The sequence below is a fragment of the Natrix helvetica genome, assembly GCF_964273705.1.
Source record: "Natrix helvetica genome assembly, chromosome: Z".
NCBI classification, from domain to species: Eukaryota; Metazoa; Chordata; class Lepidosauria; order Squamata; family Natricidae; genus Natrix; species Natrix helvetica.
Window position 1 is genome coordinate 121,842,463 of NC_138554.1, and position 72,089 is coordinate 121,914,551.

Below are 72,089 nucleotides of genomic sequence, written 5' to 3' on the forward strand. Positions count from 1 at the left end.
GGAGGGGAGGGAATCTGAGATCAATATCTATTTGGGCTTATACAGAGTGATTCTAGTTACTTGTGCCTGACAAGTATCTATTGTACATGAATTTATGTAACAGTGTTGAATAATGAATTCTGCTTATTTTATTTTGTATGCTTCCTACTGATGACTCTTTCCGGAATTAATATTAGCAGACTATTGGTTGTATTAAATAGGAAACTTTAGTGCACTATATAATGATATAATGCCATGAGAAATTCTACCTGGGAATTAAATTACATCTCAATGAATTTCACTAGAATTCAAATATTTTCTTTATTTGAAATTCAAAACATTTACAGCATGCAAGTAGTTAACTATCCTCTCTAAATAATTTATTATCCTCATATAGTGAGAATAAACCAATGTACCAATTGGCTAACTTTTTAATATCATATCTAAGTTAGAGATAATTGTATCAGTAATGTTAGGTAGATTATTAGTTCATCTCTATAAATAATGTCTTCCATGTTATTCAACTCTTATCCTAAGCCATTTTTAGCAAATGAACTTAGAGGAACAGACGACTGAAGGACCATAAGTTGAAACTTCAATGCATTTAACAATTTGAATGTAGACTGAAGATTTTAAATTTGCAAAACCATCAATTGTCCTGTCATGCAACATACCATAGGTGATCCAAAGAATTAAAAGGAAGTTGTTTTGAAAGTCTAAGTTGCAATTCTTAGTAAACTTCATATTGGATCAAAATTAAAGAAAAAACCCTATGGGTATTAAAAAATTGTACATTTTGAGGTACATGCTAGGTACAGTTTATTTAATTTACACAGCCATATCAGCACCAAAACCTGTGATACAATACTTACAGGAATGAAACTACCATAAACAACTATGAGAAAATATCCTGCTTCATTTGAATATCCTGCCAAGAAACCAAATTTGAACTGTGCAAACTGAATCGGGATTAGAACAATATGTTACTGTTGAGAAAGTGGCATAGGCTATTGCAACTGAAAACACTAAGAACCATTACTTAAATACCCATTTCCTTTTGTACATATCTCCTCTTATGTTGCAGAGGTCTTTTCATTTTATGTCTGGAGGGTTTATTTTAAATACAGAACTGTGTTAGGAGGTCAATTCCAAAATTTTAATACGTAGCTTGGCTGATTTTAAAAAAAGCCCAGACTTTAAAAATTATTTTAAAAACCACAAATGAAAAGTTATTGGGAAAAAGCCTAATTTTTCTATCATTAAGCTTCATCATAATACAAATACTTAATTTGTAAAAAAGTTAGTCATAAAAATCTACAGAAAACCTTTATCTCCAAGTGCTTGTGAACTTACTGTAACCAGATACAAAACTAGCATAAATGCATTCCAGGAAAGCAGTTATTTAGCATCTCCATTGCTGCAGTTTATTCTTCAACTCCTACAAACCTTACGATTGTTATGAGAAATCCTTCTAAAGCCTTTAGAATTTATTGTGCAGGAAGTCTCTATCAAAGGCATCATTTGAACTTCCTGAAGTGCCATTCTAAAGGGCAAAACTCTCATTAAAAAAAAAATAGAGGTGGGACTTTTTGCAAAAAGAAATAGAAGACTAATTAATTTGTCCGAGATGATGTCTGGAAAGCATACATGTACAGAAATCTAGATTTACAAATTAATTACAGTGAAAGTTCAGTATAGCTCAATTTCCAGTCATCCAACATTTCTAGTCTTTTTAAACAATTAACTTTGCTCCTGTTTTTCAGTTGCTGAAAATTAATGAATCCATTCTTATTCTCAAGCTTTAAACCAAATTTGTAGTTTGCAAATTACTCTAGACTGTCATTTATAGAACATTGTAGAGTTTACTTGTAGAATAAAGTTCATTACAGTAAAAAATACAAATGCAAAATAATTTCCCAATTTTTCTTCCAAATTTATACAGCTCTGATGATTGATAGGCTCATCAAGAGGAAGCAGAATGTTTTCATCTCATCATGCTATTCTGTGTATAGTCAGGAATAGGACAAATTAAAGTCATTGCCAAATCTTTTCATGTCAATCTATATTTATTACTTGCTATACACAGTATTAACTCAATAACCCAGTAAAAGATATTTAACTAAACAGTTACATAGCCTTACAAGAACACTTTCTTAGTTCTATGTTTTTGAGATTTCAGTGCCTAAAGGCAACAGTCGTCATAAACACATCTCAGTAATTTCATACTGTACAAATAATTTTAGTCTTAGTCTCTATACAGCCGTATAGGCAAAATTAATGTACAGTGTTCTAATTCATGAGTGGGTCAAATAGTGTAATTAAAGTTATAAGGTTTGAAACTTATTTCAACATAGCTCCACACTTCCTAAGACCATTAAATATACATAAATTAAACTAGGAAATTTTAAGATGTTGCTTAACATACATTCAACTTGGCACAGTGCAGACTAAATTTAAGACGTGAACGACAGATCATGTAATGAGACCTACATTTTAAGTTATACGTCAATTTTCCAAGAAAGAATTCTAATTTCCTGGGAATCAATTAGCCAAATCGAAAAATGAGGAGAGCTGTACAGATGGTACAAATTTATACAATTTTCTAATTTTCAAGGAATGACTCTCATTGCGCAATATCCAATTCTGATCATGTTGTGTGTACTTCTCACCATCTAGAAATAACCAAAAGGACATGCATAAATGAAACGTGCTTACAATTCTTAGTCTCCAAAGTGTAACTTTACACAAATATTCATAACTACATACTTTTATTCAAAAAATATGCAATCTCCATGATGTCAGTAATGATTATAGGACTTTAATCCTAGTGTACAATTCTGGTATGTTTTTAATTCATTCCTACTTGTATTTGAAGAAGTTTTCAAATTTCTTACATATAAAGTAAACTACCAGTTTAAAGTAATCAACCAACCTTGATCATCAAAATTCATGCTTTCTCTTGCCGAGCTCCACCTCCACGTACTGCAACTGGCTGACTATTTTGGGTAAAAGCAGTTCCACCACGAATTGCATTTGGATGGGTTGGAGAAGCAGCTGGATATTGACCAGGACGAATAGGCTTAGCTATATTGGGGGGAGGGGGGGGGGTATAAAAGATAAAGCAAGGCCATGTGACAAATTAAAATGTGATCAATATGCTAGATTAAATGGAAGCAAGAAATATTTAAGTTCCAGAAAAGTAGTTCAACATATTTCAGTTGAAGATGGCTATTTATAATTAGTTGAACATTTGTAATTAGCTAATTTTTGCTTTGCTTTTCCTTACAGGTTTCTTCGTCCAATGAACTAAGAGATTTTCAGTGCCTTCAGGACTGGGCATTAAGGTTACACTGCTGTGGGTTAATTATTACATATATCTGGGTAGGAATTGCTAGACCAGAAAAACATATCTTGATGTTTCACAAAACAATGAGGCTTTTTAAAATTAAATTATACTTATGTTTATATTTAATGTGTAATGACAATAATCTAAGATGCATTGTAATATGTATTTTTTAAATGCAGGATATTAAACACAGATTTTTTACATGAGTGCTTCATAGGCAATCATAGATTTTCCATACTGTTGGATCCAATTTTCCCTGAAAGTACCATTTCCTCTACTGTGCCGAAGGCCACCAGCTTCTCTAATGTGGTTTTCATTCCAGCAACATTACTTACTGGATTCTAGTAACAGAATGTGCTTTTCTCTCCTCTTCCATTTCTCTTTCCTTTTGTGCCATTTTAATTGCAAGTATAGATCATTTAATTCCTTTGTACTGTAAAAATACTTGCTGTATTTTAATTATTGCTATACACAGATTTTGAGGCAGAGGAATATCAAAATTTCCCCAACAACCCAAATAAAATTAAGAGAATAACAGTCTAACAGTATGCAATTTGTTATATTCTATTATTTTAAAATCTGTGTTTGTAAACACATCATGTTTATGCTTTATTTGTTCTACTTACCAATCTGTGCTGAATGCGCCTTTCTGATCATGTTCTTTGATCTCACTGCTTCTTTAATTCGGTCTACTTCTTGCTGGTATCGCTTACGATCTCGGGAAGCATTTTCTTTTGCTTCTTTTAATGCTGATTCCAAAGCTTTAACTCTTTCAGCTGTAGCTCTAAGCCGTTTCTCCAGTTTTGGAAGTTCACAACGAAGATCTGCATTATCACGTACCAACTGGACATAAAATAATGTGTGTGAATTTGTTCAACAAATTTTACAGATTATTGTCAATTTCTAATAAATATGAAATAAAGCACTTCTATCACACAAAATAAGTGTTCAATCATAAACAATATTATTGATTTTTCCATTCAATTCCTATAAAATATTTTGAAGAACTCATTTTAATCTAAAAGCCCCCCCCCAACTCTTTTATAAACTAAAAATAAATGATATTTCTGAATGATATCATCTAAGTGAATGAAATGTTTTAGGTACAATTTAGAAGAGGCTCATCTGAGCATATGAATTTGTGACAATAGACAATAGTGTCTTTTTTCCAGCTGCATCATCCTGAAAAAAGATGTAGCTGCTTAAGTCCTAAGTTGGAGTCCCACAAATCCCAAACCACCTCATCCAAATTGATTCTGAAGATTATACATCTATACTATCTATGAACACAAACTAACAGCTTAGAAAATGAATACATTGTCAAAGTCTTAGACTAAGTAAACATTATAACAGAAAGAAAAAAGCTTTCTGATGCCTGAATGTTATGCTTTACCAACTATACTTAGTAATCAGTAATGGCTCTAACTCTTAACACAGGTACAATATTGGCTGTGATGGCAGCAAATCCATGTAGGTCGGGGTTGGCATATCACATTATTTATTTTCTACAAACTTGGCTTTTGTTTATTTATATTCCCCCTTATTTTTATAAATAACTCGAAGCAAATATTCCTCTGTCCCCCTATTTTCCCCATAACAACAACCATCCTGTGTGGCAAGTTGGGCTGAGAGTGTATGGCTGGCCCAAAGTAATCCAGTTGGCTTTCATGCCTAAAATGGGACTAGATCTCACACTCTCCTGTCCTAAAGGTGCTTTTTCGAGAGACAACAGGACTTTCTTTTCTTTTCTTGAAGACATATCACTTCTCATTCAAGAAGCGAAAAGTCTTCAAAAACAAAAAACAAGCAAGTCCAGCTGCCTCTTGAAAAAAACACCTTTGGAACAACCGTGACCTGGATGACTGAGAATTTCCATAGTCACTCTCCTGCTTTCTAGCTTCATATCACAATCACTAGATCAGGGGTGGCGAACACGCGGCTCGCAAGCCGCATGCGGCTCCCGGCCAAAATAAATGAGGCTCTTTGCCTCTTGTCATTATTTACTATACTGTGGCTCGGATCACGCGCTCCCTTTCGGAAGCTGGGGAGGTCCTTTGCAGGCAGCTAGAACGGGCCACCTGCAAAGGACTTCCCCAGACTTGCTTTGAGGAGCACGGGGTGACTGAGGCTAGTTGTGAAGCCCCAAAGCCCCCACCGCCACCGGAAGAACTGCTGCCACCTCCTCCTCATCCTCCTCTAACAGGCAGCACTGCCGGATTTGCCGCCCGGCGCTGCGGCTGAGATGAAGCCGCCAAAGCTCCAGCTGGCATCTCCGCGCGTGGCAGCGGCGCCTCCCCTCCGCTCGGAGCAGCTGAGCTCAGTCAGCGCTGGGTTACCCCTGCCCCCTCCTCCTCCTCCTCCGTGCTTTTGAGGAGCCAGTAGGAAGGCGGGGGGGGAGCAGGGGAAAAAAAGCCTCATGGCTCATCAAAAGCACGGAGGAGGGGGAGGGGGCAGAGGTAACCCAGCGCTGAGCTCAGGAGCAAATCTGGTGATTCTGTTGGAGGAGGAGGAGGAGGTAGCAGCAGTTATTCTGGTGGCAACTCGTACTCATCGGCATCTTCAGCAGAAGCCCTGCCCACAATGAAGAAAGCAAAGATGGAGCAGATCCACGCAGATGACGTCGCTGCAACATGACTGGAGGAGGAATTCTGGGAGTTGAAGTCCACAAGTGTTAAAGCTGTCAGGTTTGAAGACCCCTGGGGGTTTTTTTCCCTAAAGGGTTAGGGGTGCAAGGGTCTTGTAACTTGACAGCTTTAAGAGTTGCGTGCTTCAAATGCCAGAGTTTCTGAGCCAACATTTTGGTTGCTAAGCAGGAGCGTTGTTAAGTGATACTGATATTATATAACACTTTGAATTAAGCGGGTACCTTGAAGAAACATAACTTTGAGTTTCAAATAATACTGATTTCGTTGTTGTCTTAGGTGACATCTGTGAAAAAAATTCGGGTGCTCAGGCATGAAAATGTGCCGCTCAAACACTATACTTTTCTGCTCACATCGAAAAAAAATTAGAGGGAACATTGCTTCCGGGTCTGTTTTGGCAGGTCACTGCGTGGTGTGGCTCTCTGACTCTCACAGTTTAAAATTTTGGCTCTTTTTGTCGAACTTGTTCGCCACCCCTGCACTAGATCAAACTGACTCATTGGTGCAGGAGTTTTCAAGAAATATATTTTCTTGGTTAGTAGACATTATATATCCAATTTCCCTGCCTAACTTTGCAGGTTCTTGAATGGGATTAACCTCTTAAATAGATATTAATATGCAACTGACTCATGCCCTGTTGTTGGTAGATCATTTGAATGATAAAGTGGTGGTTCTATTTGTTTACGGACAGCTGGATGGCTCTTGGGAGAGTGTGTTTCTCTTTCTCCAATAATTATACTCCAGTTGCTTTTTGCTTGTTGGTTGTTTTTCATAAGGAGGTAACTCCAGTTTATCTATATGTTGATTGACTGCCATGTGATTGGGGGGGGGGACTTTATGTGGAGCTCATCCTCTAATGCTGAGTATTTGCTTATGACAATTTGATAGATCCATAGATCTCTTTTTCTTTGTTACTGAGCTTTGGGGTTACTTAGAGAACTATGTGAGGATTTTGTTATTACAGAGCAAAGCTATATAAAACTATTGTTAATGTAGCTTTTTTAAATAATGCAAACAAAAATATAAGATTATTACAGTTTTACCTGTTTGTGGACTTTTGTGAGCTGTTCAAGATTGTTCTCTAGAAAAGAAATCTTCTGTTTCTGAGCAGCACTCCCACCGGTATCATCTGAATCAATCTCTGCGCTCTTTGATAAGAAGAAATACAATTGGAGTTCAGATTCTTGCAGAATGAAAATCCAAAATATTAAATACATGTTAAAATAAAAAACTGAGTGTAACATTACTTTCTTAACTCTGGTGGCCAAATCTTGAACAAAGAGTTTTCTGAGGTTATGCAGAGTCTGAAGTTCTTTGGCCTAACAAGCATAAGAGTATTAGAGTTAAGACTTCTCTTGGTAAAGTAGTTGAAGAATTTCAAAGATTTTTTTCAGAATACACAGCTTACCACAGTCTCCTCTAAACCTTTTAGGTCTTGTCTTGCTTGCTCTCTTCTATCTTGTATAACACTGAAATCATAAATTAAAATTCATTAAACTTTTAGTACTTGTTTTCAAGTCTCTGGATATTTTTAAATAATATGAAAAATAAAACCTGGACTAATAAATGAAACATATAAAGAGATTCCACAATTTAAACACTGAATTACATAAGAAAAATATTGATTAAAAAACAATGTCAATCTTATGTACATCACTTCGGAAGCTATGACCCAAATAAATAAAATTATTTGACCTTTTATTGATATTATTAATTATATGCACTTGCAATAAATATTGCAGAAGCATGTATGTATATTGCATGAAATGTAATGGAACAAATGCAAAGTAATCCATCTTTAAAACAATTATGTTATTCAAAGAATGGCACAACAAGCCACTTGCCAAAGCTCTAATTGCACCCATCTTCCATCTCAGAACAACTAAAAAAACCTAAACCTGGCATACTAGCAATTATTAAGGACAAGCTATATCTCTCCTGTTTCTCTTTGTAAGAGAAAGATAATGAACATATATTTAATTAATATTTACTAAAATCTTATATTTTACTAAAATATAAGATGGTAAAAGAACACAATATCTCAAAATCAGACTTCACAGGCCTGGAAAACAATTTTTTGAAAAGTATACCAAAATGAATAGCATTAACTGATTTTTTATTATATATCTAAATATAAATTGTAAATTGTAACTTACGTAAGTTCATGCAATTTCTTGCTTTTTTCCTGATCCACAGTTTTCAGCTTATCATGTTCAATTCTGAGCCGTTCCTGCTCTAGTATTATCTTCTGATTTTGACTGAACACAGAAATAATAATTAACTGAAGTGAGCAATAGTGATTATTTACTTTGTAACATACTAAATTTATTATGAATTTTGATATCTCAAAACCAAGATGACGATCCACCATACAGGCCCTAACACTTATTTTGGAACCAACTGATAACTGGTTTAATTCTCAACATGTCTGAGCTACAAGATGAACTTAGTTGATTTTAAATAAAAATTGTTTATATTTAGTAGGAATGTGTAAATTAATGCCCATTCTAACTTATCAAACCGCTGTACCCCAAGCCTCCTCCTTGTTATCTGCAGCAAGAGCTGTACCTCAAATCCAGTATTTCCAAACAAGGCTGTTGGTCTTGTACACATCTTAGCCAAAAGACATAAAGTGGCACAAATCAAGTACAACCACTCTTGAAATCAATCAACCGAAAGACCTTACAAGGTTAACTGGGGAAAATGCAGGTTGGCAAGGCAGAAAACAGCGTTGAAGTGAGATAATTAAGTTTGAGAAAGCCACTCCTGCAGACTTTCCTTCAAAATGTCTTATGCCCTTTCCAATGGGACAGATAACACAGACCATACTGATGTTCTCACTTCACAATATGACTTCAGCCAATTAATGTGCTGCATGCCTTCTCTCATCGCAAAGAAGAAGAAAAAAAGCAAAGGAAGGAAGAAAGAAATCTTTAGTTGCTGTTTCACACTTTCTCTCACTGGGAAATTGGACAACTCCTGCCACTTCATCAGTCATGCTTCCCTTCAATAGGGAAATTGAATTCACTTTTCACGGTGAGAACAAAAGCGATGGTTTCTATTTCATCTTGCATTTAGCATTTGTTCTCCAGGCTGATGAATACAGAGTATTTATTATTACCTCCTGCAGATGAACTATGTTTCATAACTGGTTCCATTCTTTCAATCAAATCAAGTGAAAAATGGAGTAGATCCAGTTTAGAACCAGAACCCATTCTGTTACCTAGATCTGAAGTAGTGTTTTTTTAAAGTAGATATTTTTATTTTTATTCTACTGTGCTTTTTAATTATTATTTTTGGGGGAGGACTGCAAAAATGAAGAAAATTAATATAAAAATGGTATTTCTGGCCACTGTGGTCACCAAAGTTTTATCCACTTCCTAAAAAAGGCTGACATATTAGTATGTAAAATCAAAGAAAATGATGCACCTAAAAATCTATTTCATAAGCAAAAATAAATTATTCCCACCAATCCCACTCTTTATGACAAAGCGGTATGCAAAACTTACTCTTGCAAATCAGTTATTAATTTTTCTTTTGCCTCAATTTCATCTCTCAAGCTGCTAATCTGCTTCTGATGAGTTTCACGGTGACTTTGGATTTGCTGCTCAACTGCTTGCTAAAGAACCAAACGTTCTGGTTATTTTACAGTATAAGGACAAACAAGGTACTTAGTTAATTCATTTTAAAGAATTATTAAAATGTAGGTTGACTTGCCTTAGCCTCATTTGCAGTCTGAACTTTGTTCAGATGTTCCTTCTCCATTTCATGAACTTTTCCTAGTAAAGAGGGGGAGGTAGAGAATTCATCTTTAAAACACATAATTAGATAGTATAAAAAGTCCTCTAATACTTGTAGCTTACATAAATACAGGTATCCTGAATTATTAAACTAGCAGGCAACCCAGTAAGTATTCTATTTCTGCAGTCATCTCTGAGAAATTCACTAGTCAACCTGTCTTTCACACACATAATTTATTCATTGGATTTACAGGTAGTCCCTGAATTATGATAGTAATTAAACCAGAATTTCAATCACTAAGTAAAGCAATCATAAAGCATGACACCATGTGACTTAGTGACAGGAATCCCAGCAGTCCCCATTACCATTGTTGTAAGATTCCCAGTTGTTGTTAGGCATGGGCCAACCCCAATCCAAGCCATTCCTGGTTTCCTTTTTTCCTTGAGCCTTGGCAGAGTTATGTACTGCCTGCTCTGCCTTTTCAATTTTCTGCAAGTCTTCCAAGGCATCATGGTGCTGTTTGAGGAACAACATGAATAGACTTGGGAAGAAGCCCTAGCTAGCCTGTCAGCAGTTGCCTTGCCCAAGACCAGGCACACATGAGCAGTAGAGGAAGACAGTGAAGGTCAAATGCATGCAGCAGGCCTGTGAAGCATAGGTGATAGAGGCAGCTACAGCTCTGCTCACCATGTTGTGATGCTAGAGATAGGACTCCTTGGCAGCAGCACCACTGAGACTAAAGTAAAGGCTGAAGGATGGTGGCAGCCAGCTGAGACTGCTGAAAGTCTCAGGCCTCTACATCTGTCCTGGTACTGCCACCACTGAGTGTACTGCAGACAAAAGGGCAGAGGAACCCTCCTCGGTTTGGGTGCACTGCCAAGCACCCAAATCTTAATCATGTGAATGTGGGGATGCTGCAATGGCTGCAACTTCAGGGATTGGGTGGAAGTACCATTTGTTCAGCCCCCTTATAACTTTGTCACTGAACAAATGGTTGCAAGCAAGGACTATATTATAATGAGGACCCAGATTGTTGGGAGCAATATACTGACTCTGTAAACCGCTTAGAGAGGGCTGTAAAGCATTATGAAGTGCTGTTATTATTTCCTTTACAAGTTGAAAGCATAACTCCACCCAACTGTTCTAATGAAATCATCCTGAGGGATGACGTATGCTAACAGAGTGATTAATTCATAGTCATCTATAGAGCTTATATAGCCAACTGAGGCCTTGAACTTGTCTTTCTAGTCTTAATCCATCACTTTAATATCAATGTACCCTCTTATAAATGTGATTAAAATATGCTTACTAGCAAATACACTACCATTCCCTTATTGCAGAAATGTATCAGTTAACTTCAACTTCTCAGCTTATGAATCATGTTCTTAACCATTCACATAAAAACAGCAATATAAAGCAATACATACTTTGGGCGTGGAGCTCAACTAGCTCCTCATTAAGAGAATCCACAGACTCTTCAAGCTGTCTTTTTTTCTGTTCCACATTCTGAAGATATTCTGTAAGTGATTTGATCTTGGCTTCATGCTTCAAGATGAAAGTAGGATTGATATTTCAATGAATTAGAGACATGTATCAGTGATTTAAAAAACTGATGGTTTAAATAATATATCAAAACACACATATATTATACAATTTCCAGAAAACATAAAGACTAAATTGAAGAATACTTTCTGAATCATCTGTATTATGCAAAGTCAAATGTGTCCTTTTTCAAATAATTTAATTTTATCAATCTTTAATATCTTTACTTTTCTTGCTCTATTACTGAATTATATAGCAAGAAATTTTATTCAATAAACACTAATGATACATCAAGATGTAAAATAGGAATATGAGAATTACACGTGAGAAAGTCCAAGAATGTGGAAGTCTACTAAATCCCTTACATTTTTTAAACTGCTCCATTATAAAAACAATTTGCATTATTCAAATGGGGGATAAGTGAATTTCCTTTCTACATTAAAGGTGCTTACTAAGCATTTCATTAGGATTTTAAGGTCAACCTGGGAAAGAAAAAAACATTGCGGCCCTAATTTTAAAAATCCATTCTTGCATATTTTCTGACAGTATTGGGAGTTGCCAGTATCAGACATAGGTATTTCCTTTGAATATGGTAATTACAATTTCTGTTTAGTTTAGGTGGGAAAACCTGAACCTATAGAAGCCAGTAAGAAGACACACTTCATTACAACTGTAGCTTAGACACACTGAGAGCTGTAACCTAAATTATAAAATATAAGAATTACTGATACTTTGTATACTAATTGTGTAAAAAAAAAAACCTCCAAAATTCAAACTCACCAAAAACTGCTCTCAAGCTAAATTTCAGTTATAATGTTCAAGAAAATAAAATATAATATTCATAGCTTAGAAAAAGCTGTTCCATTTCCAATGCATACCCAAATATCCAATTACTTTTGTACCAGAAATGGCGTAATGAGCACACAAGGTATCAGTGATGTAGAGAGATTTTCAAGCATTCAGAAAAAGTATTTTAAAATATTTTCAAGCCCAATAAGGATTCAGCACATTCACTGGCAACAGAATACTTTCTCTTCTCTACAGGAAGAGGATGGAAAATGAATGATACGCTCACTAACAGCCATTTTAAAATTTACCCTAATCTCCTTTGTCCTTGTATTATTATACTAAACAAGATCCTCAAATTCCCAGGTAGGGTGGCTATTGAAGAACATCATACTGAACAAGGTTGTTACAAAATATTTAACAAACAGAACAAAATCAAATTTACCTGTGAAATACGAAGCTGACAGGCTGCTAGTTCCTTTTCATTTTCTTCCATTTTCTTATTGCTTTCTGTTTGTGTACTTTCTAACTGCTTACATCGTTTTACCATAGTCTTTACTTCAGATTTCATTTTACTAATGTAGAGTCTTGCAACCGTGAATTCCTCATCTATCATACCAGTTCCTTCTGGCTGCTAAGAAAGAATCAATGTTTAGCTCCAAAAGATTGAAAGTTCATAAAATAATCCAGTAACTTATTCTGAGTTCATATATTATTTAGCATTAGACAATTTCTTTCCTATTAAAGTGTCAACTACATTGTTAATTATGAAATTCTATTTAAAATGAGATTGTAGCCAAAGCGACGTACAAACTATATCTAACTCAATGTATCAGATTTGGGGCATCAAAAGTATTTGTTTTAAAACTGTTTTTATTGCCACTTCTGACAATATCTACAGTTGATTTCTTATAAACTATGGTTATTGATAGTTGCTGTATTGCCATCAAAATAACAGACTCTCATGGGAAATGGCAAGTATACTTTTAAAGCTGTCTTAAAAGAAAAGCACGTTTATGCAATATTTCTCATGCATAAATACTATAATGAGTATTTTTAATGATAAATTAATAATGAAAAGAGAAAACATACAATGATAGGGATGTGCCAGTCAGGGACAGGATGGATTTCGAATCTTAATGGTCATTAGATGACTTACCTTTACATCGTTGTTTCCAACTGCAATTCCTATTTCTGCAAGGTCTTTTAACAGAGATGCCATCATTTCAGTTGCACGTTTTTTCTGATGATTGGTCATTTCTTTAAGTTTTTGAAGTTCTCCATCTATACTAGCTAATGTTATCTGGAATAGGAAAAAATAATAATGTTACCTAGATAACATTATCAGCAGGCAAAAATCAATTCAAGAGTTCTGTCTTCATTCCAAGAACTTCAATTTTCATTCAAGTAGTCATAGTTTGTTTCCTAAGGGAACATTTTTTCTAAGCTCTGTGAACACAGAAATGATAAACTCTAGAATTATTATCACTGTAGTCCAAAAGATTGGCATGATCATGAAAGCTTCTGCCTCGCTGTCAGTCATCATTAAAGTCATGGGGCACAATTACACAGTCAAGATATTGAAAGTACAAACAACTGCCAACTCCCATAAACCGCAAAGTATTGGTTGATTTTCTTTTTATTTCTTTCCTTTCTCTGATTGCTGAAGTCTTTGACAATGCTGCAAGAAAAATATAATCTCATAACAACTACTAGAAGCAGAAAATAGAATTCCCCCATTAACTCTTGCCTCTGCAACTATTTATGTTTGGCATTTAAACCTAATTATTAACCAGCTGAAAAAGTTCTATAGCCTAGAAGTTGCAATTGACTTATTATGATCCTCAAATATTTTACATTTCAATGTGTATGAAGACAACCATTTTAAAATAAAAAATTGAGAATAAGTTACATTTTAAAAATGGGTGTGCAGAATCTTAAACTCCCAAATGCAAGTTTCTGTTTGAAGTTTCTAACATGTCAGTGAAAATCAGACAAGATGCAACAAGCCCATGACATAAGGCATATAATTAAATGAAGCCCTCTGGGAAGTTGTGTATCATAGATACAATTCATATGGGGATCTTTAAATAAGATGTTCCAAACTATGAGTATTACACAAAGTTGGTCAAGTATACAAATTACCTTTATGAATGCACATTATCAGAACCAACATTTTGGTATACAAAGTTGTATGTAATATAATAAGGCCCAAAGCAATGTGGAGAGGCATTACTGTAAGTGATTGTACAGATCCATACATATTTTTAATAAATAAAACGCATCAGTTTGATTTTTGTGAATAGAGTACTGTATTATATTTTGAAGTGAGCAATGTGCACTGTAATGTTTGGGACCTAATTTTTGCCTTTTATTCAATTTCTCATTAATATTAACATGTGTCACTAACATCAACTGGGATGTACCTTCTATGAAACATATATTAAATACAAATGAGAAAGAATGGAGGTATTATAACATTATGCTGTCTCAAACTTTCAATTGTTCTCAAAAGAAACATAATCACTGTAACAGTAAACTGGACAGCTTATTTATTTCATTCCTATGTAGCCATCTCATTCTCATTATCAAGCAACTCTGAATAATAAATAACAATATAAAATAATAATAATAATAATAATAATAATAATAATAATAATAATAATAATAATAATAATAATAATAATAATAATAATAATAATAATAATAATAATAAAAATAAAAATAAACTTGACAAAATCACTATCAGTCAAATGCAAAAGGCCGCACTGCTTGGATCTGCACGTATATTACGAAAATACATTACGACGTCCTAGGCCCCTGGGTGGGGCCCGACTAGTAATCAATGCCAAATCTGGCGAAACAACTGGCCGCTGTGATACAATTCTCTTGATGCAAAATACCAGGACTTAAAAATCGAAATTCAACGATTATGGCACAAACCAGCAGTGGTAATTCCAGTGGTAATCGGCACACTGGGTGCTATTCCAAAAGCACTGGAATTACATTTAAAACAGTTAAAAATTGACAAAATCACCATCAGTCAAATGCAAAAGGCCGCACTGCTTGGATCTGCACACATATTATGAAAATACGTTACGACGTCCTAGGCCCCTGGGTGGGGCTCAACTAGTAATTAATGCCAAATCTGGTGAAACAACTGGCCGCTGTGATACAATTCTCTTGATGCAATAATAATAATAATACAATACATTTAATAAAGAAAATAAATGTTAAAAAGTATTTGGAAAAAGACCCACATAAGAAATGTTTATAGTTAATAGTTATACAGTTTGCACCTGACAACCAAAGTTGGGTTTATTGAAGAAACCCCTTCTATTATCTTACCGATTTCTGATTCAATTCATCACTTAGTATTTCATACTCCTTTGCCTTGTCTTCAACTTCTTGTGACTTTTGATCATAGTTGACAGCAAGTTCCTCAAGGGCCTGGAGAACCTCTTTTACCTCTTCTTTAGAAGCATCATTTTCAGCCTGAAGGCGATTCAGTTCGGCTTGCATATTGTCTTGGTCCCGTCTGGTGGATGCTAGAAGCTATATATATGTATATATATATATATATATAAAGACCACTAGTAAATATTCTTTAATAGCCGTCTCTTAAGCAACAATGAACATATTACAGAAGCTTAGGGTAATTGATTGTTACGGTAAAATATACCTACACAATTTATTATAAGGCTCTATAATGACACTGCTCACTGTTTTAAATCTTGCTGGGCTCTAGATATATTTACAGACTTCCATTCAGTGATTTGTAACATAGATCCATAGAAACGAGTATTCTAATCAAAAATACAAAATCTTCTTTTGTGGAACATTGACACTATGAGCTATATTTCTCATACTTTAGTAACAAAAACCACTTTTTTACAATAAACAATATATTTATTTTGCCCTATTTTGCTTTTTTTGTCTGTTCACAGTATGTAAACAGTAGTAATAATCACCTCTTCCTGATCCAACATCTGTGTTTTTAGTTTTTCCACTAATTGGCTTTGTTGATTAATTTCTTCATCCTGAATAAAAAAGGAGAAAGATAATTATTCAACTATAACACTCATTAAATAAGCATTGTTTATTAATCCTATTTAATATCAAGAAAACAATCAGTATCCAAAAAGCACAGTCAGATATTCTACATGTCAGGTAGCTTTTATTAACATTGAAGAGAACTTCAAGTGTTCCTAGTGCCAGGAAGGTCCCTCTTTCAAATCTAAAGGACTTTTCAATGCAATTTATGAGATAGGATAGAAGCAGTTCTATCACATTTATTTGTTTTAACATAAATAGTAATTATAAACTATATCTGACCCAAACCTTTTGGTTCTCAGACAAAAATATGGAATAATTTACATACAAACCACAGCCCTCTACCAATATATTTTTATGGTGGGCACAATCATAATTTTCCCTCTAAATATTACCATCTAATGGGAGATAAGAAGCATGTCTTTACATGGTAATCTCTGCCTTCTGGAACAATCTGCCCTTTGAAGTTTGGTAGATCTTTACCCTCTTAAGTCTTCTGTAAAGCCTTGAAGACCAGGCTTATCTTCCAGGAGGTAGGATAAGATTGGATAATTGCACATTAGAAGATAGACTTGTACCTGGCCTTTCTTCTTTTTAATGTTTTAATCTGTTTAGTTGTAAAGTTTTAGTATCATTTTATACACACACACACTCACAAATACACACACACACACACACAAGCTCCTTGACTAACTCCCTGTTCAATGTTGAAGTTTACTAGGTGTGTCATACACCACTTAATTTCATCCAGCAGGAAACCTTTAACTCCAACATTCACGCAAAAGGTCATAATTCAAGTCTATTCACTTTCCTGTATATTTTCTCTAAACCCATAAATACACAATATATAGCTTGTAATACATACCTTGTCATCTAACTGTTTATACACTTTAGCCATTTCTTCTTCACACTTTCTCCTTTCAGCATCAGTGAAATTGCCAATCACTCCAATGGTAGGAGTTGGGGTATCATTAATAATAGTAATATCTTTATCCACAGCAAATACTTCCAAATTAGCCTTTTCCTTGTCAAACTGTTCCTCAAGAGGTACAGTCTCTCCTTTAAAATAGAAATTCCCAGTATATAATTACTTTCAGGAAGAAAATGTTAAAAAGTGACTTCACTGTAGACAAACATTTATTTAATGAACGTTTTGTTAAATTCCATTATTCATATTTATACAAAATATATTGCTTCTGGAATGAAGAGAGAATGTTCATATATTCACAGATGAAACTTAAAACAATTTAGTATTTTGCCTGATCAACAAATATATATAATATTTAGCTGCAACACTGTAGGGAATTTTACTTACCGGATTTTTCGGAGTATAAGACGCACCTTTTTCTCTCAAAAAAGAGATTGAAAATCTGGCTGCGTTTTATACACTGAATACAGCATTTTTTGCCTCCGGAAGCCCAAACCCCTTCCCCAAAATGGCCGTACATACCCTTATGGAGGCTTTCAGAGAGCTCCTGGGGGCTGGGGAGGAGAGAAATGAGCAATTTTTTGCCTCCCCACCACTCTATAAGCCTCCATAAGGCTATGTATGCAATTTTTTTGACAAAAAACGAGCTGTTTTTTGCTTCCCTCCCCCCCCCCCGAGCACTCTGCAAGCCCCCCCCCCCCCCCAAGCCTTTTTTTGGGGAAAAAACCCGGCTATTTTTGGGAGGTGTGCAGAGTGCAAAAACTCACCCCCCCCCGAAAGCTCTTTAACTGATTGATGAGAATTACATTGATCAAGTACTGTGCCAGCAGAAACTAAGTGTTAAGTGCTGCAGATTGTCAGCAATTTCCTTCTCCAGCCCATGGATAAATACACCTGGAAACATCTACCTACCTATCTACTCTCTCCCTCTTCCTACCTAGCGCTACTGTATTTCTCTCCCCCCCTCTATCTACCTATGTACCTACCTATTCTCTCTCTTCCTACCTACCTACTATATTTCTCTCTCTCTTTCTATTTCTCTCTCTCTAACCCTCTACCTACCTACTTACCTACACACACTCTCTCTCTCTATCTCTCTCTATTTCATTCTCTCTCTATCCCTTTATCTACCTACCTACCTATCTATCTACCTACCTACCTAACTACCTAACTACTCTGTCTCCCTACCTACCTACTGTATTTCTCTCTCTTTCTCTCCCTCTCTATCCCTCTATCTACCTACTTTTTTTTAGTCTGCCTCTTCAAAACCTTAGTGCATCTTATATTCCGAAAAATACGGTAATTTCAATGCTATGCTGAAAAAGGCCTTATGATAAGACCAAGACAACTGAAAATGCCTTGTAAATCCTATTACATTGTATGAGTTGTATTTAAGCAAAAGCCATAATAATGCCCTTTCAATTTAATAAAAAGTGATCTCAGAATAGAAGGCTGTAACTCACCATTGCGCCATCTACTGAGCTCATTTTCAAGCCATTGGATAGTGTTACGTAGTGTTTTGTTTTTCTCCTTTTCTTTTTCATATTTTTTCTTCCACTGTTCTGCAGTTAATTCTACATTAACACAAACTGTATTCTTGATAGTCTTGGCTCTATAAAGGCAGATTCAAGGTTAACTAAATATAGGATTGTTTAAACTGTTAGAAGATTTAAATGTTAATCTTCAACCCTAATCCCTTTTCTGAATAATTAAAACAATATGTACATAATTTTGTCACCTTTATGCAGCTTGGCACATTGTATCTAGTTCATCTTTTTTATGATTGTGAAAAGCTCAAGACAGCCATATAGCAGAAAATAACACTAGTTGCAAATAGAAGTGTGGCAAAATAAGCCAGGTGGGAAAAAATCAGTTTACATATAACTTTGTATCCCAAATATACATCAATTTGTATTTTTGTATCTCCAAAATACATCCATCAGAAATATATACATAAAGGTCTAGCTTTTGATTTCTGATTATAATAATTGACAACGAACTTATAGAATCAACTAACAAGCTTTAAGAAAAACATTTTAGCAAAACAAATATTAGGCAAAAACACCTGTACATGTATACTTTATGTACACGACAACTCAAAACTTGCATCATTCAGTTTTTGTGGCAGTCTAAAGTCTGTTTCAATGTAATCATTCTGCTTTTACAATCTCACACTTATGATTGTTCACTCACCTCTGACCAAATAACAGTGTAGATTTTGTTTCAGATTCATTGTAAGATGAAGGGGAACAGCAAATAACAATTGTTGTTCTACAATTGCCTCCTAAGGAATCTTGTAAAATTCTGGTCATTTTACTATCTCGATATGGAACATATGTCTGTAAATAAGAAAAATGGTTTTTTTTTTTACTCTTATCTATTATAGATAGGTGAGACTATTTTGCATTTTCCCAAATCAAGAATTATTTAACTTTAATTTGGTAGGGTATTTTCAACAGGAAGTTCTTATATGTAATTTTGCATAGTGCTATAATTATGCATAATATAATTGAGCTTATTAAAGTTATTAAAATATTCAATACATACTAAAGCAATGAAGGGAATTAACATGAAGATAACACATTTCCTAGCTGAAATTAAGCAATTTGCATGAAGCATTTGCAAATCACTGATATACTTACACTATTTTCAGCTAAAGCAGAAATGACATTTCCAAGCGCTGATAGAGATTTGTTGATATTTTTAGCCTCATCCAATACTGCACCTTCTGCTCCAGTTTTACTAACCTAAAATAATGTAAAACATTGTAAGGCTAATCAATCTGCATTTTATAAATTTTGCATTGTAGTTAGACAAATGTAATATAGTATTTGCCACTATAACGTTTCTTTCCATATAACCTCATCCCAAATCTGTTCCTGATAATTTTTTTCACAATTATAGAGAATCTGCCAAGTCTATAGGAAAGTCATTTGCCCTTTTAAAAGGAAAGTCCTAGCAAGTGTTTAGAAGAGGAATACTGCAAGTGCATGTAGCCCATATTAAAATGCAGTATTAAAATTATAAAATGAATCAACAAAGAATCTAGAAATGCATTATAAAAAGTATAAAACAATGCAAAATGGAACAGCTATTTATAGGTAGTCTTGGACTTATGACTTCTCTTTTAACGACAGCGAGAAATTATGACAGTCTCAGAAAGAGTACTTTACAGCCCATAAAGCACTTCCAGTCATCTGAAAATGTTGCAGTTCCCTTGTCACATAACTGAGATCTATGCCAATCTGTTCACATTTTATCAATTACCCTGCAATGATGTGATTGCCATTTGCAATCTTCTCCGCCAGCTTCCCCAGAAAGTTGCAAGCTGCTGGCATTGCCAAGAAGACTCCTTCTCATCTCTGGAGGTTGGTTGCCTCCTGAGGGGAATTGAGCTTCTTTGAGGGGTTGAGAAATGTGTATCTGAAACCCTGAAGATTTTGCCTTTTCTCCTGCACACCATGAAAATTCTCTTCTCCAGACAGAGAGAAGCTGAACTCCTTTGACAGGCAGTCCTTTTAGGCGATCCCCAGAAATGGGAGAGTCAGCATGGTTAAAGTAAGAAGAGTGGGGTGATTGAGGAAGGCGGAGATGGTTCAGCACAAAAGAGTGCCCCTTCAGTCAGGCTGAAAGTTCTGCTTGAATTTTGGCAGGGAGGATATTCAGCTTCTGAGTGGTACCTCCCAGGGTCTCCCTGGCCCTCCTGAAGCACCCCTTGTTCCTTACCTGGGACTTCATCCATTTAACAGCCAACACAATTGCTTACCAATTGGGAGTAGCAGGATTGCGGTTGTTGAGCAAAGTATGACATCACACTTAACAACTACTTTATTTAGCAACTGAGATTCTGATCTCAATTTGGTCATAAGTTGAGAACTTCCTGTATTTCTCCCAGGTTTCCCAGTAAATATTATAAATAATCCCATCATATAGCAGTTGTGTATCTAGATCAAGCAGCAATACAGAATCTGATAATATTATAACATTTAAGATCAGCTTATGTAGTACCCAATCAACATGAATTAGGCTTAATATAATCCATATAATCAGAAATAAAAACAATCATTATAAACATAGCCATACTCTTGACAACATTTCTCAGTTGTGGTGGTAGTCCTTCAAAGAGCCAAATAACATAATATATAATGGTTCTGCTGATGTGTTGCATATTCTTATCACTACATAACTCTAAGCAATCGTGTCTTGTAAGAAAAATAGATGGCCTTTTGTGAATTGCCTCTTATCCTCAAATTACAAAAACTCCCGTGCTCCAGAGAATGGGAGTTGAAATACTGAATACCTTAGATGCACTTTTCTCTAATATATTCAAGGCAGAAGGAGAGCGCCAATGTTGAAAGAATGATATGATAAATTATTTTCATGTTTTTTTAAAACAGTAAACTATTACCTTTTCACTACCTGCCAAGTCTACAAGATAAAGTTTTCCACTCAATTTCTGCTCTGTTTGAGTGTTTTCTTGCTTTACATTAATGAGAAAGATGCTATGACTTCGAGAGCTATGTTCATTCATATCTGTAAAAGAACAGTTTTAAGCTTTATAAATGTCCATTCTGTAAATAGCCTATACCTAATAACTGAATTATAAGTGTCTCATAAATCAAAACAGAATAAATCAATAAATCTAACAAAAACAGTATATCCCTTCATCAAAAAGAACTGTACCAGATTTACAAAACTGAATGTTTTATTTTTAAAGCCATATTTATTTATCATTGCAATAAGGAAGTATATAAAAAAAATCCAGATGCTCTTAAGTCAAGCTTGATTCATTGTGGCTATCTAGACAACACCACAGAAATGGCTTGTCCCCCTCCGACCCCCCAAATAAAGAAGGATTAAACTGTAAGATTTTTAAACAGTCTTTCCCATTCTGGTGTCCTTCAATATGTTGAATTATACACGATAATATGTAACATGTATATGTAAAAGAATTATACCCCTAAGTTCTCCCTATGAGCAGCTAACTGTTCCTAGTAGGAAATGGAATATCACTGCTACTTAATTACTGAAAATGTTGCAGAGAATGACTTTTCCTTGAAGGAAAAGATTTCCATATGCATGGGAAAAAGAGCCAAAGCAGTCCTTTTTCTGTCACCAGTAACAGGAGACAATGGATTGTGATATATCGCTAATATATTTTCATTCTCCATGTCATTCAGGAAACTCGATTATCCCTGACATAGAAGAGAAGCATGGGAAAGGGTAAAATTTAGGTCAACATTTAAAACTGAATTAATTTTATTTCTAGTGTATGTATTTATAGTTTAAGTAGTTATCTGAATTATTAAGATCAGATATGTGTTTTAATTCAGAGAATTTTTAAAACAAATGTGCAATTGAAATCATACATTTTTCTTTTAGGCTTGATGGATAAACAGTTTGAGAAAAACATGGGAATTTGTTTCTATATATGGTCAAAGCAAGGATGCTTTTGTAGGCATAGAAAGGTCCATATTCCCACAACTGAAGCATGTGTGATGAAGTTAATGGATCTTTATGAGATGATGAAGTTAACTATTCTGATTAAAGCAAATAACTTGTCTAGCTTTGTTCTATGTGGAAACTATTCGGGAACTTTTACTTGAATCTGAAAGAAATGAAATTTTAATTTTGGGATTTCATGACATTTTTATTTTCCTTTCTTTTTTTTCTTATTCTTTGCACATTCCTCCCCATTATTTTTTTCCTTTTCAGTTCCTTTTTTATATTGTATCTTTTGTAGAAAATTTAAAAGTATATATAATTTAGATAGTTACCCACTGGAAAAATGCTAATTCTTAATTACAGTAACTGAATTTTTTAAAAATTAAACTAAAACAAATCACTTACTTGTAACTGCTACATGCCTGTTTGATTTTCCTTCATCTATAGTATCCATAACTTCGTCTGGACTACATACAAACCGTTCAGTACAGCCCTGTGAAAATGTATTTTTTTTATTTTATTAAAAATTTTTAATAAGTTTTACAATTATCACCCCCCTTACCTCTTCCCACCCTCCCCCCCCTCCGACCTCCCAAAGCAAAATACAGGGTATAAACATTTAACAACCGTATACTAACATAAGCTAACTAATTTTAACATGTTACTATTCTTGTGCTTTAACTCCCCCTTTATTAAACTAGCTTTGAATAAGTTGTAGCATTCCTTATGCCTTCATTCATAAGCTAACTGAAATTTTTTAGTCCGGTATTTGTTTTTAATATAGTCAATCCATCTTCTCCAGTCCAGCTTGTACTTCTCATCTGAGTTGTCCTTCAGATACGCTGAAATTTTGGCCATCTCTGCTAAGTTTACTACTTTTAACATCCATTCTTGGATAGTGGGCAACTCTTCCTTCTTCCAATATTGCGCCACCAACAATCTTGCTGCTGTCTTTAGGTTCAAAATCAAATTAGTCTCTATAACAGTACAATCTGAAACTATGCCTAAAAATGTATTTTAATACAATCAGTATTGTATTGTACAATCAGTAATTTTTTTAAAAAATAAAAAATTAAAATTATCTAAAGAATGCAAGATACTCACCTTTACGTAAGGTACTCGGTTTTTGTCCTCATGAACAGAAAGATTGGTCTTTGAGACTAAAAGGGAAAAAATTACAATAGTTGATATTTATCATTAAATAGAGATGCCTAGGACTAAGCATATTCTGTTTTTAACTGTATAGAGGAGATACTTTTGATTCAAAAACAGACAGTGAAAAGTCATTTCTTGTTACTACTAGGACATACTTACTTATAACTGGGGACATAAGCTATTCTCATTATAATAACTGTTGGTACAATCATAATTCTCCACAAATACTTCTGGATATATTCAATACTACCTTAATGTTGTTTTGTAGCAAATATTCCATAATGTAATTATTCCTTTATTAGACGTAGACCTCCATTTAATTAATTACAAACTTGACATTTGTAAAATTTGCTGTTAAAATTTAGGTCCATTATTGTTTTAAATTCCTTAGCCTTCTTTCCTAGAAAAAATACTATATTCACATGAATTTTACATTTCATACTTTTTTCTAATTGCATTGCTAAAATGAAGTGACACCAACTATTCAAACTGCAACTTTACAATTTATACAATGGCATTACAGTATCTGCAGCACAGGCTGAGCCTATTCTCTTCAAAATTCTGATCTGTTTTAGTTTTCATTACAAACCTTTTGTGCACAGCCAGAGATAGTTCTCACTTAACCACAGCAACTGGGACTAACAACTGCATTACTAAACAATTTAGTTGTAAAGTGAAACATCACATGATCACATTGAACTTGCATCAGTTCTGCTGTAATCATTAACCTAATAACACCTGGTTATTATATGAAACATCACCTGACAATGATTTGTAAATTACTGCCAGCTTCTCCATTGACTTTGTCAGAAGTCAGCTGTAAGGCTTACAAATGATGATTGCCTGACTGTGCGATGCTAAGGCCATCTAAGCTTGAGCACCATTCATAAAAGTACTTTCCAGCACTGTTGTTAAGTTCAAGCAATTGCTAAACATGAAAGTCATTAACTAAGGATCACTTGTACAAAACAATATTACCTTTTAAATTATAGTATTAAAATCCTAGGCATTTTGCCACTAACCATGAATTCTGTCTACTTCTTTTATAAGGCCAAGATATAATTCCTCTTATTTGATACTTCTTTATTTTCCCATTCTCATGCTATTATTATATGCACATCAATGTCTTACTTCTTTAGAATCTCCAAACAATTCTCAACTGTGCTATTAGACAATACATTTAAGAGCAAGTTCTTTTACATTTGTTTGCAAGAAAAATACATATTTTCATCTTCAAAACAATATACTCACCATCCAAAAGGTCCCTTATTTTATCCAAATAAATTTCAAAATATGATACCTAAAATAATGTGGCATAAGAAAGCTGTAACTTTTCACTTATGCAAAATGAACAAATATTAAAATAAAATACCTATGATTCATTTATAAACACTGAATACAATATTCTGAACCATTTTAGTAGCCATAGTGTTATAAAGTTTACAAATGTTAAAAATTTAAAATGGCACTATTAAAAAAAACTGGACCTGTGACAATAAGAACTTAGAAAATCAAAAATGATGCTGCATCTTAGTAAAAATCTCACTAAAGTTACACATCACTGGGTTATTCAAATTTGTGAACTCAAGTACAAATGCAAAACAATTGTCTCCCTAAAATTATATTATGTGTGATAATATATATGTATAAAATTACTAAAACCCTTCAAACATAAAATATGTAGTCTTTGCAGTAAAAAAGTACTATTCTCAAATCTCTATGGCATTTCAAATATAGAAATTTGAAAGTGTGAAGATTAATCTTACCCAAGTATCACATATACTCTGTTTTAATCCAAGCAATCATCAATTTTTGGAAGATAGAACTGATCTTTCATTCTTAGACCCAAGAATACTTTCTGATTGGCTTTTAATAATGTGCTTGCTTTAGTAAAGTTTAGTAAAGTGTGGTGAGAAAGTAAAGTTTGGTTTGTATCTAACTTCTAACTAAAGGACTTTACAGTTTGCACAATGGGAAATTGTACTGCTCTTATAATAGGAAATCTCCTGTACTCTATATATCTCCAAATTATTTCAGAAGGCTCTCAATCCTTCAAAAGCAACTCTGGATTCTCGTTATTCTTGCTATCTATCTAAAGGGCCAATGAGAAGACTATTCAATGCATCTAACAGAATCTGCTCTGAGCCAATCTAAACATTCTTAAAGTTTAAAACCATAAAGTTCTTAGGAACTTGACTGAGGCACAGTGTCATCTGGCAGTTTGAGGAGAGTTTGAGCCTGCTGCTCTCAATGTAGTGGACAGTAATATTGGTCCTATAAAGACTGCCCATATATTACATCATGTCCTTCTAACTGGCCACAGCTACAGTAAATTCATTCTTGGATAAAGGGTGATCCCATCTGTGATTAAGGAGATGGTGCATTCCCTTCTCAAGAAGCCATTGCTGGACATAGCATAACTGGACAATTTTCATTAGGTCTCCAATCTGCCATTTTGGGGGGAAGGCTGTTGTGAACATGGTTAGATTCAGTTGGGAAGGCAATGGAAGAAGTAGATTATCTGGAACTTTCTCAATTGGATTCCATATCACTTTACAGCTCTTACAAATTGCCTCTAAAAGAATTTGGATTGTAATAGCACAACCATCCTGATTATTCTTAGTGTCTCAACAGTTTTCAATACCAGCAATCATGATGGATTTCTGGACCAGTTTAGGGGGTTTAGAAGTGTTGAGATGGTCTTTTCTTCATGGGGCTGGTTCCAGTTGGGTGTTTGTAGGGCAGAGATATCTAATCATAATCTATATTATGAAATAATACACTAAATATCTAATTATCCCCTAAGGCCCTAGGCCAGGGCACTCTGTGAATTGAATTGGGAAGACATATGAGTGGCCTCAGATGTGATGTTTCTTTAATTTTCATTTTCATAGCTTTTATCTGTTGTTTTTACAATATGCTAGTCATTCAGTTTCATATTGCAATTGTAATATTGCAATATATTGTACACATTGATATAAATAAAACGAATGAATAAATTACCTTAATATGAAATTCCAAATTTTCATCCATGGAATAAATATAATTAAATATATCTTGCACTATTCTTGGAATAATCCCCATTCCATCTGGATCATGTAACTTCCCCTTAAAATAAAAATAAATTTAATAATTGCCAAGATTGCATACTTAGTCTGAAAAGAGTGAATAAGTTTTGAAAAACTATATTCACAGTTAGCTTATAATTCATAATTCAGATATTCACTAATGCGCTGGTCTCCTCATAGCTTGACAACTGCAATGTATTCTACATGGGATTGCCCTTGAAAACCAAATGGAAACTTCAACTAGTCCAGAATGAAAAATTCTGCAACACAGGCAGGGATAAGCATGCTTTGATGTGTCCATGTAGCATCTCTGCTTCACTAGCTGCATGGTTGCTAGTTTGTTTCCTCTGTGATTCAAGTTGCTGACTGCTACCTGTAAAGTCCAACGTAACATAGGGCCTGTTTACTTGAAAACTAGCTGTCTTTTATAGTGCCTGCCTGGCTGATCCCACCTGATCTCTGAATGCCTTCTATTAAACTTTGACACATTTTGTGACCAGGAAACACAAATTCTCTCTAGCAGCATTTGCACTCTAGAATGATGTTCAAATGGCCTGTCTACCCATGGTTCTTTGAAACCCTCTTTGGATTGTTGGGGTTGTTTTTTCTTTACTTCTATCTGCTTTGTAATTTTTGTCACCTTACCTCCTTTTTTATTGTCACTTTCTTGCTTTTAATTTTTTTTAACAATATGTAAATCACACAGAGTAACCAAAGATCAGCATGCATATAAATTTAATAAGTTTTTAATTGCTATTATTATAAGAAAAATGTACAGACATGATCCAGCTAAATCTAATCAATAACCCACTAATTTCAACTCTGAGAAATAACTGTTTTTCCCCCCACTGAAATTGATGGAATGTAATACAATTTACCAAATTATCATTATATTGTATAGAGGTAATCCTTGCTTAACGATAGTAATTGGGACAGTAAAATCTGTTTTTAAGTGATGGGGTCATAAAATATGATGTCATATAATGGCATCACTAGGTAGTGATCACTGTTGCCATTGTTAAGTGAGGATTTGTTTGGGACAAGGATATGTTAGCTTCCAAAGTCAGTGGGGAAGCTAGGAGGAAGTCCCAGGCAGTTTACAAGTAGGCTGAAGGGCAGGTAAGTGGCTGTCGCAGTGTGAGCATGACCAGGTGTGCTAGGTTCTTCAGTTGGTGGGAATGCACACAGGTGGCTTCTTCAGCCTGGTACAACTAGAGACAGTTGCAGAGTGGGTGCTCTGAAGGATGGGAAAACATGCAGACAGTTGGTGCAATCCAACGCAAGCACAATCAGACACTTGATGATCCAAACAGGTGGTTGCTGCAGACTGGCACAAGTGTGGCCAGTAGGTAAGGTCTGTGGAGTGCAGCAGATTGCATGGGAAAGTGGAGGCAATGACTTACAAGAACAATTTGCTGGCATAAGACCACATGGCACTGCAACAGTGTAGGTATGAGCTAATTGCCCGTGTTGATCATGTGACTGTTGGGAGAGCTAAGATGGCCTGAACTTCAAGGACTGGCGTTAAGTATCTCTAATTTATTGCCACTGTAACTTTGAACAACTGCGGAACAAATGGACATTAACCAAGGACCACCTATATCTTCTTTCATTGTGTTCCCAATTATCAGCAACTAAGCTGCTACTTTTGTTCTATCATTTAAATTTAGAAGTAACATTTAAGTTCTTACTTGCAGTTCTAGCCACATTTTATTGAATCTTTTTACATCTAATCCTCTTTTTATTATCACATTTTACAATCTTTTTTATTGTATTTTATGGAGTGCTATATGTTATAACCTGTGGTTACAACAATACACTTACTTACTACTTACTTAAAATGTAATATATTCTATTGATAACTTGATAAACAGAAACATTATTCCCTAGAAATAATTACATTAATGCTTACAATTGTCTATGAATTTTATACTACATAATTTTAGTAAGAAATATCTTACTAAATCTTGCTGAGCTATAATTATTTTCATTTATTTCTACAATTATTGCTAGTTTGCCTTCATTTGGGTCATTCACTAAGTGCAATTTGATGTGTACAGAGAAATATGCACCAAGTAACATATGTAATAATATCTTACCTCCATAGTGTGAGTTTTCCCAGATGATGTTTGACCATAAGCAAATATTGTACCATTGTATCCTTCAAGTACATCTACAGTAGAAAGAGTATACATTAATAATAGATTCCATAGTAGCTTCATGCAAAGCACTATACTTTGAAATCAATGCTCTTCTTTGAAAGATTCATTAAGTTTTGCTCCAGAGTTCAATACACTTGTATGCAATAAAACGGTCTAATAAAGTAAGACAATTGTGGAAAAAAGGAAGAACAGATATTTGATCTGGGCAAATATTTAACTTCTTGGCAGATCAGGAGTTTCAGATCAGGAGTGCATATTATGTGAAGGATGGGAAGTTTCCCTCCCACCTCCAATTAACGAGGTGTGAATCGTCGCCCCTCCTTGCAGCATATCTCCAGATAAGAAATAAAACCTGATAACATGTTCTAATGAAAAACAAACTTTAATATGAAAAATAAAATAAAATAAAACAGATCTATCTAATTGTTACATTTTGGCAAGAGCAATTGTCGCCCACCTTCTCCGGTAGGCAGACGAAGATCAAAAGGAAAGTTCAATAATATGTGAGGTATTAAGAAACGTGTTAAGAAGCATGCACAGTAAATCATTGTCAGATAAGAAAAACTTCTCTACAGTATAACTCATAATAGAAGCTCAGTTGACAAACCAAAATAACGTAGTGACATATTACAGTATCTCCCTAGCAGAGTTTCTATTATTTAATTAAGCATTAAGAAAGGTGTATACTGAACCTCATCCTTAAGCATTCATTAGATGCCAGAGACTTTATTCCTAAATATGGCATGGCTGAATTATAGTGGCTCCATATGATGTTCCATAAAAAGAAACTACTAGACAAAATCTTTGCAATAGTGCCCTTGCATACTTGTTGCTACTGCTGCTGCTGCTGCTTTCTCAAATATGGTTTTAATTTGTACTTCTTATTCATTAGCAACACAATCTTTAGTGAAACAAGGAAACAACCACTATACATTCTCAGTTCTCTTTCACCCTTACTTATCTCTCATTTCCATTTCATTTGCTCATATTCCCATCTTTGTCTCTTTATGATTATTCTCTCAACAGCAAGAAGCAACAACAAGCAAGTACAGTACTTCCCACACAGTGAGTTTACGACAGAAGCTAATTGGAAAAAAAATGTGCACATGGTTTTCTATCTAATAGCCAATTGCAATACATGAGAAAAATCAGTTTGAATCAATTATTTAATTACTATTATAAATCTGAGTTTATTTTGTAAATTTCGGAGTGGTTGGCATATTTCTGAAAGATATATGAAAAAAACATCTGCCCGTTCAGACATTAGACTGAATTTTAACTCTGCATCAGATTAAAAGAACAAATTAATTTTTGAACCCAAACTATGTTGTTTGGTCTTGATACTAAATTAATATTTTAAAAGACAAAACAGGTTATAAGGCTACAAAATTACACCTGTGACTCACATATTTTATTATTATTAGAATAAAGTTGTCTCTTCTTACCTTTAACAATCTTTTTAGCACAATCATTATATACTTGTTCTTGTGAAGTGTGTGACTGGAATACATGGTCAAATGCATAAGGCTTAGACTGGAAAAATAAACATAAAAGTAAAGTTAAAAATTTAGAACAATCCTTTGGTATTCCAATTAATCTTGGGTCATAGATTACATTGTATACCTCTAATGTTTATGAACAAAAATATTTTTTATTAAACCTCATACATTTTCTTGAAAATACTAATTTTCTTTCAAGTTGCACATTTATTTTATTATTAGACTTCTATGTCACCCACCTTGTCAATTTAATGATATTGAAACTAATTTTAAAAATGTCAGCAAGAGGAGAAGTAATTTTCAAGGTTAATTTTATCCAATGCTTCAGAGTATGTTAGTTTTAATAAATATATATGCATGACTGTCCAGCGGATTTTTCAGACAACATTGAAAGCAGTGATTTAATCATTAGACTGGTCTAACATGTTTTTGAAAATGTTAGAAAAAAATACAGGGATCCAATATAACCTGAAACTAAATTAATTTTAACTTTGAATAATTTGATTATTTCATCTCATTTTGATGACAGTCAGTTATAGAGAGTATAAAAATAGTAATCCAAAAATATATTAACTGATAAAACAAGAGCTGTTTAAGAATTGTAATACACTGTGCTAATGTTAAATTAAGAACAAATCTGAATCATATGTTTTTAAAGTCTAAAGACTGACAGTATACTCAACACTCATAAAGAGTTAGGCAGAGATATGAAATTATATTTCATAATTCTATCAAGTACTAAGATTGATTTTAATAGGCTACTTCAAGAAATATGGTAATACTTTCAGAAACTGTATCATTTCCAACTTGGTAAGTAAAAGTAAGTTTAACAGCCACACAGCTTTTGGTTCAAAATAAAAAAAAATCTTCCAATAATACACTAATTCTTTTATTAACTTTATTAAATGTGTTTTATGTAAGTCACTACAAAGCTGATTTCACAAAAACCACCATATTCTTAAAATATACTGAAATATGTTTCATACTAGTACACAATAGCAAAAACAAGTAGCATTAAGAAAATAAAAAATGCAGTTTACTGATTATAAATTTGTTATCACCTGGTGTTTTAAAGCTTTCCAAATTCTAGAGAAAATTGTTGTTTCTAATTATTACAAATTTATAAACAAGAATTTCCATTTTGTTTTAATTAAAACACTTCACAAGTTAATAAATTAGATTTAGAGAAGTATGAGGAATGTTAAAGAAAAGTTTAGCATTATATTCTTTGTTGGTTTCTATTACAATTACAACCCATAAGACAGAAGGCCTATCTAGTCTAGGCATCATGAGGTGGTGAAAAAAATGCTGCTACTTTAAGATATCCTTATACAATCCTCCTTTATTCATTAAAGAGATGTGCTGTGCTCATATAATATCCAAAGTTATTGTTCCTTAAAATTTCCAATGGATGCATAGCTCTGCTATTTGTTTAACTTACAATAGCTTTATTAAAATTAGGTAGTAAACTTTGCTTATAATATTAATTTCCTAATCTAATGACATGAATTGACAATCAAAGGTTTCCTGATTATTAATCCTGACTGCTGTAATTTCTTTCAGCATCAGATCAACCCGCCTTTCACACCAGTTATAAGGAACAATGGGAAAGTAGAACTGTCCACATGTTCTATTTACAGACTTTCCATAGGTGTTTGGTTAACTGTTCTGAGAAAATATTGGGTTTCAGCCTTTAATCTGAACAAACACGACTTCATTTTTTAAGGAACTACATGCCTTATTCTGACAGGTGGAATTCACACAATAGTGACAAACATTTCAGCTGATTTACCCAGCATGCAGCATGTATCCATGTTTTATAGAGATCTCATGAAAAAATTCCATTCATCACATCAGATTTTGGAATCGCTGAAAAGCAGCCACAAAAAACAAAACAAAAAACACCCTGATATTTGCCAGAAAACTTAAGGGTGTGGCATCAAAAATAATTGTTCATTATAAAGTCAAATAAAAACTGTGGATGTTCATAAATTATGAAATAAAAAGGTCCCTGCACCCAATTTTAAACAATTCTGAAGGTAACTTCATGCAAAGATTCTGCTTGTTTATCAGAAACCTTTATCTCTGTGTGTGTATCTAATATCCACGCATTGCACATAAAGCACAAATAATGTGTCCATCCTAAGTATGAAAGCTGGCTTGGTGACTTTAGGACAGTCACTAGTGTTTAGCCCAACTCACATCACAGGGATGTTGTTGTGCCTTGAGTTATTTATAAAAATAAAAAAGGGATTAAAAAATCTAAAATAAAAATAATGTGCTGTGCAAAATAATTAGCAGTCCTGAATACTTTAAAGACTAAGCAGCAACAATATTATGGCCCTACACCACATACCTTGAGAAATTGGAAAAAATTCATTGTTGAACCCATCACAAATGTTACATAGCTGAATTAGCTTTTTAGAACAAACATGACAAGTATTAGCAAAATTATATATCATAGAAATATTCTGCTTCTGTAACTTCAGTAAATTTCAGTATGTGAAATTTGCTTTTAAACTTGTTATATTTTATATTAAACACAGAAATTTATTAGAAAAATACAGATATGCCCTCCTTAGTAAGCTGCTTGCTTGCAACAGGTAGTCAATCTATATTTCAATAGCCCTCAAAGGATCCTTACTCCACACATAAAGTTAATAGTTTGTTAGGTCTCAGTCAGGACTTATTTTCACTTCCTTCTTAACTCCTCCCCCAGTACAATTGTAGTCTTTTCACAATGAAACCAGAGTAGACTGAACCAGTAAAGAAAAGACAAAAAGAACTCAAATATCTAAAGCAAACAAAAAGAAAACCTTGCTGGGAAATTAATATATATGCTATATTTCCAAAACAATTTTATTAAAAGATTTTAAATACATAAGAACTACAGTAAAAAAAAAGTGCATGTGAAAAAGAAAAAAGGAGTTAGAAAAAATTGAAAACATTTTAGATATCAATTACAATCATCTGGGCAGTTATATATACAATTCTAATCAATTTTTTCTAAGATTATATCATAATTCCCTTCTATAACTTTTTTTAGTATGCATGCTGTAAATATTGAGCCTTAGAAAAAAAAATCCCTAATATGTATAATTTTATGACACTTGCAAAGTTTTATATATCACAAAAATTTCTCTATATATTGTTTTACAAAATGCATATGGCCAAGTTGCTTTTTGTGCCAAATATAGCCATTTTAGACAAAGATGGCATATCTCAAATTATTCAATTCTTATAGCTCCAAAGTCGGATCCGGTAATGCAATGTACACAAGACAACTTCAGAACGCCAAAAAATTAATTCAAAGTGTCATTTTGATATTGATAGATTATTACCATAATTATAAAATACCAGGAAAATATAGAAGAAAACAAAGTCTTTTTTTCAAACCACTTGAGAAAAATAAGGTATTCTTATTATTTCTCCTTATTTCCCCAAGGTCTTTAAAGCTGTTTATGATTTGCAGCATATCTTCATTTCTTAAAGAATCTGTACTTCCTCCTCCACCATTTCCAAGCACAGTTCAAAATGGTATCAGTTTTCAAAATCTTTTAAAGCTTAGGACAAAGATACCAAAACAATCTTATTACTTCTTCAAGTGAGATAAACCGTTCTGGAAATATTAAAACAAATTCTGCAACATGTCTTTAAATATGTGGCTATTTCAGCCCCAGCTACTGCTCAGTAGTAATGAGGAATAATTATTACAATGGAGGTAAATTTACAACAAATAAAACCATTTAGGTTAGGGAAGGCTGCCATAAAGAAATGATGCGTCATACCTGGCAACTGAGTAAATCTGAATTGAATAAAATAAACTCAAAGGAAAATCTTTTCAGTAGCTTCCCCAGAAATGCATCTCTGAAATGCTCTTCCTGGGAGACCTCTTGGATCTAATACTCCTTTTTTCATATTTCCTTAGATTTCTAAGGAACTTTTCAAATGCTGGCAGATTTTTTTTATGCCATGCAAGTCATTCACACAAGTTGCATTTGGATAGCAAGAACAATCTACCATATTTTGTGGTGTATAAGACACACTTTCCCCACCCCAAAAGTGGCTGGAAATGTCTGTGCGTCAGCAAATGTTGCCAAAGCCCCGCCCCTCCGCCCCCATTCTCTCTCTCCCAAATTTGCCTCCTTGCAGCAAGCAGACAGGTCAGCTTCAGCACAGCCTGATTTAGCACGAGCAGCTGATTGGCAGTTGGACCTTCCTCCCGGAATACCGCCTATCAGCTGTTCCAGGCTGTGAGGATTGCCAATGCCACCTATTGCCATCTCCTCATGCCCCATTTTCAGTCTCCACGCGCCCCATTTTTGGCCTGTTCCAGGTGATGGGGATAGGCGGTGGCAATCCCCGCAGCCTGGGACAGGTAAAAACAGGATGCGAGGAGGCTGAAAATGGGGCATGTGGAGGCGGTGGTGATCTCTGCAGCCCGGAACAGCCAATAGGCAATATTCCGGGAAGCCAATCCAACGGCCAATCATGCTAAATCAGGCTGTGCTGAAGCTGACCAAGCTGTTTGCTGCAAAGAGGCAAATTGCTGGGAGGCAGACTTTTTTTTTTGTTTTCCTCTCTAAAAGCTAGATGTGTCTTATAGTCTGGAGCATCTTATAGTCTGAAAAATATGGCAGCTAACTTAACAGTTGTCAGCTCTTCATAAAAAGTGACATTTTCACAAAACTTCACTATAGTAAATTAATTAGAATAAGCTATTTAGACAAAATTTTAAAAAGGATTTGCAGATGTTGTTTGTTACAATTCATCTGAAAAGAACATAATACATTATTAAATAAGGCTCATACAATTTTTGAGTGAAAAAGTGGTTTTGAAGTACAAATTCTTATCAAGAAATAACTGTTAGTAGTACTTATTACAGAGCAGTTATAAAGTGATCAGTCAAACCAAACATGTTTTTTCCCAAACCTTTCTCCTTTTCAGTTTTGAATTAACTTTTTGCAAAGTATATACTGACATAGCTCAGCATCAACTACAGTTCAATAATATCTTAAGCTCATCTTCCATATGTAAACATTCATGTTTTTGTTTGAAGAAAATCTACAAAATGAGGTTAGATATTCTAGAATGCCAAGTCCAGAAGCATTAAGAGTCTAGCATAAAAGCATTCCAAATGCTCAGCAATAACATTTCTGTCCCACATATGCATAGTTTAGAACTAAATTATGAAATGCTTTTCTGCAAACATCTATAACGTTAGTAATGGAATTCAAGTGTGCTTTAATTCTACTTATACAGTATCGTTTGATAGCCTGTTTAATTAATGCAAGTTCAAGTTTGATATCCAATGATCGATAAGAATTTGCTGAGAGAGAACTCTATCCTTACTAGAATGTGTCAATTGCTATCAATTAACTTGCTGGAAAACAGTGAATTAGATAATCACACTACTACTCCTAACATGCACTTACTACAGACTTTACAGCCCCTCAAGGGAGCTCTTCAATATTGTTAACACAAGAGCCTCACCAGTGGGTTTTGTTTTGATGCTTTTGAATACTTCACTTGTTCTGCACAATAAGGCTTAGAACAACATGGAGCTGATTGCTTTTCTGTAAGTTCGGTACCTTTTCAGATACTTGCATGACCCCCAGAGTTGACAGCTGCTCGAATTCTTCCCTTGATTATGTGAGAAGTGCTCACAGCTTGGGCCCAATCTCTTAAACAAATACTTCCCGTGGGATGCCAGGCCCCGTTCAGCCCTTCCCTCCTGGCTTTCCACAACTCCACTCGGGCAGTCCCACCTCCAGGTCTCTCACTGCTTCGTTCATTCCGGGCGCAGTCCCCGCTTTTGGCCCCAGTATCAGCTTTCCATTACCCAATACCTTCCCCCTGCTGCCAACCCTATCAATGGAACCCAGGTCCTTCCAATCAATGGCCAAGCCTTTGGGGGCTACCCAAAGACCTCGCAGCCACTCCTCTTTCATTTCTTCTTCTTCCCACCCGGCCTCTCCCTGACGCCCGCCTTCCTCTCACCGCGATGACGACGGTATCTTCGCCCTGGAACTTGGCGATATACTTGTCGCCTCGAATCACTTCCGAATCGTTGAGGGGTCTGAAGCGACACATCACTTTGATGTTGCACTCCGCCGGGTCCGCCATCTTAGGCCAAAGCCGCCGCCGCCGCAGCCACCGTTTTCCCCTCTGGGATGCTGCCTGTCAAGCTCCTCTGCCGCTCAGCTCCTGAGTCCCCTGCCGAATAATCTTGGTCAAGGGGAATGACTACGTTCTCCTCCGCACTGGTAATGAAGAAGGGTTTTTCCGCCCCTACTCTACCGCTACCTCCTGCACTCACTTCCTTTCTAATATGGCAGCCATGAAGGCACCCGCGACCGGCGAAACCGAGACCTCCCCTTATTTAAAACGGGGGCGGAGTTGACAGCTGGCTTGGGAAGAGTGACATCACCTTCCACAGAGATGCCAACGGCTTCTTTATTTCTCACTCTCTGCGCAGGCGCAGAAACGGCTCGAGTTCTTTCAGCTTGAAAGCCAATGGAGCCGTCCACTCAAGCGACGCACTCATCGGTCGGGGGCGGGGCCGCATCGCGCATCGCGCATGACCGACAAACGGAAAAGCTGAGATTTCGAGCAGGGAGGATATTGATGCGCAGGCGCCCACTTCCAACGAGGGAAGTGCGGGACGCAGATGGTGCTAAAGGGAGAGGTTGATTGGTTCCTCTCAGAAAAGCTAATCGTCGTAGCACCGACTTCATCCTAGCATGAGAGACCGTCAGGGAATCTCAGGGATAAATAGAAAATTGAATAAACTTTGCTCAGTGAAGGGAATAACAGTCTATTTTTTATTTCTGTATGTTTACAGTTATCTCCAGGAATCTGATATGTAAATTATGTGGTCAACTACGGGATCGTGGTACTCAAACGTTTTACACCCGCAGCTTTGTTTGCAGGAGTGTTAATCTATTACAGCCGCATTTCATTTTACTATGTTGTGTGAACCCAGGCAGTTTAAGGTGGTTCTGTGTTCTCTAAATGAAGTCAGAAAATTAGATCAACTAGTCTGGTTAAATTGGTTATTCATTGATGATATAGGCTGCTCCAGGTATGACTCATTCTGAGTAATGTACTCCTCCCAACATCTTTTTTTGGATTGAAACAATAGGATTAAAATTACAGAACTCAATAATATTACCTTCATACAACACCAGAAACAATAAGCTCTCTTCTCTATTTCAAGTTTTTTTAGCTGCCCAATTCAAATTAATCTGGACAGTATAACATAAATGCACAATAAATAACAAGAAAGAAACAAAACTGGCAATTAATAAACATCCACAAAACTAAAATGGCAACCAAATAGAGAGCAAAACTACCTCAGGGGAACTCCCACTCAACCAGCCTGGAAGTAAAACTAGGTCTTAGGGGCTTCCCTAAAAGCAGAGTTGAAGCCTGCCATGTATCAGGGAGATTAATCCAGTGAAAGGGCAAGGGGGGGGGAATAAGCTTCCTAGGTTCTGTAAGATGACAAGATTTAGAAGGAACCTAGTCCTAGAGCATACCTACCTGTGGGAATGTGTGGGACAGGCAGACTGTAGGAGAAGGATGTTCAAGCATCCCAGTTTCTTGCCATGTAAAGATTTAAAGGTAATCATCAGCACCTTGAATTGCATCCAGAAAACTATTTGGAGCTATTGCAGTTTGCAGAGTAACATTATTACATAGGCATAATGAGATGCACCTATAACTACCCTGACTGCTGCACTTTGTACCAAGTGAATGATCTTCAAGAGAAGCGCCCGTAGAGTATGTTACATAGTTCAGTGAGGAGATGAGTGAAGTATGAGTGATCATGAACAAGACCTTTTACTAGAATAGAGAACAATTTCACAGCATTCCGCCCCCAAGTCCAATCAATGTTTTATGTTACTTTCCCCAAAAAGGAAGGAAGGGGCTTCAGGAGAAATTTGATTCCATGTGTAGCCATATCAAGTAAACATCTGATTAATCTTTTGTTTATTTTGTTTATTCTTTATTATGCAAGAGTGGAGAATATAAGCAAAATATCAAAATACTCATAATTAAGCAAACCATAAAAATAATAAAGAACAGAAGGACGGAATAAGTAAACAATAACAAATAGTTCTTAATTTACCAAAATTTATAATACTGCAATTCTACTCAGATAAAATTATTATAAAATACCATAAAATCTATGTCAAAGAATAATGTGTTGTCTTGTTCTTTGATTAGTAGAAAGTATTTCCTTTTCCAGGATAAATGTTACATATTACCAAAGACCAGTCCTTAATATCTGAAATAATATCACATTTCCAATTTCTCAATAGTATTTTATTACACACGGAGGGAGGGAGAGACGAAGGAATGAGGGGGTATAATTCCTCATAAATAGTCAGACTCCCAAACTTTAGTATATAATTCAACATTACATTAATGTTTGTAGCATATAGAGATTTCCTGATAAATTTAGTAATATACATTAAAATTCTATCCCCAACAAAATGTCAAAAATCTGCAGGAGTCAATAAAGATATCTCCAATAAAATCTGATGTCCATCTTTTCAGTTATATTCTCCTGGGTGTACAATACCCTCAATTGAATTTTTGATGAATCAGCTTTAATCTCAAATCTGCAAATACTATCTGAACATTTATAAGATTATTAAGTCAATGATTCAATTTAACAATTAACATGTTCCACTCGCTCTGCTAGTGTGATGTCAACTCAATAATTTCTTAGTGATGATTTAAGAAGGACCTACCCTTGCAACAGTCTGTCAACGTTGCCTTACAATAAAGCAGAATTAGTTTATCTTGTCTATGTTTCCTGTCTGGCTTATCTGGATGGCTGATATGAATTTTACAAGATTTAAGGTACAAACTTTCTGCTGCCATTTTTAATTGCTTGATCTTTGAGGGTGGTCCTTCATAAGTTTCTTTCTCTGACTGTTAAACCACTGGGATTCCTGCCTCTCTTGTTTGTCTGATTGTTTCCCTCTTTCCCCAATGCCATTCCTACATTCCATTATACCATCTTTATGTTATAACTTGATGTATTTGGTTACCTAGCAATTATGTTTGGATGTATCATTGTTTAAAAAAACTATGACAGCATAGAGTGAAAACCCAAGCTTTGTATGTTTAATTTAGGAACTTGGTTCCTTAAAAGCAACTTAGTGCAGTAAAACACGTTTTTAGCTCTCCATGAAGATCATGTTGTAACAAGCTTACATATCTAATGCTAATAAATCTTAAAGGAATGTTCTGTCTAATCATGGCCAAAGAAGCTATGCTACACAATCACAGAAATACTAGAGTCAATAATTATTTACAGGGTTGTTTGGTTGATTATATGGAAAACTTATTTGCCACCCATCTCCAAAAACTGGGTGGCTTACAACATAAAATATTAAAGCAAAACAAAAAACAAAAAACCACCAACCGAAATCAACTGTCATGGTACACAGCAGATAAAATCATTTACAATTACAAATAATTAAAACCAGATAGGAAAGGTGGGAACTGGATACACAGAGGGTAAGGGAGGTGGGATTAGGTTTTAATCAATCAATCAATCACCCATTGAAGTTCCCCCATTGAGTCCCCAAGCCATCTGGCAGATCTCACCTCAGGGGGTAAGGTGTTCCAGAGGGCAAGAACCATGGTAGAGAAGGCTTTTCTTCAGAAGCTCACCAGCCAAAATTTATTGGTTGATGGGATCCACAGCATGCTCCCTCTGCTGGCATGAGTGGTGTGGGCCAGTCCCGTCGGGCTGAGATGGTTCCTGAAGAAGCCTGGACCCATGCTATGTAGAGGAGGGATGTCAAGCTCCCAGCCTGTGGGCTGGATGCGTCACCCTGGCCATGCCCAGTTTAGCAAAAGGAAAAAAGTCCCGATACATCATGTGATGCCATGAGTTTGATATCCCTGATGTAGAGCTTTAAAGGTGATAACCAACACCTCAAATTGCCTTTAAATGACCACCGTGCTTTGAAAGAGTCTGACATATGACTCTCGCATAATACATCATGAAAACATACTTGTACCTTGCTTGTAATAAATAACATACAATATAGTCACCAGAGCTCAGAAATGCATGTTTACTATAGTATTCTCATGAGGATTATTGTGTACTTGCAGATTTTTAACAACAAAACTGAACAGATCAAATTTTGCAAGTTTGGAGTTCCATATGCACTGAAGGCTCTCAGGTTTACAAAAGATACCTGGGTTGGGGCTGTAAATTGTGATTCTAGAAATGTGTAGTTTGAAAATGTAAGCCACAAAAATTCAGTCAAAGTTTCTCCAGTCAAAGCAATGAGTTATGTTGTGAACATATACATTTTCTAATTAGAAACAATGGAAAGATATAAAATTGTCAACAATTTAAAAATAATCATTGGGTTTGCTATTTTTTCCTGGAGAAGGAATAGGAACAAGAGAAAACAATGTCTGTTAAATTCATCTGCCTCCATAGTGTATACACAATGCACATCCAGAATAAAGTTGTCCATACAGCTTTACTATCTGGAACAAAAAGGGTTGCAATTAGTGGTCTTCCTGGCTTAAACTCTAGTCTTCGTCATCTTCAACCATTGGAAAAATTTCCAGTAATTACCTTAAAGGACATGTGTTCATTCAGACCAGTGGTGTGTTACAACCGGTACGCCCCGGTATGGGCATAGCAGGGCCTGCCGGGAGCACCAGGTACCGTTCTGGTATGGTGCTCCGGAGGGCCTGCCCACCCACCAGTCCTCTTTACCTGTATTTGAGGTCTTAGGCGCTTCCCCGCGTGTGCACGGAGCGTACAGTGCCTGCTTGACACTCTGCTGAGCGCAGAGGTGTTGTGGAGCATCGCAGGAGGTAAGAATGCATGTGCGTGCATGCTGCGCGCATTCATGTGGTGGACGCCGGGCCCCGTTGCACCTTACCAGTTGCACTGGGATCCGGAAGCCACTACTGGTTCAGGCGGTACTCCTATGACCTGAGTGGCATGTCATCCAATCAATTTTTTCCCTAATTTTTTCATCAAAGGTTATTGAACTATGAAACACTATATGGAAGCAAAGAGAATTTTCTGTGTCTCTTTGCAACTATCTAACAATTGTCCAGTTTTATACTAATATGGAAGGGTTAAGATTTTAATCTAAGAAAATGGTTTTAGTTTATGTATATATGAAATACACTCTAGCTCTGAGGCAGCAGGCACTCTAGGTTGAAAATTTGATATAAAATGCCCTACATAAGGCAGTTGCAGATGCCAGACCTCAATTGATCTCATACCAAAATAAAGCTTCACCTTCATGTGTCCTAGGTTGTCCTAGGACACATGAAGGGACATTGTGCTGGTATAAGAAGGAAAACACTATTCCCATACCAGAAAATCTAATTCTGACTTTGCACAAAGTCAATGGAATGAGATAGAGGGGATGCCTTGACCACATATCCTTTATAGATGCTATTTGCACTGTGGTAAGCAAGATGTATTGGGTAAGCCATCTAAGTATAATTTGCTGTGTCTGTTTTTCCTTGGGAATGTTGCACAAGTAGTCTTTGACTTACAACAGTTTATTTAGTGACTGTTCAAAGTTACAATGGCACTGAAAAAAGAGACTTATGACCATTTTTCACACGGCTATTGCGGCAATCCCGTCACATAAATAAAATTCAGATCCTTTTGTGACCTTCTGACAAGCAAAGTCAACGGGGAAGCCAAATTTACTTACACGATGTTATTAACTTAACAAATGTAACAATTCACTTAACAACTGTGGCAAGAAAAGTCATAAAATGATGCAAACTCACTTAACAAATGTTTCACTTTGCAACATAAATTTTGGGCTCAATTGTAGTTGTAACTCCAGGACTACCTGTATTATATTCAGAATGGTCACTATTCAAGATAATGTAGTATATAACCTGATATAACCTGATGTTTTCAAGTGTGCCAATCCAACTCAGGCAATATAGCCAACATTTGGAAGACATCAAACTAGGGAAGGTTGATATTTCATACTTTCATTGAGTTTATATCAAGAGGCCACATTTCTTTTGAAAATAGGGACATTTTAATTTGAGAGAAAAGCAATGAACAATAACTTTGGAGGTTATTTTGCTGAACTGTAAGCCTGCCAATAAGACAGTATTCATTTTTCAAACAGATTCCAGAAGCATTACTGCTGACTGCAGTCCATTATAAATGATGCTATAATAAAATAAATATAAAGTGCACGCTGGTGCATTAAGGCAATCTTGAAGATGGTAACCTCATTATGTGATAAGTGGTATACATAGCAACTTGGAATTCAACCATATTCAGTTTATCTGTAAAATTGCAAATATTTATATGGGAAAGCAACAGAATAATTGTTATTAGATAATTCATTTTACTACTCTGTTGATTTATTATGGCATTTCATATAACATTTATTACTATTATGGAAATAAATAATTACAAATCTGGGATAGAGTCCACTTAATTATTTTACATTTACTCTTCTTAAAGTTTTGGGTATGATTAGTCAAATATTCAAATTAAGTAGGTGAGTTAGAGGAACTCTGCATTAAATCTACAAGTTCTTCCCCTCGACATGTAGAGGCAACTGAGAAAGTGATAATGATTTGTAAAGATATGGGCTTATTTATTTATTTTTTAAATTGTGGGCCTATGTTAAAAATTGCTTTTCAAGGTAACTCAGTCCTTATGTAGCATTTGTTTAAACAATGTTACTTTAAGGACTTATATGGTGCATTGTACGTAATGTATAATAACAATTACATACAGTATATATTACAGTTAAGCTTTTTTATACCCAACTCCAAGTATATTTTATTATAAGAAACTCCTATTTTTGTTTAATAATGTTTTAGATAATATTTATTGTTGTATATTTTATAATCTTTTAAAATAATAAATTGTCCAGAAATCTTTTGTTATTGAACAAGGCAATAGATTTATTTGTAAAATGTATGTATAGTTTGTATCTTGGATCTTATAGGTACATGTAGAGACAACTAGAGCAGAGGTAGATTGCTCCTGGTTCAGCCCGGTTCAGGCGAACTGGTAATAGTGGCGGTGGGAGGCTCCATCCGCCCACCCACAGAAGCCTTGTGCGTGCACGCAGGCGCAAATGCGCCCAAACCGGTAGTAAAAAAATTGGCAACCCACCACTGAACTGGATCTTTGATAAATCTCACCTATTAATAGAATTGGTAGCTTTTTAGACCTGTTCTGAGTTATAAAATAACTATGTCAGGAAATAAATGCTAGAGGAAGCATTTATAATTCCCCAAGCATTCTTTCTGAATCTATCACATCTTGTTTTGGAGAGTGAGGGAGGGAAAGAGCACTATATGTAGTATAATACCAGGGGCATCTGTGAGAGGGATAGAAATGACAACAAAATGGCTTCCATTGCACTATTTGGGTGCCATCTTCACTTTCTAAAATTCTCCCCATGCCTCTGTATCCCACAATCTGCCTTACAGTTCCTAAACTAGGCTGCTCTCTTCAGCATGATAGAGAAGCTATCTAATTACCAAACTTTTTGACTCTCAATTAAGCTGACCTGTTTATGTGGAATTATCAGAGGGGCCCATTTTGTTCCTTAAGACAGTCAAATGTCTTGGGCCAATCCTACCTTAAACAAGACTGAAGACAATAGTACATTTTCTCTAGCAGAAATATGTAGAGCTTTGTTTTGTTTTTTCCTTTTCAGTCTTTTTCCCTAGAGAGGCTCATGTGAAACATTTTCTGTAGCAACCAGCTCTGTTGCCTAATTGAGGCTAGTGATGGCAGCATCATTTATTTTTCTAATGAAGTACTTGGCGGTATACTGCAGATCTTACATATGCTTAGGGATAACAATATTTTTTCCTGGCTTCAGGAAGAAGTCACCCATTTTTTAAAAGGTTCATTTTTCATCCAAGGGCTGCATTAATGAAATATTAGCAACAAAATATTGCAAAATAACAAAAGTTGACTGTCTCAATCTGTTATCATTAGATGCAATTAAATATATTTTCCATTATCTAGAATAGTATAGAGAGACAACTAGTTCATAATAATTCTGTTACCTTACAAAATCAAATGTTGTTGTCTCTATAGTCTTATTCCAAATCTATAATCTGTTTTAATGCTTAGGCAACTAGATTAGATGTTTCCCCCCTTTAAAGGTAACTCCTCATTGTGGAAAAGCCATTGAGAGGAATACTGAAAAATTGCCAGGACTGTTAAGGCAATTTTCAGCAGTTCTTTTCTATCTATTATAATTTGCTACTGGGAACAAAATATTGTACTCTCATTCTATATCCAGAAGCCAAATAAATTGGATTCAGGTCATGACTAGGTATGGAACAATCTTCTCTATAGCACTGTGCAAGGCAGGCTAAATAGTCATTCAAGTAGTTCCCTGTTGCATCATCACAAGTTCACTCCTGTTCTAGGTAATACTGTGTTTTCTTGAAAATAAGACAGGGTCTTATTTTATTTTGACACCCGACATAAGCGCTGGGCTTTATTTTCAGGGAGGTCTTATTATTTTTGAGGTGCAGGAGGCAGCAAGCGTGGTCACCTCCTGGCTGCTGCTGCATTGCAATATTTTCTGGAAGGGCTTATTTTCAGGGGAGGGCTTATTTTAGCACATGCGCTCAAAAGCCTGATTGGGCTTATTATCCGGGGAGATCTTATTTTTGGAGAAACAAGGGAGGTTAGACAAAATTGGATTGGAATGTGTTATTTTGTGTTTTCTTTGATACATTATTACTTCTATTTCTTCTATTTCTATTCTAACTTCTGGAGCTACTAATTCAAACTTTACATTAGATTCTAGTTTCTGCTGTGCAGAGCTTTTCCTGCTTATAAATATAACTCAATATTATGTTAGACTAAACATTTATCTTTATTTTTCATGCTAATTTTGAATTATTTTATTATTGTTTTACTGTGTTTTGTTTTAATATGCCCCATATTTGATTGTAATTTTATAACATTTTTAAATTTAAGTAGCCACAAGAACAGTTTTAGCCAGGACAAAATTATTCAGTTGGAGACACAAAAAAGAATCAGAATAACTGTATAACAGAACTGGAAGGGACTTGGAAGGGTCTGGTGGGATGAAGCCCACAAATGGAATTTACAGCTAGAGGGATTTAAATTATTTAAAAGAAATAGACCAAATAAAAGAGGAGATGGAGTTGCACTATATATAAGGAATAACTATATCTCTACAGAAATAGAGCACAACAATGACAAAAACTGCCTGGAATGTATTTGGGTCAATGTAAAAAAAAAGTGTGTGTGTGTGTGACATTGCCATAGGTGTATATTATAGGCCACTCAACCAAACAGAGGGAAAAGATGAACTTTTAGCTAGTCAGTTAACTAAAGTATGTAGGAACCACACCAAATAGAAATGGGGGATTTTCACTACCCTGACATCAACTGGGAGACAAACTCTGCACCAAGTGTAAGGTCAAACAGATTCCTGATAAACCTACCAGACAACTTTGTTTCCCAAAAAGTAGAGAAGGGAACAAGGGAATCAGCCATATTGGATTTAATTCTCACCAACAGAAAGGAAATGATAGAAGAGGTTGAAGCTACAATAATCTGGGGTGGGGAGTGATCATGCAATATTGAAATCCAACATTATGCAAGCATAAGTAATAGAACAAATTCAAGCTAGAGTCTTGGACTTTAGGAGAGCTAATTTCAATAAACTTATAGAGAGCTTGGAAAGGATTCCATGGAAGAGAATCCTCAAGGGGAAAACAACTCAAGAAGCTTAGGAAATTTTGAAAAGAGAGATTATAAAAGCCCAGTCTAGCACAATACTAGTGAAGAAGAAAAATAATAGCTCTCAAAAGAAACCAGCATGGCTGCATAAAGAACTCTCTGACAAATTGAATGACAAAAAGGACAAGTATAAAAAGTGGAAAGAGGGGCAAATAACTAAGGCAGAATATCAGCAAATAACACGAGCCCTGCAAAGATGAAATTGAGAAAAGCTAAGGCTCACAACAAATAAAGGCATGCAACAAAAGTAAAAATAACAAAAAAACTTTCTTCCAATATATTAAAAACAAGAAGACAGTCAAGGAAACAATTGGTCCATTGCTGGGAGAAAGTGGCAAGAAGGTTACAAGCAACAGGGAGAAAGCAGAACTACTAAACTCATTTTTTGCATCTGTCTTTACACAAAGGGAAAAAAATAGTCCAACCTATCAAAAATAGCACCAAAAAAAACAGATTAGGAACACAAATTAAAATAGGGAAGAAAATGGTAAATGAGCACCTAGACGAGTTCAAATCACCAAGACCAGATGGATCACACCCCAAGGTTCTGAAGGAACTTGCAGATGTGATATCAGAACCACTGAATTATATCTTTCAAAGATCCTGGAGCACTAGGGAACTGCCAGGGGATTGGAAAAGCTGATGTAGCTCCCATATTCAAAGAAGGAAAAAAATAGATCCAGGAAACTACAGACCCATCAATACCAGGGAAGATTCTGGAAAAGATAATCAAGCAATGAATCAGCAAATACCTATCCTATTTCCCCACAAATAAGACCTCCCCGGATAATAAGCCCAATCAGACTTTTGAGTGCATGCACTAAAATAAGCCCTCCCCAAAAATATTGCAATACAGCAGCAGCCATGAGGTGACCATGCTCGTCGCCTCCTGCACTTCAGAAATAATAAGACTTCCCTGAAAATAAGGCCAAGCACTTGTTTCGAGAGTCAAAAGAAAATAAGACCCTGCCTTATTTTTGGGGAAACACGGTAGAAGCAAACAAAATAATAATGAAAAACCAACATCAAAATGGTCAGAAACAGATAATGCTAGACTAATCTTATTGTATTCTTTGATAAAGTGACAAAATTAGTGAACCAGAGGAATGCTGTTGATATAATTTACTTGGACTTCAATAAGGCTTTTGACAAAGTAGACTATAACCTACTACTTGATAAAATAGAAAAATGTGGGTTAGACAGCATCACTACCAGATGGATTCATAACTGGTGTATGAATGTGTAGTATTCAATGAAACAGCATCTACATGGAGGGAGATATGCAATGGGGTATGCAGTGGGGTAGCTCAGGGTTCTGTTTTAGATCCAATATTGTTCAACATATTCATCAATGATTTGAACGAATGGATAGATGGGTATCTCAGATAGGCTTATGATACAGAAGGATCTTGACAGACTTGAACATTGGTTGTTATCTAACAAAATGAATTCAATGGTGAAAAAAGTAAGGTTCTACATTTAGGCAAGAAAAACAAAACTCACTGGTACAGTATATGTGGTACCTTGCTCAATAGTGGTGACTGTAAGAGGGATCTTGGAGTCCTAGTGGACAACCATTTAAATATGAGCCAGCAGTGTCCTGCAGCTGCCAAAAAAGCCAACACAGTTCTAGACTACATAAACAGAGGGATAGAATCAAGATCACATGAATTTTTAGTACCACTTTATAATGTCATGGTAAGGCCACACTTGGAATAGTGAATCCAATTTTGGTCGCCATGATGTAAAAAAGATGTTGAAGCGCTAAAATAAGTGCAGAGAAGAACAACAAAGATGATTAGGAGACTTAAGGATAAAACATATAAAGAACGGTTGCTGGAACTGAATATGTCTAGTCTTATGAAAAGAAGGACTAGGGGCGACATAATAGCAGTGTTCCGATATCTCAGGAGTTGCCACAAAGAATAGGGAGTCAAACTAGTCTCCAAAGAACTTGAGGGTAGAACAAGAAGGAATGGGTGGAAACTAATCAAGGAGAGAAGCAACTTAGAAATTTCCTGACAGTTAGAACAATTAATAAGTGGAACAACTTGCAGAAGTTGTAAATGCTCTAACACTGGAAGTCTTTAAGAAGATATTGGTTCAGTCGTGGTTAGAACAAATGGTGGGAGAACAAATTATGTTTAAACCAGAAACTTTTCTCCTAGGCATAATACCAGAGGGGTTTAAGAAAGATACACTTTATCTAACTATACATATACTAACTGCAGCACGCATAACCTATGCACAGTATTGGAAAAAAGAAAATACACCATCAGAGCTAGATATAATCAGAAAAGTGTTGGCCTGTGCAGAAGCAGATAGGCTCACTCTTGAACTTAAAAATAAAGGGGAATCAGAATATTTTGAGGTATGGAATAGATTTTATGATTGATATAAGACAAGATGACAAGACTGGAACCAATGTATATATTGTGATTGAACAGAAGGACATACAATGTATTAAGTAGATTAACTGTTAATGGTTGAAACTAGCTGTACATAATGTGAATGTATGATCACTCCGACTCCACGGCATTGCATTGTTTTAAATGTAAAAACAATATATATATATATATATATATATATATATATATATATATATATATATATATATATATATATATATATATATATATATATATATATATATATATATATATATGAAGATATTGGGTAACCATTTGTCTGAAGTGATGTAGGACAGTGATGGCGAAGTTTTTTCTTACGGTGTGCCAAAATGCACACATGCATGCCCAATCAATCTCCTCACCCACCTGTGCATGCCCGTGCGACCCCGCCCAGGGTTCAGGAAAGCCTCTGGATGCTGGGGAGGGCTAAAAACGGCCCCAATGGCCCAACTAGAAGTTTGGTAACAATCAATTTCTGGCTTCCGGAGAGCCTCTGGGGCCTGGGGGAGGCCATTTTCGCCCTCCCCAGGCTTCAGGAAAGCCTCTGGAGGCTGGGGAGAGCAAGAACGCCCCCAACAGGCCAACCGGACATTTGGAAATGAGGCTTTCATGAAGCCTGAGGAGGGAGAAAAACGGCCCCGATGGGACAACCACACGTTCAGGAATGAACTTCTGGTTGGGACATTGGGGATGTTTTTTGCCCTCCCCAACCTCTGGAGGCTTTCCTGAAGCCCGGGGAAGACGAAAACGGCCTCCTCTGACCTCCAGAAGGACAAAAAATCAGCTGGCCGGCATGCACATGCGCACTGGAGCTGACGGCTGACGTGCCACCAAATATGGCTCTGTGTGCCACTTGTGTCATGTTTGCCATAGGTTTGCCATTACAGATGTAGGGTTTTCTCCCTAAGCAGGAGGTTGGACTAGAAGATCTCCAAGGTCCCTCCCAATTCTGTTATTCTATTATTCTAGTCCAAATCTCTGCTCAAAGAGGAGATCCTACACCATTTCAGACATCTGGTTGTCCAATTTCTTCTTTAAAACTTCCAGTGATGAAGCCCCCTCAAATTTTGAAGGCAAACTGTTCCACTGATTAATTGTTCTAACTTTCAGAAATTTCTTCTTATTTTAGGTTGGTTCTCTCCTTTCTTGGGTTCCAAGCATTGCTTCTTGTCCTGCCTTCAGGTGCTTTAGAGAATAGATTGGCTCCCTCTTATTTGTGGCAGCCTCTTGAATATTGAAACATTGTTATCATGTTACCCCCTAGTCCGTCTTGTAATAATACTACATTCAGTGATTATTTCTTTTACATTTTCCAACCCCAATCCTAACTTCCACCAAAACTACACATTTATATCTTAAAAATCTAAGATTACAATAAATATTTCACAATCAGTGTACATACATATACATGTATGTATGTATGTATGTATGTATGTATGTATGTATGTATGTATATGTATATATATATATGTGTGTGTGTATGTGTGTATGTGTCTTCTTACCCAGTAATTTCCAAGTGAATTTCATTTATTTCAAATACATTTAAAATGGGCTTTCTATTTGTTGCAATATCACAATCACAAATATCAAATACTAAGTAAGAACTAAAGTACCTAGCTTTAAATTAGCTTTTAACCTGCTTGGAGAGCTCCACGTCTAGGGGACTTTCCTTATTTAAGGTTGTTTATGATTTAAATTTGTTGGTTAGTTTCTGCTATTGAGTATAAGGATTTTAATTTAGCTTCATTTGACATCTCATACAAATGCAGTGCTGTGGTATTCCATTAAAGCAAAATCTTTAATTTTCTTAAAATCCATGGCAGCAGTGATTCAAGTCCTATCTGAAAGTTGGCTCCCTGGCCTGCTGCAGGCTTGAAATTAGCTTTCAAAAAGTTACATACTAAGCTGTATGATTTGCTTACTTATTTGGCATAAATTTATTTTTGAACCTTTGCCCAGCTTTAATAATAGAATTACTTGCCTAATTTATGGCTCCACATGTCATCCAAAACTTTAGAGGGGGAATTGACCAGCATTCAACCTAGAAATAGTAGACTCTTGAATTGACAAATTGGGGCCACTTTAGCTGCTGTCTCCCTGCTGCTTTTGATTCTTTTTCATCAAGAGCTAGGGGACATAAATCAGCATTTACTCACCTCATTTGAAGTGATTGCAACATCAACCAAAATCAATCTTTTTTATCACAGGAAAGAAAATAAAAAAAAAACCTATGAACTGGCCACCCAATGCAAAACTGATGGAAGGTAACAAATGAGCTTTGATTAACAGTGCACTTTCTCTTAAGTTGTTGTTTTTCACAACAACTTTAAAATTTTAAACTCTGATTAGAGTTTGAGATGAAATCCAGAAGCCATCAAAAGTTGGATTTATAGAATTTATCTAGGCTAAAACTTACCTTGGCTAGTTTGTCTCTCAATGCACAGGCAAGGAAACTCAGATAGTGGGATTAATTAATGGTTCTGTATGTTGTGCATATATAATTAATGGAATGAATTCAATTTTCTATAAATTAGTATATTATGGAAATTCAAACTAAGAGACCAATCACAAATTCTAAAGCTAATCAGAAATGTCGATACAATGGGCAAATGATAGATGTTCCAGCATCCATTGGCATCCATTCCTAACCACTAGGATGTTCAAATACTGAAAAATGTTATGTTCTAACACTCAGACTGAAATGTTATATTCAAATACTGTATGTCAGAACTGGAATTTGAGTCATAATATTGCAAGGCATGATTCATCATTTCTCTCCTTTTGCTTCCATTAAGATCCTTCAATTTATAGAATCTAATCTACGTACTTTGCCAGTCTTTCATAGTGAACTGACTCGAACAGTTGCTGACAAATGGGTGATTATCTTTCATACTCAGAAGGGGATTCTCCAGAAGATTTACCACTGACAAGCACATAGGGCAAATACATTACTAACAGGGAGGAAACTTACCTCCTATATAGTACAATCATACTGTGGGCTACTACATTCATTTTTTCTGGAAACTACCCAAGCAGTTGGCAATAACAATCTTTATTGCATTCTGGAATGAAGCCACTTTAAAGTGTTAATTGCCTTCTATCAACATGGATATTCTTTTTATAACCATGACTATTAACAACATTAATTTTCCCCAACTTTCTTACGATTTAATGTTTGGTCTTGCTTTTTCCATCAGAGGCTAGGCAACTTTGGGTTGACATTTTGATCCTGAGAAACTCTTTCTACATATTGTTAACTATTTAATGTTAGCTGAGTTTATTTATTCTACCATACTTTAAAATATTTTCAATTACAATTTTAATATTATAGAAATAAAATTGGGCTTCCCAATGCTTTTAATAACTGTCACCTTAATTTGATTTATTTTTACTGAATGAAGATGGGATGCTCAGAGGTAACACCAACCTTACTAAAAAGAGCACTGGAACAGTGCTAGACATATAAATTTAAAAATGTGCTCAGTAAAATAAGCTTGCAAGCTTTATCTGCCCACTGTACTATTGTTTGGTGCCACCACATGATGGCAGACTTTGCACATTTTCCAGATTTGTGGCTTAGGATATTTTTACTGACTAGTATGCTTGGTAAAAGTAGGATGAAAGTACATGAGAGGTCATAACTGATAATTACAGTTCTGCAAGAATTATTAAATTATTAAAATATATTAATTTGAAAGTTTTGAGGATGACTATTGTCGTTTCTCTGAGCTTGTCGATCAGAAAGTTTGGCAGTTTGGCGGTTGAATCCCTAGCACCACGTAATGGAGTGAGCTCCTGTTACTTGTCCCAGCTTCTGCCAACCTAGCAGTTTGAAAGCATGTAAAAATGGAAATTGAAAAATAGGGTCCACCTTTGGTGGGAAGGTAACAGCGTTCCCTGCGCCTTCATGTTTAGTCATGCCGGCCACATGACCACGGAGACGTCTTCGGACAGCGCTGGCTCTTTGGCTTTGAAACAGAGTTAAGCACTGCTCCCTAGAGTCCCCAAGAGTCAGGAAGGACTAGCATATGACCACCCCCAAATTAACAATCTGATGACTTTAAAAAGATGTACAGAAAATGGAAGCTAGCTTCTCTGCTCATCTTTACATTAGTGAGAGCTAGAATCCTCATAGGGGACTGGGCAGAGGTCACAATAAAAAACTTACTTTGACAAATGAACTTAATGACATCAGTAGTTTGTGCATTGTCTTGTATCTTCCTTTTTCTATGCACCATTCCCCCCAATATCTTAAGTCATTTGCAGACACAATCAATGACAGCTTTTAAAGCCATGTTGGGAAGGATGTAGTTATTTTAACACTTCAGAGAAAAGTATTTGTTTAAATGCTTTGCACAGCCCTACTGAGCATAAATTTCAAAATCATGACAATGAAAAGAACATAGGTGTGCTGCAGGATACTTCCAACCTGAAGTATCTATATACCCAAGGAGTGTAAGATGAAATTTCAGAATGTGCAACAAAGAATGGCTTGGGTCCCTTGTGAATTAGAATTTTAGGGGATGCAACAAAGAGTGGCTTGTGTACCTTGGTGGCAAGTCATGAGTCACAATTTTACAGAGGATGCACATATTAATCAAAGCTTTTCTAGAATATGATTTAAGAGTGTAATACAGTTTTAAAGAAGATGAAAGACATCTTAAAGAGCATCAGGAGAGGCATAGAGTGCAGATCTGGAAAGTAATTATCTTGCTCTAATCTTCCTTGATCACGCTTCACTTGTACTATTTTGTATGCTTCAGTTTAGACAAGACAGTAATCTACTTCACATCGAGGTTTATCAACGTAGTGAAAGGATTGGGAACCAAATCTTTAAAAGACCTAGATATGTTTAGCTTGCAGAAGAGAAGATTGAGAAGGGAATATGAGAGCTTTCTCCAAATACTTAGGGGCTCACTAGTACACTTTGTAGAGAGGCGAGACTTATTTTTGCTTGCTCCAGAGTATAAGATTAGGATGAATGGGATGAAACCGCAAGGATATAGATACCGGTTAGATTTTAAGTATCGTTTCTAGACAGCAAGAGTTGTCAGTCAGTGGACTATCTGCATGGATTCATTGCTTTCCCTGGAGATTTTCAGAGGTTGGGTTAATCAGTTGATAGCAGTGGTGAGTTTCAAAATTTTGTAGAACCTATTCTGTAGGTGTGGTCTGTTTTGTGGGAGAGACTTGGTGGTCATGTGACCAGGTGGGAGAGGCTTGGTGGTCGTGTGACCAGGTGGGTATGGCCAACTTGGAAAAGTTGTGGTGAAACTCGCTTAACAACTCTCTTGCTTAGCAACCATAATTTTGGGCTCAATTGTGATCATAACTTCTTTCTTTCTTTCTTTCTTTCTTTCTTTCTTTCTTTCTTTCTTTCTTTCTTTCTTTCTTTTTTTCTTTCTTGTGTGTGTCTCTCTCTCCTACTTTCTTTCTTTCTACCTTTTTTTCCTTTTCCCTCCCTCCCTCCCTCCCTCCCTTCCTTCCTTCCTTCCTTTGTTCTTTCTTGTGTCTCTCTCTCCCTCTTTCTTTCTTTCTCTATCCTTTTTCTTTCTCTTTCTTTCTCTCTCCCCCCCTCTCTTTCTCTCACACACATCCCTTTCAGTTGGCGAAAATTTCTGTTTTGCCAACTGGGAGGCTGGCAAATAAGGCATGCTATCCATTTAAAACTAACCCTATCATCCTGTGCACATTTAACTGGAGTGAGTGGGTTGGGGGTGATTTTCATGGGGGCAGAAGGGCAACTCGGCACTTGGCACCAAAGGCTTCACTCCCAAGATGCCCCAGTCTTCCTATCCATAGCCGTAAGTTTGAAAGCCTGAAATTGAAAGCCACCCTGCATTTTCATGAGGGCAAGCAGCTCCACAAATTGCATGGGGGAATTGGGCCAATGGGCAGCGATGACTGGAAAGGAGAGATGTTTCATTTTCGGGGCTCCTGCTCCGTTCGTCTCCTGGGAGGGCTTAGGTAGTGGTGGCGGCAGCAGCTCCTGCATTTTTCCTCCCTCCAACAGCTGAACCCTCTGCTCTGGCAAAGAAAGTGGATGGGTGGGGCAAGCCTCATGCGGATAGGCGGGGTGAGAGAGTGAGTGAGCGGTGACCGGGAGAGTGGACAGGGAACAGGGGGGTGGGGGTGGGGGGGCAGGCCAGGGGAGGGACTGTTCTGGTACAGGGCCTCTGGAAGCCCAGGTACAGGAAGGCACGCTAAATTCTTCGAACTGGTACACGCGTACTGGTGCATACAGCCGAAACCCACCTCTGGTTGATAGGTATGGAATAGTGCAAGAGATTGCAAGTGATTACCACTAGGTCCCTTCCAACTCTATGATTCTATGATTAGAAGCTTCAGAAAACAAGCTTTCATTTTCCTCTTATACAGATAGAGACATTGTAGGAATTAGACAAAAGAAAAACTTAAATGAGATGGATAGAAACACCTTTAAATCAGATAGTCACATAATGATTCAACGTATGGCACAGTAAGAAGGAAGATTGGCAGTGATAACTCAAAAATGATACTGTTAAGTACCACATTTTTGGAGTATAAGACGCACCTTTTGCCCCCAAAAAGAGGATGAAAATCTGGGTGCGTCTTATACACTGAATACAGCATTTTTGGCCTCTTGAAACCCTGCCTCACACATCCCTTTTTTTCACAAAAATGGACACGCAGAGGGTTTGGGGAGCTGCAAAGTGATCCTGGGGGCTATGGAGGGCAAAAAGGAGTGAAAAATGGGCCCATTTTTCATAAAACCGGGGCTGTTTTTGCCTTCCCAAGCCCCCTGGAGCACTCTGCAGGCCTCCTACATCTCTGCACGCCCCATTTTTGTGAAAAACAGGCTCGTTTTTGTGTCTCAAACCCCTCACTCATCGCATTTTTGCCCTCCTTGGCCCCCAGGAGCACTTTGCAGGCCACTCAAATTCTCTTCATGTCCTTTTTCGCAAAAAAACCAGGGCATACAGAGGGTTTGGGAGGCCTGCAAAGTGCTCTTGGGAGCCGGGAGGGCAAAAACTTTTTTTTAAAAAAAATTACCTCTTCAGTGTCTTATAGTCTGAAAAATACAGTAGATGCGCTGCTATAACCAAATAAACAATATATTCATATCTGTCAGAATCAGTAGATCTTAGTGAGCATCAGTGCTCTAAGGGGTTATGTCCCTCCTGTAGATCCATGGTGGAATATACTGAGGAAATTTTTGGCAAGTTGCAAAAACTGCTGAATGCAATATTGTGACACATAGAAGATGGCAATTAAAAAAAGAGAGATAAATATACAGTAGTAGCCTAAGAATTACAGGAAGAATTTGATTGGATATTACAAAAACGCAGATAGAATTTTACATACTGTAATTTTGAAGAAGAAAATTTTCATTTATTACTAACACCTGTTTCAAATAACACAAAGTCAGACTTTACATATAGACATACTGAAAGTGCATGAATAGCACTGAAATCAGAGAGATTATGCATTAGGCATAGTAGAGAAAAGTAACTTAATCTGCCAGGGTATTTAATGGTATCAAGTAGGTAAAATAAAAACAACAACAACTTAAAAGGACGGTAGTAGTGGTAGCTACAGTATGCCAGAAATATGCAGAATATGAAATCAGTATAAAGATTCCATACATTAATTTATGAGCAGAGGTTAGAATGCAGTAGTGTAGGCTACTTCTGCTGACTGCCGGCTGCCTGCAATTTGGCATTTCGAGTCCCACTGGCTCAAGGTTGACTCAGCCTTCCATCCTTCCGAAGTGGGTAAAATGAGGACCCAGATTGTTGAGGGCAATACACTGACTCTGTAAACTGCTTAGTGGTGGCTGAAAAGCACTGTGAAGTGGTATATGAGTCTAAATGCTGTTGCTATTATGTGAACTTGGGGAACAAAAGGAAGACTTAAGAAATATTGTGAAAAATCCAAGCAACTTTTAAAACAAGATCTTCAGAAAAAAGAGACTGGATGAACCATCAGGCAATAAGAAAGAAGTTTGCAAGCTATCAGCATTAAAAAAAGTAGGGACAAAAAAAGAAACTTTAACAAGAAAAGTCTTTCTTACAAGCTTAGAGAAATTGTTTGTTTTTAACCACTTTAGTCATGTTCAACTCTGGGTGACTTTATAAGAAAATGTTCTCCATGCTAGCCTGTCAAGCACATCTTCTTTGGATGTTCAACTTTGTATCAGATTTGATATTATCAAACCAGCATGCTCTTTGCTTGCTCCTTCTTCTTTGTCCACTAACCATTCCTAGCATCATTGCCTTCTCTAATGAATTTCTACACATACCATGGACAAAATAAATCAAGACATAGTCTGATTTTAGCTTCCAGTAATGTGTGTAGTTTTATACAATCTAAACCCATTAGTTGCTCTGGCTGTTTACTGGTAAATTACTAGTATGTGCAGTAATTTACACTGGCAACATAGGTCAAAGATGTCAATTCTTCTTCAGCCAGCCATTTTTAGTGTCCAATTCTCATACCCATTCATCATTATAGTGAAGACTATTGCTCTAATTAGTCTACCTTTTGTATTTATATCAATACCCATGCTTTTGCAGATCTTATTTATGTTAACCACTGCAATGTGGGCTAAGGTTATCCTGCATTTGATTTCAGGAGTAGAACTGCCATCATGAACAATTTTGGATCCTGAACTAAATCAATTTTCTCCTTGATTTTGAATGTCTCATGTCCATCTGTAACTCTTGTCATAATCTTTGTTTTCCTGATTTCTCTGTTTTTTTTTTTGAGAAATTACAGAGTACATATTGAAGACAAGATTGATTATATGTAGTCCTTAAGATACCTGTCACTTAATGGCCAAAGTTACAGCAGAAACATTTCCCCCCCCAAAATACACACAACCCCATTTCAAAGTGGCCGCATCACCTCTGGTCATTCACTCTTATGAATGGCCACATCGATGCTACAGCACCATCTCTCTATTCCCATCCCACTTTGCTGGGAACCCACAGTGTTTGGCTCTACTCCCCATGCCTCCTGGAAGTAGCCACTATTTTCAATGCTCCTTGCAGAAATGACAGCTGTTTTTAGAGCTTTCTGCCCTAATCATCTGGCTATCAGGAGACTGCAAACATCTCCTAGTTGCCGTTGGGTTTTAGGCAGAGCTATTAAACTCCTGGCCTGGATGCATCACACGCTGGGCGTGGCCACCTGGTTTAGCGAAGGGGGCAGGGGAAAGTTCCAATACATAATGTAATGACACTGTGACATTAGTTTGGCAGCCCTGGTTTTAGTGAAGCCAGCCACTTGCATGGAAAGATGGTAGTTTGCGCTGCTCAGAAGATTGCAAACTACTCCTGGCTCTTGCTAGATTTTGGAAAACCAGCCACTTGGATGCAAAAATGGCAGTTTCTCCAAACCTTTCCATTGCTTACCCTCCAGAAATCCACATTTCTTCAATGGAACAAAAAAGCTGGGAGGGATTGACAGTTGGCTTACCTGAACGGTCATTCTCTGGGCACTGCGGGAGAGTCCAAACATGGGTTTAACTCAGTCTATTCGCCCAAGGACTGAGTTAATTTTCTTAGCCATGCCTCCTCTCCTCATTGAGAACCAGTTCAAAAACGAAGGCGTTGGTCTGTGATCGACGTGTGCACGGTGTCTCTTCCAGTGTTGCTAATAGTCTCTTTGCTCCATGCAGCTGGATGCCATCCAGTAGAGAGAAAGGAGACCCCAGGGTGGGGTTGGACTCTCCTGCAGCACTCAGAGAACGACCGTTCAGGTAAGCCAATGGTCATTCTCCTGTGTGCTGCTTGGAGAGTCCAAGAATGGGACATTCCCAAGCTATGCAGTCCCAGGGAGGGAAACAGGAACATCCAAGGAGCGTGGAGTCACTACAACCTGTTGTAAAACCCTCCTCCCGAAGGAAGCTTCAGCTGCGGCATAGGAGTCAATGCGATAATGTCTGATGAATAAGGTTGGATAAGTCCATGTAGCTGCCCGACATATGTCCTCCACAGGGGTCTGGGTCGCCCACGCGGCCGTAGTGGCAGCACTTCTTGTAGAGTGTGCTGTCACTTTAGATGGTTCAGACTTGCCCTGTTGCAGATAGGCTAACTTAATACAAGCCCTCAGCCAGCAACCTATTGTGGAAGGAGAAACCTTCCGTCCCATTGAGCCCAGCTGAAAGGAGACCAAAAGTGATTCGGATTGACGAAAGACCTTTGTCCTCTTGATGTACCTGCAGACCATCCGCCGGACAACTAGTTTGTGCAAGGTGTGTTCTCTGGGATTCTGAGGGTGAGGGCAGAAGTTGGGGAGCACTGCTTCTTGAATCCTGTGAAACAGAGAGCTCACTTTCGGTAGAAAAGCCAGGTCTAACCGGAGAGTGACATGGTCAGCATGAAAAATACACAAATCTTCACGAACCGATAGTGCTGCCAACTCTGACACCCTCCTGGCTGATGTAATGGCTATGAGGAAAACAATTTTCAAGGTTAGGTGCCGAAGACCAATGGACCTGATAGGTTCAAATGGAGTGTTGGTCAGGGCTCTGAGAACAAGCGGCAGGTCCCATGTGGGAAACCTGTGAACAGTAGGAGGATGTAGGTTGGAAGCCCCTTTTCACCTGAGGATGCTGTCCCAAGGAGATTGAAGAATGAAGAATGTCTAGTTAAGATGGTGGACAGGGCAACAACTTGGTGGCGAAAGGTGTTGGGTGGCAAACCTCTGTCTAACCCCGCTTGCAGAAACTCAAACAGCTGCGGAACTGAAGCTGAAGCTGCAATGACATCGTGGGACCAGCACCAGGAATCGAAGGCCACCCATGTGGCATCATAAATGTGGGTCATGAAGGGACGTCACAATGCTTGTATGGTGCGGATGACCTTGTCAGACAGGTTATCTCTCCTCAGGAGTTCCCCCTCAAGGACCAGACAATCAACTGGAGCCAATTGGTATCCAGGTGTACTATGGCCCCCTGGCTGAGGGACAGCAACTCCTGTGGTATCCTCCATGGTCTGCGGATGGACAGACTGACCAGGTCTGCGTATCAGGACCTCCTGAGCCAATGTGGTGCAATGAGAAGAACCTCTGCTCCTTCTGCCAGAATCTTCTGGATCAGTTGTGGAATGAGTGGGAGCGGAGGGAAGGTGTACAATAGGCCCTTCGGCCAATGGCAGTGCAGGGCATCGGTCCCCTCCGCTTGGGGAGTGGCGTACCTTGAAAAGAACCTCGGGAGTTGAGAGTTTGCAGGATTGGCACAGAGGTCGATCACCGGAAGGCCGAACCTGAGTGTGATCTGGTGAAAGGAGTCCGGATGAAGACGCCATTCCGTGTTGTCGATAGTCTTCCGGCTCAGCCGGTCCGCCCTCATGTTGTCCACTCCCGAGATGTGGTCCGCTCTTAAGGAGGCCAGATGGTGCTCTGCCCACCTCCCCAGAGTCTCTGCTTCTGCCATGAGGGTCCTGGACTTGATGCCCCCTTGGCGGTTTATGTGGGCCTTCGTTGCTATGTTGTCTGTAGGAAGCAACACATGGCAGCCCACAATGTCTCTCTGAAAGTGGTGCAGGGCTAGCCTGGCTGCTCGTAGTTCTAAGAAGTTGATGCTCTGCATCGACTCCCTCTGCGATCACTTGCCCTGCGTCACTTGTTCTTGGAAGTGAGCCCCACATCCTTGGAGACTCGCGTCAGTCGTGACCACCAGATATTCTGGTTCTCTGAAGAAGCACCCCTTCGTCACTGCCCGTGACTCCCACCACCAAAGAGACTGCTTTATCTTCAGGGGGAACTTGACACGCCTGGTAGTTGCTGGCCTTCGCCCTCTGGATGGGAGGAGGAACCATTGCAGTTCGCAGGCGTGTAGTCATGCCCATGGGACAATGTTTATACAAGAGATCATGAGTCCCAGGAGCTGAGACAGTGACACGATGGGCACCAGCTGTTTTACTCTTGCCTCGCAAGCACGGGTTGTGAGATTGCGTCTGCGATCTGGAAACAGGAAGACTCTGCAAAAATCCGAGTCCATGAGCGCACGAAGATGCAAGATGCGGGTGGTCGGCTTTAGCTGGCTCTTTTCCCGGTTTACCGAGAACCCGTGATGTTGTAGAGCAGAGATGGTGTGCTGGACATCTCTGATGGTTTGGTTGATGGACGTTGATTGAATGAAGATGTCGTCGAGGTAGCAGAGTAGTCATATTGGTCGGGAGCGTAGGTGTGCCACTACCACCGCCAATATCTTTGTGACAGTCCTCGGTGATAATGACAGGCTGAACGGGAGAGCCCTGTATTGGTAGTGCCTGTTGTCATAGTGGAACCTGAGGAACCTCCTATGTGACCTGCAGATGGGAATGTGCAGGTACGCCTCTTTTAAGTCTATAGAGGTCAATCTGTCCCCTCGTCTGATGCAACCCAGGATGGTCTGTAGGAATTGCATTTTGAAATGCTTGTAGGCCAGATGCCATTTAGAGCTTTGAGGTCCAGAATGGCCCTCCACCCCCCAGAGTTTTGGGAACCAGGAAGAGAATTGAGTAAAACCCTCTTTTTTTTCTGCTCTACAGGGACTGGCTCTATAGCATTTATCTGTAGGAGATGTTGAATCTCCGCCTGCATGCATTCCCTCTTGGGAAGGGATGTGGGGACTGGACACCGGACAAAGGTCCTCGGGTGAAGGGAGAGGAACTCCAAAATGAGGCCCTGCCTGATCGTGTTGAGGACCCACGTGTCCGTGAAGTTCAACTCCCACTGGGCGGCGTAAAGTTGAACCCCACCGCCTATGGGAGGATCCGGTTGGTGGTCACTTGGACCTGCAGTAGGGACGGTTGTTGGAACCGCCGTGAAAGGGGCAACGAAAGGATTGCTGTTGTTGGTGGCCCTTGTCCCTGAAACTGGGTCTGTCCTGTCCACAGTCATTTCCTTGGGGATATGATCTCTGATAAGAGGTGCCCGGATTTGAGGAATCAGGCCCCTGAAAAGGTTGCCTCCGAAAAAAGGAATCCCCCTTCTTGTCCGGTTTCTTAGTGGTGGCAGGAAGAACTTTCCTCTTATCTTGGTTTCAATTAAAAATTTCTCCAAGGGTTCCCCTAACAGTTGCCCGCCCTTGAAGGGGGAAGAGGGCAACTTCCATTTTGATTTCATGTCCCCCTGCCAGTGACAGAGCCACAGTAGACGGCGTGAAGTCATGTTAGAGGCTAAGGCCCGGGAGACAAATTTGGCTGCATTGAGGGAGGCATCAGCCGAGTACTCAATAGCTGCAATTATTTTATTAAGATCATGCCTCCACCTGGACCCTGCAGATGGGGGATGAGCCCTCAGCTGCCTCAGCCACAGGAGCGAAGCTCTAGTGAAGAATGATGCTGAGGAAGAGGCTCTTATGGACCAAGCGGCCACTTGGTGGGTTTTGTGGCAGGCTTTCTCTGCCTTTTTATCCTCGGCTTTGAGCCCCTCAAGGTCAGCGGCAACAGCGGCAAGGAGCGGAGCGCAGCGTGGCGCGTTGTGGACTGCGGGTTGCGCCGGGGCGAACGGTGAAAGACACTGGCATGAATAATAAGGCACTGGGGAGGACAACAACAAAACAGGACAGATGGGTGTGAGGCGCAAGATACGAGGATACGAGGTTTGCATTGCTGCTGGCGGCTAAAAGACCTTGTTAATAAGACCGGAAGAACCAAAGGCCGGGGAGGAGAACAAGACATAGCTAGGAGGCGGTGAGTTAGCCAGGAGAGATTAATTGGAGGCGGCTATGGCTGCGGGTGAGGGAAAGAAAGGTTGCCATTGCCTAGACTCCTGCTGTTTTCTTCCATCATATCCTGGCTGCTCCCAATGCCCCTATGCCCCCCCCCCAGGCCTTGTCGACGCCAGCAGGGGACACCAAACACTCACTATAAGTCTCTGTGGACCTCTAAGAAGTTTGGTAAATTTCTAGAGAGGATTACCCTAAACTTCACCCTGCATTTTTGGAGAACCCTGGAACACCGGGTGGGAGCCTCTGGAACCATCTTGAACCAGTGCGAATAGTCTCCCACCTTTGGGTCATCCTGCCATGGAACACCTTGAACAGTCTCTCACCTTGTGGTCATCTTCGTCATTCTATGTAATTAAGGGTATTCGACCATTCCCACCCCCTTCTTCTCTATCTAAGTATTTTAACATCTCCTTCCTCCCTCTAAGACCCCGACTCATCATCTATCAACTTTTATCAACTTTTATCAACTTTCTATCAACTTTTATTAGCATCCTGATCCCATTGGACTTTTAACGAACTATTTATTCGAGGTTGGACCTGCTCCGCCTGCGGGAGGACCCTCTCTCGCAGGTATGGCCCTTGGCTCTCTCAAGGGCCTGCCTTGATGACGGGTTTACGAACCCCGAGAGGTGGAAGAAACGGAGGCTGAGGGGCTTTTTATCTAGATGTTTTTTATTGCTATTAAGGCGTTCCAGGGAGGGGGTGTGTGATAACCAGGCCGGGAGAGGAGCCAGTGCCAGTGCCAGACGGACAGGTGAGTCCGGGAAGGAAGTGAGCGGAGTGGGGGGGGAGAAGGAACAAGTTATTCCAACAGAGGGTTGTTTGATTACAACGGTCGCGGGGAGGGGGGGATGCGAGGACAAGAGAAGATCACAAGGTCAGTTGGGAGACCGTGGCTGTTGGCTACGCCCGGTCGTTTGTACCAACCCCCGCAACCTAGGTGGCCAGGAACTACAGAGCCTGGGCCTACGGCTGATGCTTTGCAATGCAAGGTCCGTAACCAACAAGGCCCCCCTCATTAATGAGCTGATCTCTGAGGGGGAGCTGGACCTTGCAGGGATAACGGAGACCTGGTTGGGCCACGAGGGTGGTTTACCCCTCGTGGAAATGTGCCCACCAGGTTTCCGTGCATTCCATCAGCCTCGGGCCCTGGGTAAGGGTGGTGGGGTGGCGGTAGTGATACGGGAAGGTCTAGAGCCGAGGGAGTTCACTGTTCCTCAGATATCCGGGTGTGAGTCCCTTGGTGTGAAATGGGGCCCAGGGAGGCAGTTGGGTTTGCTGATTGTATACTTGGCTCCTCGCTATACATCAGCGGCCCTGCCCGAGCTCCTCGAGCTGATCTCGGAGACGGCGGTTGAGATCCCCAAGCTTGTGGTTATGGGGGATTTCAACCTGCCGTCGATGGGAGCAGTGTCTGAGGTGGCTCGGGAGTTCATGGCTTCCATGACACCCATGGGCCTGACCCAGTTAATTCAGGGCCCCACACACGAAGGTGGCCACACATTGGACCTTGTTTTTGTATCTGAGCAGTGGACGAGTGATCTGGGTATAGGGGACTTAGTTGTTACACCCCTGTCATGGTCAGATCACTCATGTCTCCGGCTGGACTTCCCTGGCGCTACCCCCCACCGCGAGGAGGCGGGACCAGATGGTCCAAGCTGGTACCGCCCCAAGCACCTGATGAAGCCGGATAGGTTCCAGACGGAGCTTGGGCCATTACCTGTAGCCCTGACCCACGCTCGGTCAGAGGACCTAGCGGCCGCCTGGAATAGGGCGGCGGCTGGGGCCTTGGACCGGGTTGCGCCTTTGCGACCTCTCCTGCGGCAGCGACCCACCCGGGCTCCTTGGTATACAGAGGAGCTGAGGGTGATGAAGCGCCATAGGAGACGTCTAGAGAGCAGGTGGAGGTCCTCACGCTCCGAATCTGATCGAACACAGCCTACTTACGGACCTACCTTGTGGCATTAAGGGCGGCCAAACGTAGATATTGCGCCGCTCTTATTGCATCCGCGGATAACCGCCCTGCCGCCCTGTTTAGGGTGACCCGCTCCCTCTTGTCACAGAGGACGCAGGGGGCACCCTTGCAGGGCAGAGCAGAGGAGTTTGGGGAATATCTGCAGGATAAAGTTGCTCAGATCCGGAGCGGATGGGCCCCCCTCAGTGGACCGGACGGGCCGCCAACAGCGAGTCTTGTGAGACCATCCTGGGAGGAGTTTGATTCTGTTGCCCCCGAGGATTTGGATAGGTTGCGTGGACGGCTGCGACCCACCACATGTTTAATGGACCCATGTCCCTCCTGGTTGGTACTGGCATCTTGGGAGGTGACCCGAGGCTGGCTTCTGGGCCTGGTGAATGCTTCATTGGGTGAGGGATCTTTACCAACCGCCTTGAAGGAGGCGGTGGTGAGGCCCTTACTTAAGAGGCCTTCACTCGACCCAATGGAGCTAGCTAATTATCGTCCAGTCTCCAACCTTCCCTTTCTAGCGAAGGTTGTTGAGAATGTGGTGGCGCAGCAGTTTCCATGACACCTTGACGAATCCGATTATCTAGACTCACGCCAGTCCGGCTTCCGACCCGGGCACAGCACAGAGACAGCCTTGGTCGCGTTGGTCGATGATCTCTGGAGGGCCAGAGATAGAGGTTGTTCCTCTATCCTGGTCCTATTAGACCTCTCGGCGGCTTTTGATACCATCGACCATGGTATCCTATTGCGCCGGTTGGAGGGGATAGGAGTCGGAGGCACCGTTTTGCGGTGGTTCGGCTCCTACCTCTCCGACCGGAAGCAATGTGTGTTGACAGGGGGACAGAGGTCGACCCCGAGGCCACTCACTTGTGGAGTGCCACAGGGGTCGGTCCTCTCGCCTCTCCTGTTCAACACATATGTGAAGCCGCTGGGTGAGATCATCCGTGGTTTTGGGGTTGAGTATCACCTCTATGCTGATGATACTCAGCTGTATATTATAACCCCAAACCACCCCAACGAGGCTGTCGAAGTGATGTCCCGGTGCTTGGAAGCTGTCGGGGTCTGGATGGGGGACAACAGACTTAAACTCAACCCCTCCAAGACTGAGTGGCTGTGGCTACCAGCACCTCGGTTCAGCCAGCTGATTCCATCGCTGGCCATAGGGGGCGAACAATTACCCCCTGTGGAACGGGCGCGCAATTTGGGCGTCCTCCTTGATGCCCGGCTGTCAATGGATGACCATGTGGCAGCCGTGGCGAGGGGGGCGTTCCACCAGGTTCGCCTGGTGCGCCAATTGCGCCCCCTACTGGACCGGGATGCCCTACGCACGGTCACTCATGCGCTGGTGACGTCCCGCCTGGATTACTGCAACGCTCTCTACATGGGGCTGCCCTTGGGACGCGCCCGGAGACTGCAGTTAGTTCAGAATGCAGCCGCGCGGGCTGTGATGGGGAGTACGAGGTACTCCCACGTAACACCTCTCCTGCGCGAGCTGCACTGGCTGCCTGTGGTTTTTCGGGTGCGTTTCAAGGTGCTGATTACCATCTTTAAAGCGCTCCATGGCACGGGACCTAGTTACTTGCGGGATCGCATCCTCCCACATACATCCCTGCGGCCAATTCGCTCACACAGGGAGGGACTTCTCCTGGTGCCGTCCACTAGGCAATGCCAACGGGCGACACCAAGGAGTAGGGCCTTCTCTGTGATGGGCCCAACCCTCTGGAATGACCTCCCCCCCGACATTAGAACCACTTCTGACCTCCGCTCCTTCCGGCAAAAATTGAAGACCCACCTGTTCCGATTAGCAGGCCTGGCTTAATTATAACTGTCCCTCCTGACAAATGTATTATCAACTGGTTATTTTAGGGTTTTTTTAATTTATTGTGTCTATTTTAGGGGTTTAAAAACTTATATTTATATTAGCTTTGTATAGTTCTTTTAATTGCATTTTAACCTCCTCCATGCCAACTGTACATATTTAACTTTTTATTGTATTTTGTTATATTCTGTATGGACTGTACACCGCCCCGAGTCCCTTTTGGGAGAGGGGGCGGTGTAGAAGCATCAAATATAAATAAATAAATAAAATAAAGAACCGAATTGGAGGTAAGGGAGATAATAGGGGTGTCCACCTGTGGCAATTGCAATAAATCATCTAATTTGCTTTCCACTGAGTAAAAGTTTTTGTCTACCCCGCTGGGATTGGTCAGGGAACCCGGTTGGGTCCACTGGCGCTGAATTACATTGACAAACATGTCCGGCGCTGGAACTAGTTCCTGTGCCGGGGTGGTCTCATCAAAGAGGCCTTCTTTCGGGTCCTGAGATTCAGAAGTGTTGGTGGACCCCTGGGTGGTAACGCCCAATTGGGTCGAGGCCTTGGCCTTATGTAATATTGATTTAAATATGGAAGGGTGGAATAAGCCCGTAAAGGCAGGTTTTTCAGGAGGAGGATTCTCATCCTCTGAAAATTCCTGTTCCTCTGCATTGTCCTCCAGGATAGATTCCTCTGTGGCAATAGAGGTGCCTGGAGGAGGAGTACCTGCTGCTTGATCCCCTGGGACAGGCTTCTTGGTAGTCTTGGCATGAGTGGCTTTTGAGGCCTGGAGCTTCTTTCGAATACCAGCCTCTATGCCCCTCTCAATTGCTTGCTCAATTGCCTTTTGCATCTGAGATGACAGATTGGGCCCTTGATCCTCCGTGGATCCAGATGGACCCGGCCCCTCCTTGCCAGCTTGTCTAGAAGGAATTGGATCTTCAAGGACAGAACAGCCAAAGGGACATATTTCCTCTTGGAAAGAGGAAGACTCTGAGTACCCTAGGGAGGCTGCAGGTGAAGAGGCCTGAAACTCCTCCTCCATAACTGGTGGAGAATTACACTGGCCTGGAGAGCCCTGGGGAAAAACCTCTTGGGGCTGTTGCAAGGGGCTAGGATCCCTAGAAGGCTGCCCAGATGAAATGGACAGTCTTCTGGCCCTTTCAAAGGTTTTTCCTAGAGCCTTATGTCTGCGGGCCTCAGCCTTGGATAAGGCCTTGCCACCTCTGGGGTTAGGGGTCCCCTTCCCTTTAGTGCCCATTTTTCCCTATTCCACCTCAGGTGGATCTGACCTACTGCGTTTCACTGAGGTGTCTGGATTGTCCTCTGGTGCCCTCTTGCTTTTTTTTAGCCATGATGTCTTCGCCTGTGGTCTTCAAGGCTGGAAAGCAGTAGGCCTGGCACCAGTGCAAGTGTGATGATAACTTCACACCTTGCAGATATGTCCTGAAGACGGGAGTATGACCAGAGGGCCAAAGCTCTCCCAAACCGCCCGCTGCTGGTCTTCTTTGGGGGAGGAAGCCTTGCCGGCGCCCTGAACTAAGGCTAAATCTTCCCCGTGGCTATCTGCACGCTGAGGGAAAGGCGTGGTTACTGCAAACAGCCGGACTGAAAAAGCACGCCAAGACGCATTCAAAATGGCCGCTGCGCCTTTTTTGGATGAAAAGGGAGGTGCCAGATGCAAACCGGAGCCGAGGCCGAGGCCTCTGGGCAAAATTCAGTCAATTGGCAGCTGGGGCGGAAACGGAAGCCTCCTGCCACCCCCGCGCTTGCCAGCAGCTGCCGGACAAGCGCCCCCATGAACCACAGCTCCGTTGTCCAACAAAGAGCCGGGAACTTCCGAATCCACTAAGCAGGGTAAAAGAACACTTTCCTTGCAAAAGGCGATTTCGTTCCTTCTAACTAAGGAGATGACAAAAATAAGAAATTCTATCACTAACTAGGAGAGTTCCAGTCTATTCGTTCAAAACTGAGGAACTCCCCAAAAACGCATCCGAACTGGGCTGGACTGAGTTTTTGAACTGGTCCTCAATGAGGAGAGGTGGCGTGGCTAAGAAAATTAACTCAGTCCTTGGGCGAATAGACTGAATTTAACCCATGCTTGGACTCTACAAGCAGCGCACAGGAGAAAGACTTGTTCTCAGTATTTGTCTCAATATTGATCCCTTTCAACCACTTAATTTGCTAAATTTATTGCATGCCTGAAAGAGGATGAAAAAACCTGTAAGTTACTTACCTTGATGAGTGACTGCCAGGTTGAAGAACAGAGGAAAGGAAAGAAGCAAGCAAAGAAAATGTTTCTGTAGCTTGCTTGAATTTTGAGAAGTTGAAGAAAAAGTTCCCCTCAGAAGAAAAAGTGACCAGAACACAACACACTCAGTAAACAGCTGGCTGTGACAGAAGCAAGATCCTTGGAAATCTTTTTGCTTCTGTCTGACTTCCTTTAGGATCCAGCTTCTGCCACAGCCATTTGTCCTTTAGAGCTGAACTTTTCCTTCAGCTCCTCAATGTAAAGTATGCCTCATTCTGTGTGAGTTTCAAAAGCACCAGAGGCTGTGGAAGAGCACACCCCATTCTTACACTGCCTCTGAAAACTATGGAACAAAAAGCACATTTTGAGAATAGCTGTTCAGGTAGACATTGTGTGTCACCTTTGATGATGTTAAATATCTTTGAACTACAACTTAATTTACCTACCAGGAACGTCTATATTAAAAAAGGAACACTAAATATACCATGATGTAGTAGATCAGGGGTGTCAAATTCATTTTGTCATGGCGGTATCACGTGATGTATCGGGATTTTGCCCCCCCCGCTAAACCAGGTTTGGGCATGGCCAGCACATGACGCATCTGGCCCATGGGACAGGAGTTTGACACCCCTCATGTAAATTATGAGCCCAAGCAGAAAGTACCCCCTTCTCCTTGGGAGGGAGATCAAAGCAAGGACATTTATTACTTGTTTTTCATGTTTTAAACTAGCACAGTTGTGTTGCTTAGACTAGTGTGCTAAACGCTACTAAGGTATTTCCAGATTTTGGAAACTGGCAATTTTAGTTGCACAAAGAACCAGAGATTTGGAAATCATACCCACTAGGACAGGGGTCAGCAAACAACGGCTCTGGAACCGTATGTAGTTCTTTCATTCTTTGCTGCAGCTCCGTCGCTCAAAATGTGTCACAATCACCAATGTGCAACACCCACCGGCACACAATTTATTAAGCTTTTCAACCCCTGGTAGATTTTGAGACTCCTGGTGTTTTCTTTTCTGTGGGGAATGGATCCAAATGGCTTTTTGAGCATTTAAGGTTGCTGACTTCTGCACTAGCAAAACTCTAGCCAACCTTTGATGAGCCATATACCAAGAAGGGTAATGCTAAACCAAACTTTTAATAGTTCAAGTCTAATAATTGCTTCAAGCAGTCACTTTGTAGTCCCCGCCCCCAAGTATTATGAACTACTTGAAAACCCAAGGAGTTGAACTATGCTTGTGATACGATGTAATTATCAGTTGCTTGACTATTAATGTTTCAGTTTTACACATTAATTAGATAAGATTATAATAATTTTAAAGAAATTATAAATTTGTTTTTCAGCACTGCTAAGAATGTGTCGTTTTGTAGATTTGCATTGTATTAAGGGGAAAATACAGACAGTGCAAAAGGAACATCAATTTACGAAATGGAAATAACTACAACACAAAAATTGTGGCCACAGTAAAAGTAATTCTGTATTTCTCAGATTTGGCATCTGACAATATTCACCATTTAGGTGATTTTTTTAAATCATCAAGTATCTGTGAATGAAATTAAAACTATTGTGTCTTCTTCCAGATGGTGAAGAGTCCTAAAAACTAACTATTCCATTATTTTATCCTCTTTAGGTTTCTTTGCTAATTGGTAAGGGAAAGACATCAAAATGTCATGTTTGGACTCATTAGCACTTTCAATGAAAAAAAAAAGGCCGCCAGTATATATTGAACCATGTTCTTTCAAATGCCAATACAAATTCATTGATTTTACTTTTATTTGTATCCTGCCTTTATTATTTTTGCAAATAACTCATGACTGGGAGCATATCCAACGTATCTTCCTCCACTCCATAAGGTGAATTGGGCCAAGAGTGACTGGCCAAAAGTCACCAACCTCACTTTCAAGGCTAAGGTGGGCCTAGAACTCATACTCTCTTGCTCTCTTATTCAGATGATGGGGATATTCTCTCTCTTAAAAATGCTGGAGTTCCCAGAACCAATAATTGTAGAATCTCTCCAATTTTAGGAAAACTGCTTTCCTCCTCCCTCAAACCATAATTTACTTCTGTATTCTCTGTTATAATTACTAGGGAGATAAAAGCAACTTGCCAAAATTAATAACGTAAAGGATTATTATGTATTCTGCCTGAAAAGCTTGACAATGTTTTTTTTTTCCATTATTTTGTGCTCAATAATTGTTCAATGAAACCTTATTTTTTATGGCAACCATAGTCCACCTGACAGATATTTCTGTCTGCAATGATCTATAACTTTATTTTTATATTTTTGTAAACATGAATTTGAAAGATTCTGGAATTTTTTGCAAAAGCACATACAAACATCTCTTTCTGCTTTGGCTTCTTGTACCCGGCATGATTCACCCAATGCTTCACTCCACTTCAAAGCGAAGTCTTAGGACCCAAAGCAGATCAGTTCTTTGTCCCATTTTGATTTGTTCAACAACTCTCAACAGTCTCTTTGGACAGTGGAAGCCATTGATCAGTGAGCCCCATTAATTCATTTACTGCATTATTTTTAAAATATTTTAATTTAAAACAAGCATGCTCAGCTGTTTGGGTCACATTCTCTCAGAATAAATAAATTCATAAAATGAAATTAGTATAACACACCACACACTTTCTCTGTCAACATGTAATGCCCTGGGTTTATTTTGTGAGAGTTCTATCACAATTCCAGGTGGGATTAAAAATCTTAAGGATAATGTACGCCATCAGAATGGGCATTCAGACCGGTACTGACAAAGCACTAGTAATAGAGTCCTAAGAATCATTCTCTTCACAGAAGAGAGAGCAAATATTTCCAAAGAAAGGCACCCGAGAGTTGTGGTTCTGGTCTTTCAGCCTTTTGGAGAATATTAAAAGAAAAGGGGTGGGGGAAGGAAAGCTGGCTGTTTTCAGAAATTGGAATGATGAGACACGTACAGCAATTACTGCATTCTTTTCCCTTTTAGCTTTTTTTTTCAAAAAGAACAAGAATGAAGTCTTTAATAACAATTACACAATAAAAAAATATAATTTGTGGTCAAAAGAATGGCAAGACAACATAAAACTCCAGTTGTAAGGACTCCATTTGCATACTTGATTTGACACCACTATTTTGGTGCATAAGAAAATGGGACAACAAAAGGGGCTATATGAAGAGCAGCAACATAACTTTAGTGCTTTAAGTACCAGAAACTGCACACATGCTTGTGAGCTAGTCAGTTGAATAGAATCCATGAGACTTCATTTTTAGCTTGTTACTTGCCTTGTGATTTTAAAACAGGAAGATCATATTGAGTAGCACATTCCCCATTTTTAAACTGATCCCTTTTAAAAAAATTCTGCATGTATGTCACCATTTTTCACATGATACACAAAAACTCAAGGACCCAGAAGGGGAACCAAGTTATGTTAATACCATTTACAAAATACCAAGGAGTCCACAGCTACCTAACACATTTACTACAGCACAGGAACCAATGAAGGTACAGTGTACAAAAACTGTAAACACAGCACAATAAATAGATAAAACAGCAGGTTCCGCACCATGCACATGATGTCATGACACTTCATCTTTATACAATCTCACTTCTTACACTCTTACTTTGTTGCAATTCTCCTTCCCGCCCCGTCCCAAGTGCAAAGCATCACAAATGAACGGTTCTGTATTCAAGTAACATATATACAAGGGTATTACAAATATGCAGTACTGTACAGATAATTGCTGTTGTCTTAATTTACAGGTATTGATTTTTTTTTCCTATTAACAATAAGAATAGAAAAACCAAAGCATGAGAGATGTGCAT

General features: G+C 38.5%; 2 protein-coding genes across 8 annotated transcripts in view; both read right to left on the bottom strand.

Annotated features, from left to right (window-relative positions):
* Nucleotides 1–286: 286 nt before the first annotated feature.
* Nucleotides 287–36,786, bottom strand: KIF5B (kinesin family member 5B). 2 transcript variants are annotated; one of them, XM_081971499.1, is made up of 26 exons: nucleotides 36,347–36,786; nucleotides 30,293–30,380; nucleotides 28,785–28,858; nucleotides 26,621–26,725; nucleotides 24,869–24,917; nucleotides 23,567–23,622; nucleotides 22,868–22,955; nucleotides 21,426–21,550; nucleotides 19,660–19,764; nucleotides 19,211–19,356; nucleotides 18,481–18,629; nucleotides 16,955–17,148; nucleotides 16,008–16,076; nucleotides 15,385–15,591; nucleotides 13,196–13,339; nucleotides 12,482–12,667; nucleotides 11,136–11,253; nucleotides 9,685–9,746; nucleotides 9,477–9,586; nucleotides 8,124–8,225; nucleotides 7,376–7,436; nucleotides 7,215–7,286; nucleotides 7,011–7,115; nucleotides 3,952–4,168; nucleotides 2,912–3,063; nucleotides 287–2,651 (listed from the first exon to the last, which is right to left on the bottom strand). In XM_081971499.1, exons 1-25 carry the CDS (start codon nucleotides 36,470–36,472, stop codon nucleotides 2,927–2,929), a joined length of 2,895 nt encoding a protein of 964 aa, XP_081827625.1. In that variant the 5' UTR covers nucleotides 36,473–36,786; the 3' UTR covers nucleotides 287–2,651; nucleotides 2,912–2,926. The 2 variants fall into 2 exon arrangements, with proteins under 2 accessions (XP_081827625.1, XP_081827624.1); XM_081971498.1 differs by having other exon boundaries at nucleotides 12,482–12,670; nucleotides 36,347–36,783.
* A 33,680-nt stretch (nucleotides 36,787–70,466) lies between these two features.
* The window catches only part of EPC1 (enhancer of polycomb homolog 1), a 54,866-nt gene continuing 53,243 nt past the window's right edge, over nucleotides 70,467–72,089 (bottom strand). For 5 of the 6 annotated variants that reach the window (XM_081932643.1, XM_081932642.1, XM_081932646.1 and 2 more), the window contains one exon: nucleotides 70,468–72,089. This exon is cut by the window's right edge and continues 205 nt beyond it. The gene's annotated coding sequence lies outside the window, so the exon portion shown is untranslated. The other variant, XM_081932641.1, reaches the window with a different exon arrangement.

What these genes read in the sequence shown, in the direction of transcription:
- KIF5B (XM_081971498.1), bottom strand. Translation starts at nt 36,472, where the DNA reads ATGGCGGACCCGGCGGAGTGCAACATCAAAGTGATGTGTCGCTTCAGA. An exon ending in AGACTGCAAATGAGGCTAAG is followed by an intron (nt 9,587 to 9,684) that starts GCAAGTCAACCT and finishes TTGGTTCTTTAG; the next exon opens with CAAGCAGTTGAGCAGCAAAT. An exon ending in AAGAAATTGCATGAACTTAC is followed by an intron (nt 7,437 to 8,123) that starts GTAAGTTACAAT and finishes TTATGATTTCAG; the next exon opens with TGTTATACAAGATAGAAGAG.